This window comes from Chiloscyllium plagiosum, unplaced genomic scaffold (assembly GCF_037043375.1).
Source record: "Chiloscyllium plagiosum isolate Xiang-an unplaced genomic scaffold, Cpla_swu_hap1 HiC_scaffold_18, whole genome shotgun sequence".
Classification (NCBI taxonomy): domain Eukaryota; kingdom Metazoa; phylum Chordata; class Chondrichthyes; order Orectolobiformes; family Hemiscylliidae; genus Chiloscyllium; species Chiloscyllium plagiosum.
Window position 1 is genome coordinate 100,615,347 of NW_028270156.1, and position 72,089 is coordinate 100,687,435.

The following is a 72,089-nucleotide window of genomic DNA, read 5'->3' on the forward strand; positions in this document are numbered from 1 at the left end:
TCAGCAAAGTTCTAAATCATGGCTTCTCAACTAAGTCTAAACCATTTATCTACATCAGAATACAGTGGCACTCCACTGGAAATACGCATGCAAACAGGGTTCATTGCTGGTTGGGATTAACAATTGCAATAACAGCGGAATCGAACTCCTGCTGTCATTTGTAAAGATGCTGTTGACTCTGCCAGTTGTTGTCGTGAGGGATCACTTCTCACATATAGGAGTGGTGAATGACCTATGCGGACTGTGACTGAGTAAATGAGTTTACACCTCAGACGGCAATTGAATTCCTTCCTGCAGTCATCCCTTGGCCCTGACCTCTTTGCTCTGTGGGTATCCTTGTGTCTATTTAGTTTGATAATCAGTTGAATTCGAGTCCACACAGACATGATTCCCACTTCGCCTGTTGTCCGTGCATTTTTATTCTTCCTTATTCTCCCACGGAATGTGGCTATCATTGGTCTGAAGAGCATTTATTGTTCATTCTAATTCACCTCGAACTGAGTCAGAGGGCATTCATGGCTGAACCACATTGTTGTGAGTCTGGAGTCACATGTTTACAGGACTCGTTACAGTCGGCAGATTTCCCTTTCGAAGGGACATGAATGAATGAGTTTTCAGCAATATAAAGTTATTGTCTCTGTTCCTGAGATTGGGTTTACTTTCCAAATTTTATTCATCGAATTTAACGAACAACAGCTGCCACGTTCCAGTCTCCAACGATTACGAGCCCAATCGATCACCACTGCACTAACAACTCCCTGCTGCATTTCTCCATTCAAAGAATGACATTGTCAATTCAGATTATCCCAGATGGAGCGAGAGTAGGACGCGTTTCTGTGTTTGAATGGAAGCAATGTACGCTGGATTGATGTGGGGACGATGTGAGCAAAAGCAGTTCTTACTGTCAAAGGAACAAAATACCACTTTGTTAAGGAAAATCTCTTAGAATGCTTTCAATACATCGACCTCTCACTTGAAGCTCCAGCACGCTTCCTCTGAGCCAATTGACCAGAAACACTCCCAGCCTCAGCATTTCACGCTCTTGGATAAGTAGACAAAGTCTTTTCCCTGGGGTCGGGAGTCCAGAACGCGAGGGCACAGATTGAGATTGAGAAGGAAAAGATATAAAAGAGACCTCAGGGGTAACTTTTTCATTCACAGGGTGGTGCGTGTTTTGAATAAGCTGCCAGAGGAAGTGGTGTAGGCTGGCACAATTGCAACATTTCAATGGCATTTGGTTGGGTATATGAATAGGAAGGGTTTGAATGGATATGGACCGGGCTGACAGGTGGGACTAGTTTGGGTTGGAATATCTGGTCGGCATGGACCAAAGAGTCTGCTTCCATACTGTATATCTCTATGACTCTATGACTCCATGACGGAGCCTTTACCAATCATGTCACTGGTGCCACAGAATAGCCTCACGTGCTAATTTCCACCCCCACCTCCGGTTTGGTATTCGCGGCTGCACCACGAAGTTTGTCTGATTCCGGTTCTCGGAACTAGGGTCATGTGACTGACGGCAGCAATGGGTGCTTCCTTGTGAGGGGAAGTTGGTGAAGAAACTGTTATTAACACAATCTTAATAACACATTCTTATTGAAACATACATTACACCAATATCACGCCTTATCCCCTGAACCTTTTGTTTTCTAGAAATCTATCAAACTCAGTCTTCAACACGCAGTCCCCGATAGAACCACCACAGCGTCTGGGGATATCGAATTTAAAGATTCAGCTAATTCTGAATTCCCACATATCTGCTATCGCGCGCCTGATATTCCTGTTGTGCATCTGCTACTCTTCCTAACATCTCCTCAGTCACTGTAATGATTGCTGTTTTTAAACGCGTGTCTCTGCATGACTCAGTGATGGTTTGAATGTTAAAATATTCTGCATTGTGGCCGCAGGAAGCTCGTTCGAATCCGAGTCACTGCATTTTACTCCTTGTGACTCATGCTGAAGAAACACGGAAAGGCATCAGTTGATTTTACATGAAAGCATTCTCAGAGATGACTTTTTTTCCCATCAAACCCCTCTCTCTCTCACATCTCTGCGAGTAATATATCAGGATTGAGACTCACCCATTCTCGGAGAATTCCCTCCCTCCCGCAATCACTTAACTCCTTTAAGTTCCCCCTCCCATTTCCCTTACAATCACTTTCACATTGACCCCGTTCAGCCTGTGCTGCTGCGCTCACTGTTGCTGTGTGACCATGCCCAACTCTCACAATCGGGACCTTCAAACCAGTTGATCCATTTTGATACCGCGGTTGTGAGATCAATCTGCATGTCGCAGCTTTTACTGACATGGATCAGCGATTATTGAAACATCAGGCTCAGGAAAAGGGCACAGGACAGCATTGAGGAAAAGTAACTTTATTCAAAAAACATCAGTTTCTGTGGACTTCCGCATTATTTATTTTACTTGTTCATTCAGCTCTAGCGAGACTGTTGTGTGTAGTTATGCAATTCACATTATAGCAGGGTTGTGACAGCGCTGGAAACGATGCAGGGGAGATTTTCCAGGATATTGTCTGAGCTGAAGAAGAGAGATTGGACAAACTGGAGTTGTTTTTCTTAGAGCAGAGGAGATTGGGGGTGGGGGGGGGGCGGCATGATTAAGATGTACAAAGTACTGAGGGCTATGAATAGCGTAGACTGATATAAATGTTTTACGTTGATGGAGCTTTCGATCACGGGGGGCCACCGATTTAAGGTCAGAGGCGGAAAGATTATAGTGAATGCGTGGAAAAACGTTTTCAAACAGTGGGTGGTTGAAATCTGGAACACAGTGTATGCAAGACTCGGAGAGGCAGAAATCCACATAACTTTCTGAAGTATTCAGATGTGAATTTGTGATGCCAAGACATACAAGGCTATGGTTCAAGTGATTTTAAAAAGGAGTTGGGATCGTTACACGATTCTTATTGAGCAATACAGATATTCCGTTCTAAGTAAGGGTTATTAATAGCTGTCCTTCCATTCTCGAAGGGATATGTCACAGGAAGAACTGTGCTGTTTGAATCAGCGTGGGGGAGTACTACTGCTCCCGGAGAGGCAGACTGACAGTGACAGTGTAAGCACGTGACTTCTGTCAGCTGTACCTAGTGTCGGTGTTGGCATGAAAATCATTAAGTAGTTTTGCTCCATAATTAGGTACCTGCTTATAGCAGGAAGCTCAGAAAGATATGCATTCTACTGCCCTTTCCCCACTAGCCCATACAACAGAATACCGGAACAATGCAGGACAATTTCTCTCTGTGCATCCTCGTCCAACCTCCTTGACCCCCAACACTTCCCCATATGGCACCATTCCACGAAATCTCAGAAGGTGTAATGCTGCATGGTTATGATGTCCCTCCACATTGTGTAAGGTTCCAGTGATTTATCTGCCCATCACTCAATTTAGCAAACTGCATTTTCTGCTCACAATGTGATCTCATCTGGACTGGGGAGATAAAAACAGAGTGGGTGACAAACATATGTACACCTACGTTCTGTCTGCAAGCAAAAAATGACCCTGAGCTTCCAGGTTCCTGTCACTGCAACAGCCAACTGTGTTCCCATGCCTCCATTTCAGTTTGGTCTGCTGCAGAGCTCCCGCATAGCACAGCGCGAGTTGGAAGAGCGGCACGTCATTTCCTGCTGACAAACCGTACAATCTTCAATACCCAACATCGTGTTCAATCATTTTAGACCTTGTCCACCTTCTTTCACGTTCCTACCCCACCTACATATACAATTCGTTCCAAAGGCAGATCGTTTGACTCGAAAATCTCTCCTAGATGCACTCAACCTGCTGATTTTGTTCAGATATTTCTGATTTTCTTCGGATAATTTTGTTCTGTTCTGATTTCCAGCCGGATGGAAACGTATATTTACACGGGAGCGTGGTCAGAGTAGATTTACCAAGGTGGTGCCTGAGTTAGACCATTCCCTCTGCGAAGATAAGCGAAAGTGAGGGCTGCAGGTGCTGGAGCTCAGAGTCGAGAGTGTAGTGCTGCAAAAGCACAGCACGTCAGACAGCATCTGAGTAGAAGAGAATCAATGTTTCGGGCACAAGCCACCGCCATTGCATTACCAGCCGATGCCTGGAGGAAGAACGTCTCATATTCCAACTTAGGACCCTGAAAACACTCGGATAAATGTGTATTTCAACAGCTTCCTCATTTCGTCTCCCCCCACATTATCCCAGTCCCAACTAGGCTCTGGTCTCCGGACCCGTGAATCAATCCCCCTTCTGAACTATCACATTCTCCCTCACCTTCATCCACTTTCCCATCACCTGACCACCAACCCCATTCCTCTCCCTCAACCCTGACTCAAAATCCTCATTCCTGATGAAGGGCTTATGACCGAAACATCGATTCTCCTGCTCCTCGGATGCTGTCTGACCTGCTGTGCTTTTTAAGCACTACACTCACGCCACTGCAAAGATGGATGAGCTCGTCTGGCGCTCTTTATCTGAGAGCGGAGACAGCTGAGAGAGAAATTGATTAATGTGCACAGAAAGGGTTTAGGTACATGTGACAGTAATAAACTTCTTTTGGAAAGGGTTAATATCCAGGGATATCGATGAAAAGCTAGAGGGAGAATGTTCAGAGAAGATTTAGGAAGAATGTTTACATCCTGAGAGTCTTGTTTTTCTGGAACTCACTGTTTGAACGTGTGGTAAAGTTTAGAGTCATCAAAACACTCAGGAGTATTTAGCCGAACACTTGAGGAGCTAGAGCATGCACGGACAAGGCCCAGGTACTGGGAAGTGGTGCGAGGATAAATCGAAGTTTGATGAAAGACTCGAACACCGTAACTTTGGGTGCAGTACAGTGGAGGTTAGCGCAGCTCTGCAGCCCAATGAAAAACGTGTTGGACCTCTACTGCATTGTTAAGATTGCGATTCAAAGTTTGTGGGTTTGAGTCCCACCAGAATCGGAGTGTAGTTCAGATTTCAGCTGAATCAATGATTGTTCTGCTGACTCATCATCGGTTTCCATCGCCTGGAGTTCTCGTCCCTGCTACTGACCAGAGAAGACTCCTCACCTTCTTGGTGGTGAATTTTGAGGGAATCGTATCATTTGAAACATGATCATCCAAGAATCCCATTGCATGATCTGACTGTCTCGAAACACATTTTGCTCCCACAGTTGCACAGAGTTTTTCAGTTTATTCAGTGTATTTTTCCATTTGGGCGACAGGTTGATGTAGATGGACTGGGAAAAGACATTGACGTGCTGAAAATGTGTTGCTGGAACAGCACAGCAGGTCAGACAGCATCCAGGGAACAGGAGAATCGACGTTTCGGGCATAAGCCTTTCTTCAGGAATGAGGAAGGCGTGTCCAGCAGGCTAAGATAAAAGGTAGGGAGGAGGGACTTGGGGAGGGGCGTTGGAAATGCGATAGGTGGAAAGAGGTCAAGGTGAGGGTGATAGGTCAGAGTGGGGTGGGGGTGCAGAGGTCAGGAAGAAGATTGCAGGTTAGGAAAGCGGTGCTGAGTTTGAGGGATTTGAGGTGCGGGGAGGGCTAATGAGGAAACTGGTGAAATCCGAGTTCATCCCTTGTGGTTGGAGGGTTCCTAGGCGGAAGATGAGGCGATCTTCCTCCAACTGTCGTGTTGTTGTGGTCTTGCGGTGGAGGAGTCCAAAGACCTGCATATCCTTGGTGGAGTGGGAGGGGGAGTTGAAGTGTTGAGCCACAGGGTGGTTGGGCTGGTTGGACACTTTCCTCATTCCTAAAAAATGGCTTATGCCCGAGACGTCGATTCTCCTGTTCCCGAGATGCTGTCTGACCTGTTGTGTTGTTCCAGCAACACATTTTCAGCTCTGATCTCCAGCATCTTCACACCTCACTTTCTCCTCGAAGATTTTAACCTACTGCAAATCCCCTTACAAGGATGCCTTCCTTGGAGAAGCTCTCTTCCTCCCTCTATCTTAGCCTGCTGGACACACTTTCCTCATTCCTGAAGAAGGGTTTATACCCGAAACATCGATTCTCCTGTTCCCTGGATGCTGTCTGACCTGCTGTGCTGTTCCAGCAACACATTTTCAGCACGTCAGCGGACTGAGCTAACCGGCTTCCATTTAATGCAAAGCTAAACAAGCAGCTCAGTACATTAACAATTTGTAGTAGTTCACGTCGAATTAGCTGCTACACCTTTCAACACCACCAGCTCTTCTTACACTTCACATGTTCAGTTGCAGATATTATGCAATTTCTTTCCGATGAACGCTAAATAATTTGTGAGTGTGTCACTTTTGCCTCCCCATCCAGGAAGCCCAGAATCTCTGCCCCTGTTAAATTCGCTCCTTGTGTGTCTGCAACTGGCCTTTGAAATATGCTGGAATCATCTTCTAATTTTATTTGCTGTCTGAAAAGTAATCTCCGATTTCAAAATCTCAGAATAAAAAGTACCTGCTGCAAATTTCGTTGTCGTTCCTCGCTGGTTTTGAAGCTCTAACCTCTAGTTATACACTCACCTGAACCAGGTAATTTCCCTCTTATTTACCCTTACCAACCTCACATCCGCTGGAAAATCTCCATTAGGACACAACTCAGTCATTCCTGATATATGTCGCGTGAATCTTCATCTATTCCACCATCCCATTAAATCACTTATTTTCTTCCTCGTGGCTATACCTCCCAGTAAATCTCATTTCCATCGTCTCTAACGATTTTGTATCAAGGGAACTCGGATCATACCCTTCCTAACCAAATTGAACTCCCCAACCCCCGTGTATTTCATCAGTAAATTTCACCCCGAGAAATGATGCTGGATCTAATTCAACTCATGACAACTTACCACAATGCTATGCAATCTCATTACTGGTACAGGAAAGATGAAGGCTATTTCACTTAAAGCTGAAATCTGTTGGCTGCAACAGCATTGGGTCAAATCACAGTCAAACAGGTGACTGTTTTTCTCATTTTTATTTCTTCTCAACGTGTGCTGAAGAAATACACGGCGACATAAATTAATATTGTTAGACAGAAGTAAGGTGGCGTGTTAAATCTGAGGCTCTGAGAATAGGGCAGTTTTGATTAACATTAACCACAGATTGTTCAAATCTCAGGCACATGAGATTGATAGAGAGCGATGTTGAGAGAAATAAACTATCTTGGCAAATGCCGTTGTTATGAAGTTGTGGGTGTAATGTACTTTTAATGGTGCTGAAATGCCTGGCTGCACAAAGAGTTCAGAACAAGGCAACAACATGACATTTGATGAAAACAACTAAGAACTGTGTTACATGGATACAAAAATCAAATTTGAATTCGGCCAATCAGTTTAAATTATGTCCCAATCAAGTTTGAACTTGATATTTTTACAATGTTAAAATAAATGAAACGGTCCGACGTTTTGTGGGACAAATATCGGACATTTGGAACAGTTACCCAGAGCGACAAAGAACAGCAAAGAGAGCAGTTAAAAGACCAACAAATGTGGGACGCTAGTAAAATCTCCAAGAGGTGCTTATCTGGAGAAATAGATTGCATAGAAAAAAAGCATCAACACCGACCTGGAGAAAAAATCTACAGAGGAATATACAAAGAGAACATTCGACAACTATCTGCTTTTTAAATTTGAACCTTTTTGTAAATGTTATTGGGATCGGAGTGAGGGAAGGCATTGTAGAGCAGAAGGTTTCGAGAAAGGAGTTGTAGGTTGATTATTCTCTGTCAATAAAAAGCAATAAATTTGTTCTTTTTAACTTTAAGTAGTGATTTTTGGGTTGGTTCTTTGCCTCTGGAATTTTAACAGAATACAGCACGGCGGTGAATCATTTCTGTGTTGCTGGTTTACATTAGCAGAGGGGGTTTACCCCGTCACGTAACACCAGATTCTGTGGTTGCTTTGTTCTTTCGCTCATTTGTGCATTTTGCCTCAGTAACGATTTTGAAATTGTCCCCTCTACACAAAACGTCCGTGCTTTTGTACCATTGTACAAAAGGTGCAGTGTGTCTAAGCGACAGGGATCCCGACAATAACATTTGACGCTTATTCAGTCTATCTATCCTGATATTGACCCATGGAAACAGCACTGCGCACTCTCCCCGAGTCTGGAAAACGATCCCAGATAATGTTACATCCCGCTCTCAAGGGCCTTTTCATTCCATCGCTTTCAATTCCTCACAGAATCCGTTTCAACAGATTTCGTCACTGAGTCATTTCTTTGTTTGTGTTCAAATCTGGTGAGCAGAGGGTCACAGTTGGAGCTGAGCCCATCACCCAGAGGGCAGACCATATTCTGTGAACTGAACTCTGCTGTTCATCATTTCACTAACAGCATGTAGATGTATCTATGCTCTGCAAATGTTCACGCCTGTTTTAAGAAGCATGATAAACAGTTCCTGGTTCCTGCTTTTGTTGTCACACTGACCAAGATTGGAAATGCTGGGAACATGAGATTGTCTACTCACCCACATCCGTTTCCTCTCCAGCAGGTGGTAAGATGATGGTCTGAATCACTTTCTTCTGTTCCCTGTCACTCTGGGATGATGTGAGCTGTGAAATCTGTTCTCTGAGCTGGCGGTAACGTGACAAAACTTATACACATCAGGTGCAACGTGCCTGAGCGACAGGACTCGCTGCAGTAACATCCCATGCTGATTCAGACAGCAGAGCCTTTGCTGTGACTTCGAGAAGGACGCAGACACAGATGACAGGGAGAGATTCTCTCTTTCCCTGCAGTTCTTCACATTTTTATCTGTCTCAGATGGCGTTATTTGCACAAGGTTCCCTGAAGAATATTAAGTCCTGTGCATGTGCGATCTCTCTTTTGTACAGCTTTCCAGAATTTCCATAACTCCCACTACCTCTAACCCCCTCCCACGGTCCACAGCCCCGTGTTTGATAGTGGGCTGAAAAGCGTGTTCATGTTTCTCTTTCACAACACTAATTGCCAATTGAAGAGAAGTTCGTCCAGCTGCCAATGATGGGAGCCCGCTCGCAAAAGAAGTGGCTCGCACAGCCTCCGGGGAACCGGAAGTCAGAATGGCAAGGAGCTGTTATTAAAACTCACTGCGGCCTTCCCTCCGAAGCAACAGAAAACCCCTATTTTTTAAACAAGGAAGCTCACCTGATTTATGGATCATGCTTCTGTTCCGGTTCTGGCTTGTTGGTTTTGGGTGCAATATCGCCTCGGGTGGGTGATGTACGTGTGAGAAGTCACACTTGAGCACTGGAGTTTTGCATTTGGTTCTATGTATGACGCAGAATGTATAATTTTGATGAGCTTGAGTTCAGAACAAGGCATCGAAGCTTAAAGACACAAAACAGCAACTTCTTCGAGGTCGTTACAAGACTGAGAAATGGATTCCCTAACTTCAAACGATGCTGATCCTGTTAATGTGGATTTTGCCGAGTGCACGTCCTGTGCGGAGTAACCTGAAAGCCTTAATCTGTCCAAAATGTTGTTTTACTTATGCTGTGATCTGCATGTCCTTGATTTGTATGATCTGCCTTTACCAATCGCAAACAATCAATCAAATAAAGTAAATCAATCGACCGCCATAGACATTTCTTTATTGTTTGGGGGCTGCATAGCCTCACTTTGCACTGTGACATATTTTGTGATACTGAGTGAAATCACAGTTAAACCAACAGAATGTGGCAAGTTAGGCACAGGTTATATTGACACAGCCGGGACACATCTGCACCACAGAGTGTCACACAATAATAGTGAAGACCTTTTGAAATCATCCTCTGAGGTACATGCCACACGCCAGACGAAATGCTGAAGACTGTGTGAAACTGCTACGGTCAGCGCTAACAGAGCAGCCCAGTGGGAGCGTATTGGGCTCATAACCATGAAATTAATGGATTGAAAACATTCTCTACTCGTTGACAATTCCATGTTTCATTGTGTGTACTGCCCCCTCCAGTGTTTCTCTATAATAGATCTCCATTCTACATATTACATGTTGTTTCACTTTCCACTTCCTTTCATTCAATATATCTGAAATGAATATTTCATACTGATACATACGGGAAATTTACACAAATGAGAAAACACACTTGTGAAGTTTTGGAAGCTCTTTACTTGTTCTCGGTCGGTTTGCTCTGATCTGATTCGCAAAATCTCTTGCCAGAGCTGGGAAGAAACTGGTGAAGGTGAGCGATATCAGATGTAGAGTGCTCTATGCACATGACGCCCTGCAGTTATTCCCTATGCTGGTTCGCACAGCAGTGTCCTCCTCTTGAAATGAAAAGCTGTGAATTACAATTCGATCAATTTGTTGGAGACAAAATTGCGATACAGGGACAGCTCCGCATTATTAAGATATACATCACCAACTATGAATAACCACAGGGATACACAAGCGTCAGAGAGTCGCTATGGACTCGATGGGCTGAACAGCTTCTGTCGGTGCGTGAGTGACGCCACACATTGATGCTGCCCCTCTGCCTGTCTCTGGAACAGAGTGGCTGATGGTGAAACAAAGTCTCATTGTTAACCCTATCTTCTGCATTAAACTGTCTGCAGCCCCGCAGCTCAGGGACGTGGGGATGACTCTCAGTGAGTGAGACTTTCACTCGGATTGTCTTTATCTGGGAATGTTGGGTCTCAGATGTTCACTGCTGCCCGATTGCAGCAACGAAGCCGATGTTACTGTTACAAAAGCCTTTCTGCAGAATTGCTGTGTGAAGATGGATTTTGAACAGCAAACAGGCTGCACAAAAATGCCCTCACATGAATTTACCTGAGGGTAGAGAGTTCGGAGTACACTTGTGTCTTACCCATCAGCTCAACATCTTTATCGCTTCTCAGATAAATAATATTTGCAGGAAGCTCCCAATCAAACTTGCTGATTCCCAACACTTGAGGGAACTGGCTGTGCCGATGTGAGCGAGGTTTCGAGTGTGTCCGCGCTAGCCTCCCCTCACACTGCTTGCCGGTGGAGGGAAATAGCTGAATACTCTGCCAATGGAGACAACTTAGTGCAAACGGAAGGGATAAACAGCACTGTCCTGTGAACAAGGAGATGGAATGAGAAGGCGATATTCTTAAAACACTTTGATGCTTAGAAATCTGAGAACAAATTGGGATGTAGTTGGACCTGACCGAATCTCAGATGGTTTGGTGTTGGCAAATACTGGCATGTGTTAATACTGGCATGGGAGAATGTCTTACTTCAAGTCGCCATCGAACCCTGGTTGTTTGATTTCACTTTTGCCCGGTCGTCTGATCAACTATTTGATAAAAGAATGTAAATCATTAAGTTGCACCCTTTGAAATTCCTTTGAGTTTTTGGGTCAGAAGTGTCATTGTAGTGGGCATGGCACAGTACCACATGTGGTGAAAGTGAAACAAGTGTTAGAGGATGTTCACCCACACAGTCCCACTCTGAGTAAATCCACCATCTGGATATTCGCACAGTTCTGGGTGTGAAACTTTAGGAAGTGGGAACGTGAAATGATTGGAAACAGCGCTGAACAGGTTGATGAGAATGGTGTGGTGTACGAAGAATGTCAACAATGAAGGTCATTTGGAAAGTTGGGACAGGTCTCCTTGGAGAGCAGAAGGCCGAAAGCTGGCCTTGTTAAACGTTTCCAAGACATGAGTGGGTTAGACAGAGGGAATAAGGAAGGAGGAATGCTCCCTACGCCTGAAAGGATCGAGAACGATTTGGCAGAGTTTTAAAGACATTAGTAAAAGACGAAAAATGTGCATGACGAGAAATGTTTTCACATAGGGAATGGTCAGGGTCTGATACTGACAAAGACGCAGTTTCAATCGAGTTGTTAAAAAACTAATTCAATGTTCATGTTGAAAGTAAAATTGTGTAGAGTTACAGGGAGAAGGCAAGAGAAGCACAGCTAAGGTGTTTTCTCTGGACAAATAGAGAAGCACATTTATCTCTGTAGAGAGGCAGCACAGATAAGGTGTTTTGTTACATATTTGTGATTCTGACTGGAATCACAGTTCGACCAACAGGATGTAGGGAGTTAAACAACGGTGGTATTGGCAAAGCCGGGACACATCTACATCGCAGAATATTATCAAAGACGGACATGTCACAGTAGGGATGGCGCTGTCTGAAAATCCTGCAGGGTGTCCTGCGGATCAGACACAGGAAATTTCACTATTCGAACCGAATCAGCCCTATGAAGGGTAGCCAAGGAGCCGGAGGCTCCTGCTTCAGAACTCAATTACTTAAGAAGCTTAGGCTCGAATCCCCCCACAGCAATATCTGTGGCTGCGGCGTGTTCAAATAAAAAGCAAGACTGGGCGTTTGCTTTATGGAGACGGGAGTCAGTGTCCATCTTGTCATGATCGTGTTCGCCTCCCACACGGTAAATCTCGGGCTCAAGCGGCTTTATGTTCCAGGAAAGTTGAGGTTTTAACAAATTGGGTACGATTCTTGAGAGTTAACTGTGGTGTGGGAGAGTGCAGATTTTCTCAAAGTGTCTGTGCTGTCATGGCAGTGCTCGCCTCCCGCACGGAAAACCGCAAGCAGCTCTACTGCTGTTTTATGTTTCAGGCAAGTTGAGCTTGTACTGGAACCGAATGGAGACTGTTACTTCATCGCTGTTGTGAAATAAAATCCTGCAGTGACTCACCTCGTCGTTATTTGGTTTTCTGGCGAATGGGAACATAATTCAAAAGAATTTCGATGTCATATGTTGTTAAATTTCTCCCATTTCATTCATTTCCGTCCTGAAGACATCGGAAGGGAAAGGTAATCTAATCTTGACTGTGATTGGTTAAATTCACTTCTTTTCGCCCATTCATATTATGTTCTTTCTTTCTCTCATTTAAGCACGTTCTGGGAAGTGGTTTTGCATGAAGGCTCCAGTATGTTTGAATTAGTAGCTTGGAATTGCCCTGTTATTAATTGTGAGATTAGTTTATGGCCCATCCCTCGGACTGTCTCACATTTAGCATTCATGCTTCGCTGTGTCTGAAAATGCATTTGGTTTGCCAGTTTTGTGTGTGTTCCGTGATAAATGCTTTCTGGTTTGCGATTCGCTCAATACATTACGAGTTAACAGGGTTTCTGAGGTAACTTCCAGCATCAAAAATCCTCAACTGAGGATCTGGGAAAATTTCCCGGAGTATGGTCAGTCGGAGCAAAAGTTAGGAAGTCGTTTGTTTCTACAGTATTTCACAATACTACCTTTCCCGTGAGCAGTTGAACAGACGAAATGATTGTGCCACAGACTGCAACGGCAAACTCCGCTAAAAAGTAATCATTTAAAGCCGGTGTAAGCAACACAACGTTATTGGGGTACACCGCGTAGAAACAGATACTTCGGTGTATCTCGTCCATGCTCACCACATAGCCAAAATTAAACAAGTTCTGTTCGCCAGCATTTGGCCCCAATCCCTCTAAACCCATCCTATCCAGAAACTCATCCGATTACCTTTGCAATTTTCTGAGGGTAATAGCATCCTCCACTTCCTCTGGTAGCTCATTCCATACACGCACAACCTTCTGTGTGGGAAATGTGTCTCAGGTCCTTTGTCAATTTCAGTCCACTCACCTTAAACCTATGCTCTCGAGTTTTCAATTCACCCAGACTTGGGTAAAACACGTAAATGCTCAGTTTACAACCCTTCCATAAGATCATGTCGCAGCCGTTACGCTGCAGGGAATGTCGTCCCAGCCTATTCCACCTCGCCCTACGGTCCAAACATTGACGACATCCTTGTCTATATTTTGTCATCAATTTCACGTGTCTTTTTTTTACGTTTTCAAGATGTCAATTACGCTGGACAACAACGAGCTTTTGGAAACAGAAAGGTGAAACGTAGAATGGCTTCAACATTCAGTGCTGGATGCCATTGAGCAGTAGCCAGTGCGGCTGTGGCTTGTTTGTGTAGTGCGGTGGTCATCACGTTCGCCTCACACGCGAACGGTCCCTAGTTCGAAACTGTTAAGAAACTGCTTTGTTCTTCAACTGCAGCCTTTTACATGTACAAGAACGGAGCTTTCTTGCTTACTTTCCCATCTGCAAACCTGCCTTCGAATTTGCTTGAATAAATCTGCTCTCGCAGTGAAATGTAATGCAGTTCCATTTAATTACAGTGCAAAGCATTGTAAAGTTTTTCTCCACCGTGGTTCATATGCCATTTGTTTGAGAGTGTAGTTACCGCCTTCTGATCCTTCCACGAAAAGCAGTACCGCATTTCCATTCCTTGCGCAGGCGGCTCAGGTCAAAGAGAGGGAAGAAGCTGATGCGCTGGTGTCACGTGCACCACGAATTCCTGAACTTGTCTGTCTGTCAAATGTACCCCCAAAGTCGTCTCTGAAAGGCCTCATTTGGAAACTGTCTGTCGTTATTCAACGTGCGAGAATTGGCACCAGAGGTCCTGTATCATGTTGTGGAGCAATTCGCACGTTAGTGGCTCATTCAATCAGCAACAGCAATGAAAGAAATGACACTCTCACCTTTGGACTTGTGCTTTCATAGCGTCGCTAATATTAAGGTGCGCCCTGTGATCTAAGCCACGTCGGAACTGAAACGGAGGAATCGACAGAGAGGCTACAGAATGACATCGCATCCATTTAGTTTTCTTTAAATCACTGACGAGCAGGAAAATGTAAACGGGGAGGGCGAGTGGGGAAGTGAGGCAGTTGCAGCTCTGGTGAAATTCCTTCTTTGTGATTCACTCAGCAACCAGAGACGTGTGAAGGTGACTCAGGCGTGAGAGCTCTTCACATCGAGAACAAAAAGCACTCAAGGGCAGTTAGCACCTCTTCCGGAGAGGGGGGTCGGGTGAGGTAATTAACTTCTGTTACTATGTGCAGAAACTGCCTTTTAGATTGACGTGAACAGAAACTGCATTTCTAAGAAGCACCATGGAATTTAGCAAAATTTATTGAGTCGCTTCTCGTCGATTCCCACACAGGTTTCCAACTCAGTTGGTATCCATGTGGTTCATGTCCAGGAGTGAACATCTCTGCAGCAAATTGCACGGTTAAGGTAAAACGCAAGGAAAGTGGCTTCTCGAACTGGCTCCGAGGTCAGAGGATTCTCAAAATGTGATCTGTCATTCTCGGATTATAATGTTTTAAGGTGGAGAACACTCTTTGGGACTCTTATTCTGCAAAACAGACATAGTGACAGAAACTATGCTGCAAGTTATGATGTGGAACACGGCCTGCTCAGCTTTGTGCATTTTCCCTGTAGTCCGGTGTATTCCACGTTCCGTGTAAACGTGAAAGTTGTCCTGTTTCGAGCAATGGGTGAAATCATTTAGCAAAGCAAGAATTGAAATTGCGGTAATGTCAAGCAGCTCATGGTTATTTGACCAATTCATAAGCGAACATATATTCTCACGTACATTTGTAGCTGAAAAGAGTCTGAGAAGATAGACTCAGCTTACCATTGATTTTTGTCTGGATTGATGGACTATCATTATCTGCTGCGAAATTGACATTGTAGCCGGGCACATCCCAGCAGCTGTGCGAGTCGGAGACGGATCATGGAACCCTGTTCTTGTGACTTTGCATCTGTTGTTATGCAGGAGAGCACAATTGGAAATGCAAGACAATGGGCTTTGCGGCTGGCTGGTCGTGTGGCTGAGCGATCTAAGGCGCTGAATCCAAATTCAAGTCTCAATAGTGGCGTGGGTTCGAATCCCACCGCTGCCATTTCTGCTGATCAACTCCAACGCTGCAGCTTGTTAAAATGCTGTTTCAGTCCCTTTCGTATTGATGTTGAAAACAAAAGTAAAATGCTTCCTGGGGCATTCACTGTGGTGTGCGAAAGTGCCAAATATTTCCAAGTGTCTCTGCTATCATGATCATGTTCGCCACCCGCGCAGAAAATTGCAAACAGCTCTGCTGTTCCAGGCAAGTTGAGTTTTTACTGGAACCGAATGGAGACTGTTATTTCATCGCTGTTGTGAAACAAAGTCCTACGGTGACTCGACTCGTCGTTATTTAGTTTTCTGGCGAATGGGAAAATCGTTCCAATGAATTTCGATGTGATATGTTATTGAATTTCTCCCATTTCCTTCATTTCCGTCCTGGAGACATCGGAAGGGAAAGGTAATCTAATCGAGACTGTGATTGGTGAAATTCGCTTTTTATGGCCCATTCTTATTATGTTCTTTCTTTCTCTCATTTCAGCATTGTCTGGAAAGTGGTGGTGCACTAAGGCTGCAGTATGTTTGAAAGAGTAGTTTGGAATTGCCCTGTTGTTAGTTGTGTGATTACTTTATGGCTCATGCCCTCGGATTGTCTCACATTTAGCATTCATGCTTCGCTGTTTCTGAAAATGCATTTGGTTTGCCAGTTTCATTCGTGTTCCGTGTTAAATGCTTTCTGTTTTGTGATTCGCTCAATACATTACGCGTTAACAGGGTGTCTGAGGTAACCTCCAGCAGGAAAATCTTCAGCTGTGGATCTGGGAATATTTCACGGAGTATAGTCAGTCGGGTCAAAAGTAAGGAAGTCGTTCGTTTCTGCAGTGTTTCACAATACTACCTTTCCCGTGAGCAGTCGAAAAGACTAAATGATTGTGCCACAGACTGCGACGGCAAGCTCCGCTAAAAAGTAATCCTTTAAAGCCGGTGTAAGCAACACAATGTTATTGGGGTACACCGCGTGGAAACAGATACTTCGGTGTATCTCGTCCATGCTCACCACATAGCCATTATTAAACAAAATCCCATTTCAAACATTTTGCCCCATCCCTCTAAACCCTTCTAATCCAGACACTCATCCGGTTACCTTTGCAATTTTCTGAGTGTACTAGCCTACTCCACTCCCTCCGGTAGCTCATTCCATACACGCACAACCTTCTGTGTGGGAAATGGTGCCTCAGGTCCTTTGTCAATTTCAGCCCATTTACCTTAAACCTATGCCCTCGAGTTTTCAACTCACCCCAACTTGAGTAAAACACGTAAATACTCTGTTTTAACCCTTCCATAAGATAATGTCGCAGCCGTTAAGCTGCAGGGAAAGTTGTCCCAGTCTATTCCACCTCACCCTATGGTCCAAACATCCTTGTCTATATTTTGTCATCAATTTCATGTTCCTTTTTTTTTACTTTTTCGAGATATCAATTACACTGGACAACAACGAGGTATTGGAAGCAGAAAGGTGAAGTGCAGAATGGCTGCAAATTTCAGTGCTGGACGCCACTCAGCTGCAGCAGCATTGCTCCGGGCTTGTTTCTGAAGTGTTGTGGTTATCGCGCTAGCCTTTTCCATGAACGGTACCCACAGTTTGAATCTTGGCCAAAACTACCTTGTTCTCCAAGAGCAGCCTTTTTCATGGACGAGAACAGGTCTTTCTTGCTTGCTTTCCCATCTGTAAACCTGACTTCGAATTCGCTCCAGCCTTCCACCCTCATCGCCTTCACACCCTGCTTTCTGCCGAACACATTCTCTCCCCTCGCCTTCTCCCCGCCCTCTCCACCCTTGCCTTCTATCCCCCTGGTCTTCTCTCCCCTCACCTTCTACCCCCTCGCCTTCTCCCGCACCTTCTCGCCCGCTCCTTCTCTCCCCGTCATCTCCCACCTCACCTACTCTTCTCTCACCTTCTCTTACCACCTTCTCCTGCACCATCTCTCCCCTGCTTCTCACCTCTCCTTCTCTCCCCATCATATCCCCCTTGCCTTCTCCCGCACCTTCTCTCCCCTGCCTTCTCACCTCACCTTCTCCCCAACATTCTCCACCCAGGCCATCTCTCTCCCTCCCCTTCACCCTGCCTTCCCGCCCCACATTCTCTCCCTTGCATTCTCCCGTCCGCCTTCTCTCCCTCATCTGCTCTCACTTGCCTTCGTCCCCGCCTTGTCTCCCCGCCTTCTCTCCCCCGCATTCTCCACCCTCATGTTCTCCCCCGCCTTCTGTCCCCTTTTCTCCCCTTCTTTCTCTCCCCACCTTCTCTCCCCTGCCTTCTCCACTCTCGCCTTCTCTCCCCACCTTCTCCCTTTCCTTCTCCCACGCCTGCTCCCCCTAGTCTTCTCTCCCTGCCTTCTCTCCCCACTTCTCCCCCCGCATTCTTCACCCTCGCTTTCTGTCCTTGTCTTCTCTGCCCCATCTTCTCCACCTTGCATTCTCTCCCCCACGTTCTCCACTCTCGCCTTCTCTCCCTGCCTTCTCTCCCCTGCCTTCTCAAACCGACTTCCCCCCTTCTTCTCCCCCCGCCTGCTCCCCTCGTCTTCTCTCCCCGCCTTCTCTCCCCAACGTCTTCCTCCGCATTCTCCACCCTCTCTTTTTGTCCTCGTCTTCTCTTCCCCACCTTCTCCCCCTCGCATTCTCTCCCTCACGTTCTCCACTGTCGTCTTCTCTTCCTGCCTTCTCTCCCCTGCCTTCCCGCACCGCCTTCTCCCCCCTTCTTCTTCCCCCACCTGCTCCCCTAGTCTTCTCTCCCCGCCTTCTCTTCCCAACTTCTCCCCCCACATTTTCCATCCTCGTTTTCTGTCCTCGTCTTCTCTCCCCACGTCTTCTCCCTCCTCACTTTCATCCCCGCATTCTCCTCTCACATTCTCCACTGTCACCTTCACACCCCTCGCCTTCACACCCGTCACATTCACCCCTCACTTTCACAGCCCCTCACCTTCCCCCTCGCCTTCACTCCCCTCACCTTCACCCTCCCTCCCCTTCACCCCCTTGCCTTCACTCCCCCTCACCTTCACCCCCTCACCTTCACTCCCCTCGCCTTCACCCTCCCTTGCCTTCTCCCCATTGCGTTCACACCCCTCGCCTTCATCCCCCCTCGACTTCACTCCCCCTCACCTTCACCCCTCACCTTCACTCCCCTCGCCTTCACCCTCCCTCGCCGTCTCCCCATCACCTTCACACCCCTCGCCTTCATCCCCACTCGCCTTCACTCCCCCTCACATTCACCCCGTCCGCCTTCACTCCCGTCGCCTTCACCCTCCCTGCCCTTCACCCCCACGCCTTCACACCCCATCACCTTCACACCCCTAGCCTTCAAAACCCTCGCCTTCACTCCCCTTTGCCTTCACACACCCTTGACTTCACCCCATTGCCTTCACCTTCTCACCTTCACACCATCTTGACTTCACCCCCTTGCCTTCATATCCTCGCCTTCAGCCCCCCTTGCCTTCAAACCCCCTCACCTTCACCCCCACTCGCCTTCAACCCATCTCGCCTTCAACTCTTCACACCGTTCACCTTCACCCCCTCGCCTTAAACCGCCTCTCCTTCACACCCATTTACTTCACACCCCTCGCCTTCCCCCCTTGCATTCACCCCCCTCGCCTTCACCCATCCTCACCTTCACCCCTCCTCGCCTTCACCACCCCTCGCCTTCTCCCCCTTGTCTACTCTCCCCTCGCCTTCTCCCCTAACCTTCTCTGCCCTCCCCTTCTCCACACTCGCCTTCTCCCCAACTTCTCCACCCTTGCCTTCTCCCCCACCTTCACCCCCGCAATCTCACCCTCACCTTCTCCACCCTCGCCTTCTCTGCCCACTTTCTCTCCCCCGCCTTCACCCCCCTCGCCTTCAAATCGCCTCACATTCACCCGCCTCGCCTTCAACCCCTCGCCTTCACCCCCACTCGCCTTTTCCCCCTTGCCTTCTCTCCCCTCGCCTTCTCCCCTAACCTTCTCTGCCGTCGCTTTCTCTCCCCTCATATTCTCTCACCCGCCTTCTCTCCCCGCCTTCCCTCCCCAATGCCTTCACCACCCTTGCCTTCACACCCTCGCCATCACCATCCTCTCGCCTTCACCGTCCCCCACCTTCACCCGCATTGCCTTCTATTTCCCCTGCCTTCACCCCATTCGCCTTCTCTCCCCGCCTTCTCTACCCACCTTCTGTCCCCTCCTTCTCCCCCGCCTTCTCCACCCTCGTCTTCTCTCCCTGCCTTCTTTCCCCACCTTCTCCCTCCCGCCTTCTCTCCCCATCTTCTCTCCCTCGCCTTCCTCCCTGCCTTTTACCACTCGCCTTTACCCTCACCTTCTCTCCCCCGCATTCGCCTCACTCGCCTTCTCTTCCCCTCATTTTCCCCAATCGCCTTCTCCCCCCGCATTCTCCACTCTCACTTTCTCTCCCCCCACCTTCGCTCCCCTCGCCTTCTCTCCACCTCGCCTTCTCCCACTCGCCTTCTCCACCCCTCGCCTTCTCTCTACTCGCATTCTCTCCCCTCGGCTTCTCATCCCTCACCTTCTCTCCCCTTCACCTTCTCTCCCCCCACCTTCTCCACAAAGTCTTCTTTCCCATCGTCTTCTCTTCCCTCGCTTTCTCTCCCCCTCGCCTTCTCCACCCTCGCTTTCTCCTTCTTCTCCTTCTCCACCCTCGCCATCTGACCCCTCGCCTTCTCCCCTTCCTTCTCCACCCTCGCCTTCTCTCCCCTCGCCTTCTCCAACCTCGCCTTCTCTCCCCTCGCCTTCTCCTCCTTCGCCATCTGAACCCTCGACTTCTCCCCTCCCTTCTCCACCTTCGCCTTCTCTCTCCCTCGCCTTCTCTTCCCTCGCCTTCTCCACCCTCGCCTTCTCCCGCCACCTTCTCCCTCTCACCTTCTATCCCCTGCCTTCTCCCCTGCTTTCTCCACCCTCGGCTTCACCACCCTCGTCTTCTCTCCCCGCATTCTCCCCGTCTTCTCCACCATCTTCTTCCGCCTCGCCTTCTCTCCCTCACCTTCTCCACCCTCGCCTTCTCCGCCATCGCTTTCTCAGCCCTCGGCTTCGCCCCAACCTTCTCCCACCTCGTCTTCTCTCCCCCGCCTTCTCCAACCTCGCCTTCTCCTACCACCTTCTTCCCGCCTTCTCTACCCACGTCTTCTCTCCCTGCCTTCTCTCCCTGCCTTCTCCACCCTCGCCTTCTCCCCCGCCTTCTTCCCGCCTTCTCTCCCCGTCTTCTCTCCCCTGCCTTCTCCACCCTTGCCTTCTCCTCTGCCTTCTCCCCACAGTACCACCCCTGCCTTCTCCAACCTTGCCTTTTTGCCCCGCCTTCTCTCCCCATCTTCTCCGCCCTTGCCTTCTCCACCCACCTTCTCCTCGCCTTTTCTCTCTGTCTTCTCTCCCCGCCTTCTCCACCGCCTTCTCCCCTGCCTTCTCCCCCGCATTACCACCCCCGCCTTCTCTGCCCTTGCCTTTTCACCCACCTTCTCTCCTCTGCCCTTTCCACCCTCACCTTTTCTCCCCTCGCCATCATTGCCCTCGCCTTCACGCTCTCCCCTTTAATCCTCCGTTGCCTTCACACCCTCTCATCCTCACCCCCCTCTCCTTCACCCCCTCACGATCACCCTGTTCGCCTTCATCCTCCCTCGCCTTCACCACCCTTTGCCTTCACCCCCTCGCCTTCGCACCCCATTGCCTTCACACCCACTCACCCTCAACCCCCCACACATCACTCTCCTTGAATTTACCCACTCACCTTCACCACCTTGCCTTCACCCACTCTTGCCTTAATCCCACTCGCCTTCAGCTCCATCGCCTTCACGCTGCCTTGCCTTTCCCTCTCGCCTTCACACCTCTCGCCTTCACTCCCTCGCCTTCAAATCCCTTCGCATTCACCCGCCTCGCCTTCAACCTCTCGCCTTCAGCCCCCTTGCTTCTCCCCTTGCCTTCTGTCCCCTCGCCTTCTCCCCAACCTTCTCTGCCCTCACCTTCTCTCCCCTCGCTTTCTCTCGCCCGCCTTCGCTCCTCTGCCTTCTCTGCCCTCATCTTCACCCTCCCATCCTTCACATCCCTTGCCTTCACCCCCCTTGCCCTCACCATTCTCTCGTCTTCACACACCCCCTCACCTTCACCCTCCCGCCTTCACCCCATCGCGTTCTCTCTTCCCTGCCTTCATCCCCCTCGCCTTCTCCCTCCCTTGCCTTCACCCCACTCGCCTTCTCTCCCCTGCCTTCTACCCCCGCCTTCTGTCCCGACCTTCTCCCCCACCTTCATCCCCTTCGCCTTCTCTCCCACCCTCTTCACCTGCCTTCTCCACCCTCGCATTCACCCCGTGACTTCTTTTCCCGCCTTCTCTTGCCATCTGCTCCCTCTCGCCTTCTCCCCTGCCTTCTCCCCCACCTTCTCTCTCCTGTCTTCTATCCCCGCCTTCTTACACTGCCTTCTCCCCCTCGGCTTCACTCCCCGCTTTCACTCCCCGCCTTCTCTCACCCGAATGCTCCACCCTCCCCTTAACCCCCTCGTTCTCTCCCCTCGCCTTCACTCCCCGCCTTCACCACCCGCCTTCTCCGCCACCTTCACCCACCCGCCTTCTCTGCCCGCCTTCACCCCTCAACTTCTTCCCTTGCCTTCTTTCCCTTGCCTTCTCTCCCTCGCATTCTCCACCCTCTCCTTCTCCACCCTCACCTTCTCTGCCCTCGACTTCTCGCCCCTCGCCTTCTCCACCCTCGCCTTCTCTCTTCCTCGCTTTCTCTCACGCCGCCTTCTCTCCCCCGCAGCCTCTGACCTTGCATTCACCCCCACCTTCTTCAGCCTCGCCTTCTCTCGCCGCTACGTCACCCTCGCCTTCTCCCCTCGCCTTCTCCCCTCCGCACTCACCACCCTCGCCTTCTCCCCGCCTAATCTCCACTCGCCTTCTCCCCCACCTTCTCCCCCACTTCTTCCCCTCGCCTTCACTCCCTCGCATCCTCCACCCTCGCTTTCTCCATCCTCGCTTTCTCCATCCTCGACTTCTCCCCATCTTCTCCCCCCTCGTCTTCTCTCCCCGACTTCTGCTCCGCTTTCTCCACCCTCGTCTTCTCCCTCACCTTTCCCCGCCTTCTCTCCCCACCGTCTCCACCCTTGCCTTCTGCCCCGCCTTCTCCACCCTCGCCTTATCTCCCGCCTTTGTCACCCTTACCTTCTCATGCCTCCTTCTCTCCACCACCTTCTCCACCCTCACCTTCGCTCCCCTCGCCTTCACGCCCTACCTTTTAATCCATCTTGCCTTCACACCTTCTTACCCTCACCCCCTCACCTTCACGCCCTCACCTTAAACCCACACGCTTTCGCCCTCCCTCACTTTCACGCCCCTTGTCTTCACCTTCTCGCCTTCAACCCCCATCGCCTACACCCACCTTCGCCTTAATCCCCCACGTCTTCAACCCCCTTACCTTCACCCCCATCGCCTTCACACTCCCTTGCGTTCGCACCTCTCGCCTTCACTCCCCTCGCCTTCAAATCCCTTCTCATTCCCTCGCCTCGCCTTCAACCCCTCGTCTTCACCCCCTCACCATCTCCGCTTGCCTTCTCGCCCCTCACCTTCTGCCCAAACTTCCCTCCCGTTGCCTCTCTCCCCTCGCCTTCTCTCCCCTGCCTCCTCTCCCCCTCGTCTTCACCCTCCCACACCTTCACCACCCTCGCCTTCACCCCCCTCGCCCTCACCATCCTCTCGCCTTCACACACTCCCTCGTCTTCTCCCTCCCCTACTTTCACCCCACTCACCTTCTCCCCCACCTTCTCTCCCCGCCTTCTCTCCGCGCATTCTCCACCCTCGCCTTCTTTCCCACCCTCTCCACCCGTCACCTACTCCCCCGCCTTCTCTCCCCGCCTTCTCTCCCCCACCTTCTCCACCCTCACCTTCTCCACCCTCGCCTTCTCGCCCCTTGTCTTCTCTCCCCGCTTTCTCCCAGCCTTCTCTTTCCACCTTCTCTCACATGCCTTCCCCAACCCTGACTTCTCCACCCTCACCTTCTCCCCTCTCGCCTTCTCGCCCCTTGTCTTCTCTCCCCACCTTCTCCCACACGCCTTCTCCACCCTTGCCTTCTCCACCTTCAAATTCTCCACCCACCTTCACCCGCGCATTCTCACCCCCGCCTTCTCCACCCTCGCCATCTCTCCCCACCTACTCTCCCCAATTTCTCTCCCCCACCTTCTCCACCCTCGCCTTCTCTCTCCCACCTTCTCCACCCTCGTCTTCGCTCCCCTCGCCATCATTCCCCTCGCCTTCCCCTCCCTCACACCCTTCAAACCCTTCCAACTCTTCAAACGCCGCCTTCTCCGCCCTCGCCTTCACCACACTCGCTTTCTCCCTCGTCTTCTCCCCCACCTTCTCTCCCCCTCATCTTCTCTCCCCCACTTCACTCTGCCTTCACCCCACTCGCCTTCCCTCCCCGCCTTCTCCCCGTCTTCTCACCCTGCCTTCTTCCCCACATTCTCCACCCTCACCTTCTCTCCCCGCCTTCTCTCCCCTGCCTTCTCCGCCCTCGCCTTAATCCCCCTCGCCTTCTCGCTCCCTTGCCTTCACCCCACTCACCTTCTCTCCCCGCTTTCTGCCCCTAACATCACCCTCCACCTTCATCCTCGCATTCTCACCCTGCCTTCTCCACCTTCGCCTTCGCTCCCCTTGCCATCACTCCCCTCAGCTTCACCCCCTCGCCTTCAACCCACCTTGACTTCACACCCCCTCACCCTCACCCTTTCACATTCACCCCCTCAGCTTCACCCTGCTCGCCTTTACTCTCCTTCGCCTTGGCTCCCCCTCACCTTCACCACCCCTCGCCTTTAACTTCTCGCCTTCACACCCCCTTGCCTTCCCTCTCCTCGCCTTCTCCCCTAACCTTCTGTGCCCTCACCTTCTCTCCCCGCCTTCTCTCCCCTCGTATTCACCCTCCCCCAACTTCACCACCCGCGCCTTCACCCCCCTCACTTTCACCAGCTTCTCGCCTTAACACACCCCCTTGCCTTCACTGTCCTGTGCCTTCACACCCATCGCCTTCTCTCTCCCCTGTCTTCATCCCCCTCGCCTTCACCACCCTCATGTTCTCTCCGCCTTCTCCCCCTCGCCTTCTCTCCCTCGCCTTCATTACCCTCGTCTTCTGCATCCTCGCCTTCTCCCCGCCTTCTCCACACTCACCTTCTCCCCCACCTACTCCCCCCGCCTTCTCTCCCCTGCCTTCTCTCCCACTTGGATTCACCCTCCCCCACCTTCACCACCTGCACCTTCACCCCCCTCGCCCTCACCATCCTCTCAGCTTCACACACATCCTCGCCTTCACCCTCCCCCTCCTCCACCCATTGCCTTCTCTCTCCCTGCCATCATACCCCTGCCATCTCCCCCCACCTTCATCCCCGCATTCTCACCCTGCCTTCTCCATTCTCGCCTTCATTCACCTCGCGATCACTCCCCTCACCCTCGCCCCCTCGCCTTCAACCCACCTTCACCTCACACCCCCACACCCTCACCCCCTCACCTTCACCCCACTCGCCTTCCCTCCCCGCCTTCTCCCCGTCTTCTCACCCCGCCTTCTTCCCCACATTCTCCACCCGCACCTTCTCTCCGCGCCTTCTCTCCCCTGCCTTCTCCACCCTCGCCTTAATCCACCTCGCCTTGTCGCTCCATTGCCTTTACCCCACTCACCTTCTCTCCCCACCTTCTGCCCCTGCCATCTCCCCCCACCTTCATCCCCGCATTCTCACCCTGCTTTCTCCATTCTCGCCTTCATTCACCTCGCGATCACTCCCCTCACCCTCACCCCCTCGCCTTCAACACACCTTCACCTCACACCCCACACCCTCACCCCCTCACCTTCACCCCGCTCGCCTTCACTCTCCCTCGCCTTGGCTCCCCCCACCTTCACCACCCCTCACGTTTAACTCCTTGTCTTCACACACCCTCGCCATCTCTCCCCTCACCTTTTCTCGCCCGCCTTCTCTCCCCTGCCTTCTGTCCCCTTGTCTTCACCCTCCCCGCCTTCACCACCCTTGCCTTCACCCCCTCACTCTCACCGCCCTCTCACCTAAACAGACCCCCTTGCCTTCACCGTCCTCCGCCTTTACACCCATCGCCTTCTCTCTCCCCGCCTTCATCCCCCTCGCCCTCACTACCCTCATCTTCTCCCCCGCCTTCTCCACCCTCGCCTTCTCCCCCACCTTCACCTCCGCAATCTCACCCTCGCCTTCTCTCCCCGCCTTCTCCATCTCGCCTTCAAATCTCGTCGCATTCACCTGCCTCGCCTTCAACCCCTCGCCTTCTTCCCCTTGCCTTCTCTTCCCTCGCCTTCTCCACTGACCTTCTCTGCCCTCGCCTTCTCTCCCCTCGCCTTCTCCACCCTCGCCTCCTCCCCAGCCTTCTCCCTCTTGCTTTCTCTCCCGCCTTCTCCCCCGCATTCTCCACCCTCGTCTTCTCTCCCCGCCTTCTCCCCCGCTATCTTCAACCTCGGCTTCACCACCCTCATCGTCTCTCCCCGCATTCTCCCGCCAATTTCTTCCCTCTCGCCTTTTCCACCCTCATCTTCTCCACCATGGCCTTCTCCCCCCACCTTCTTCCACCTCGTCTTCTCTCCCAGCCTTTGCTCCTGCCTTCTCTCCCCGCCTTCTCCACCCTCGCCTTGTTCCCCCACCTTCACCCCCACATTATCACCCCCGCCCTCTCCACACTCGCCTTCGCTCCACTCGCCATCACTCCCCTCGCCTTCATGCCCTCTTTAACCCCCCTTGCCTTCACGCCCCCTGACCCTCACGCCCTCGCCTTCACCTCCTCACCTTCACCCCGCTCGCCTTCACCGTCCCTCGCCTTCAATCCCCCTGATCATCACCAGCCCTCACCTAAACCCACTCGCCCTCAACACCCCACGCCGTCACATCCCTCGAATTCACCCCCTCACCTTCACCACCTTGCCTTCACCCTGCCTCGCCTTAATCCCCCTTGTCTTCAACTCCATCGCCTTCACGCTCCCTTGCCTTTCCCTCTCGCCTTCACACCTCTCGCCTTCACCCCCCCGCCTTCAAATACCCTCGCATTTACCCACCTTGCCTTCTCTCCCCTCGCCTTCTCCCCTAACCTTCTTTGCCCTCGACTTCTCTCCTCTCGCTTTCTCCGTCCCACCTACTCTCCTCTGCCTACTCTCCCCATCTTAATCTTTCCTTGCCTTCACTCCCCTCGCCCTCACCATCCTCTCACCTACACACACACCCTCGCCTTCACCCTCACTCGCCTTCACGCCTCGCCTTCTCTCTCCCCGCCGTCATCCCCCTCGCCTTCTCTCTCCCCGCCGTCATCCCCCTCGCCTTCTCTCTCCTCCACCTTCTCTTCCAACTTCTCTCCCCGTCTTCTCCCCCTCGGCTTCAATCTCCGCTTTCACCACCGCCTTCTCTCTCCCCGCATTCTCCACCCTCGCCTTAAACCGCTCCTTCTCTCCCATCGACTTCACTCCCTGTGTTCAACCCCACCGCCTTCTCCTCCACATTCTCACCTCCGCCTTCACGCCCCGCGTTCTCTGCCTGCCTTCTCTCCCTCGCCTTCTCCCTCGCCTTCTCTCCCCTCGCCTTCTCCACCCTCGCCTTCTCCACCCTCGCCTTCTCCCCGGCCTACTCCCTCTTGCCTTCTCTCCCGCCATCTCCACCCTCGGCTTCACCACCCTCATCTTCTCTCCCCGCATTCTCCCGCCACTTTCTTCCACCTCGCCTTCTCCACCCTGGCCTTCTCCACCCTGGCCATCTCCCCCCAACCTTCTCCCACCTCGTCTTCTCTCCCCGCCTTTACTCCCGTCTTCTCTCCCCGCCTTCTCCACCCTCGCCTTGATCCCCTACCTTCAGCCCCGCATTATCAACACCGCCTTCTCTACACTCGCATTTTCACCCTGCTTTCTCATCCCTCGCCTTCTCCCCCCATCTTCTACTTCGCATTCTCACCCCGGCCTTCGCTCCCCTCGCCATCACTCCCCTCGCCTTCATGCCCTCTTTAACCCCCCTTGCCTTCACACTCCCGACCCTCACGCTCTCGCCTTCACCTCCTCACATTCACCCCGCTCACCTTCACCGCCCCTCGCCTACACCCTCTCGCCATCAACCCCCCACGCCGTCACACCCCTCGGAATCACCTCCTCGCCTTCACCACCTTGCCTTCAGCCACCCTCGCCTTAATCCCCCTTGTCTTCAAACCCATCGCTTTCATGCTCCCTTGCCTTTTCCTCTCGCCTTCACACCTCTCGCCTTCACTCCCTCACCTTCAAATACCCTCTCATTCACCCGCCTCGCCTTCATCCCCTCGCCTTCACACAACCCTCGCCTTCCCACCCCTCGCTTTCTTCCCTAAACGTCTCTCCCCTCGCCTTCTCTCCCCGCCTTCACTTCCTCCCTTTTCTCCCCCAGCCTTCTCCACCCTCGGCTTCACCCCTGCTTTACCCCCCGCCTTCTGTCCCCGGCGGTCTCCACCCTCGCCTTAACCACCTCCTTCTCTCGCCTCACCTTCACTCCCCACCTTCAAACCCCGCCTTCTCTGCCACCTTCTCCCACTGCCTTCACCCCCGCCTTCTCTCTCTCGCATTCCCTCCAAACCTTCTCCACCATCGCCTACACTCCCCGCCTTCTCCCCGCCTGTTCACCCTCGCCTTCGCCACCACTGCCTTCTCACCCCCTCGCCTTCTCCAACTCGCCTTCTCCACCTTCGCCTTCTCTCCCCTCGCCTTCTCCACCCTCGCCTTCTCCACCCTCGCCTTCCCTCGCCTTCTCCACGCTCGCCTTCTATCTCCATCGCCTTCTCTCCCTTCGCCTTCTCCACCCTCGCCACCCCTGTCTGCATGCACAAAGCAACTGGATAACACACCTAACTCCGAATCAGGCGTTTGGAGATTCGACTGCAAGGCATGTGGGCTTTCACAAACTTATGCAGAGTTACTCGGAAACTGAGATGAGGATTTCATTCCTGATAGGCAAGAGCAAGAAGCTTTTCCATAAATGTCCCTGAAAAATCAGCATCAATCCCAGGTTCACCACAGCAGTGGAAGATGATTCACTGGCGAGGAATTGAAGCTGCGTAGCGGTCGTGAAAGCGCCAAATCCGAGCCAATAGGCTATCAAAGTTACCTGTCGAGCAGGGACGTACTGGTGGGTCGACAGCCCTCAAGCTCCTCCACGTGGTCTTGTCAAAAACAACCGTTTCACGATCGTCATCCCATTTTCCATCACTTGTCCTTTTATGCCTTTACATCACAAGTTCACATCTGAGTACTTTCCAGGGTTATGTAGGTTTCTGCCTCTACGGAACCTGTCAGTGCGTTCCAGATTCAAACACCTGCTTGTTGATAAATGATTTCTGGATATTTACTGCAAGTCAGGATCAAAAATCACCCAGGATTTTGACGGGGAATGGAACTCGGACCATGGCGCTGTAACCGCTCAGTCACAACCAATGCGTCAGTACAGATGACTACAGTCATCGTCGCATCGTTTCATAATGACAACGTCAGCCTTTTATGCTCTGACTTTCCAATTCTTCATCTTAGTTACATTTCCCCCCCAAATACTTTAATCTAAACGACACAAATAATAGGGTGATGTTTGTCATGGGTAAGTTGTGTTAACGCTCCCTTGAGGAGTTGAAGCGCATTTTCACCCACAGAGCAAAACATGAAAACTCATTCCACGGAGTGTAACCAATGCACGATGAGAGACCAACCACCTGAAATTAGGACAACACCCATTTGGCTTATATTGTCCCATGTCAGATTTCTAAAGGAGAGTCTGTTTACCGTGGCAAAAGGAAGCAACTGGTCACTCCCCTGTCCGTTTACCTCCCCTATTAATTCCCTGTCACTCTGCAGTTTATGCTGACTGACCTGGCTCTTTCTGATTCATTGGAACATTGCTAAAGCCGACTGCTTAATGTTATTCCCAATGGTCTTCCTCAAATTCTATAGAAAGACAGACAGGAATGTATTATTTCAAGCGCATTTATACTTAGAAGACCAGTGTTCTAACCACTGAGCTACAGAGCCAGTATATTACCATGTGAGAGAGAAGGTCTCGTGCATGAGAAACTGCCAGCTCATATATGAATTGTCAGCCTGTATAACATAAAGCAAGTCAGTGTAACAAAACACAAACTGAAGAAGGGATCATATCCGAAAAGATGGGAGGATGTAATGCTAAATCACACTGTGTCCCGGGTGATATAAATAGATATCTTCCATCTTAGTAGGTCATCAGGTTTCATGACATTCAATGTCATGGTCTGTTAATTGTTACCATTTATAGTAATCAATGGTAAATACTTACTGATCTTTAGAAGTAGCATGATGCTGTGAAACATTCAGAATCACTTCACTCCATGTTACAGACGCAAATCAGCAGGTTTTGCCTGTTGTGTATTTGGCTCAAAATAAGAACAGAGGAGAGAACAGGAATGTGGAAGGCCAATGGTGGTTTGTGAGAAGTGACCGTGTGCTAACTGGAGCCTGGATCAATGTGAACCCTGAAGGCCAGTTATCCTGTTTACTCTGGTATACTGACAACTCCTGATCAATCACCCAATTGACTCTTCTTTGTGTGTTGCCTTCTCACGTCGGTTCAGTGCCCCGAGTGGATCCATACATTTTTAACTTGGCAAACTTTACCCAGATCATCTTTGCAGATTCATACAAACAGAATTAATTTTAGAAGCAGAAAGAGACCGTTCAACCAGAGTCTGTTCCGCCATTCAATGAGCTCATGTCTGATTGGATAATTCTGAACTGCACATCTGGCCTTCTTCAAAACTCTTCATAACTTTTTTGATTAAAGCCGTGTCTCTTTTAGCCTCAGATATACTTAATGAGCCAGATCCGACAGCACATGATGTACATAATTCGGCTGGAACGCGAGAATGACAGATCAATAGTGTGTATACTTGCCAGATTAGAAAGAACAGACAGTCCTATTGGAGTAGGGGAAGGGCGAAGTCATGGTGAGAGAGACTGTAACAGGTAAAACGACAAGAAAGGGAAGGAGTTGGAGTGGGCTCACAATCACACCATTGTTCTGTTATTCTCAGTTGCCAATTGCTTAACCCGAAAGGGTAATATCCTTTCTCACACAGCAGGCCACCCTCTCTCCCAACTTTTGCATAAATACTGCCACCTCCTCCCTTCCCATCAGCTCTGAAACTGGAAACATTGACTTCCTATCTCTGCGTGGCTTCTTGATCCGCTGAGATTTCCAGATTTTTAAAAATTGTTTTCGGTACCGATTTCAGCATCTGCAGTAATTTGCTCTGAAATTCTTTCTCATGCCTGTCTTAAATGTGTGAATAGCATTCTGATATGAGGCACTCTGTTCCTCGGCTGTCGAAGAACCAAACTTTCTGCATGCAAGAAGGTAAACCTTCAACGAACGTGTATGTTTACATAAGGAGTATTTTTTCTTGCAGTACTGAGTCTGAGAAGGCCAAGACAATCGATAACACCGCTTCCTCCCATTTAGTTTACTCACCGAAGTAAAACGCTCACTGAGTCTTGAAGTGCTGCTCCCTTTGCTGTTCTTAATGTCAGGAATTCATGTTCATGTTCACAGTGTTTAGAAGAATGCTAAATCCGGATTCCTGTCTTGGTATCAAAACAAGAAATAGCAGTGTGTGCTGATTCCCAAGAATCATAGCAGAAGCGAAGGTGCATGCAATGCTTGCACCTTTACTTCTTAACACGTTTGGCTTTGTGTTCAGTTGCAAAATGATGGGGAATCACTAAGTTTTAGCAGCAATCGGACTGTTCCCTCGATCCATTATATCAATGACAGTCATCTAACATCGCACTTCTGAACCCAGTTTCCAATAATTGACCTTGTGTGTTCTATCGCGTTTTAAATGCTCATCTAAATAGTTATTCCATGTCTTCAATATTTCAATAGAGCAAAAACAGCTCATTTAATCGTTAACAGGAAATGTTTTTGATTATTCGAAAAATCACTTTAAGGTATCCTCCTTAAAGATGTTTCTGAAAACGAAACACATTCTCAGAACCGTTTGCCAGTTTTCCTTAGTGTGGGTTTAAATCCGTCAGGTTTCCAGTTACGACTCTCCTTCACAAAACGTCTGTGGTGTGATATCCCTCAGTGTCGATCACCACCAGTTATCCCTCTGTCTAATAACAATCCAGAACGACTATTTCACATCAGTTCCAATTTAACCAGTCAGTTTAAATTATGCCCCGATTTATTTAAACCCAATCGAAGGAGACTTAGAGTTTTCAATATTTGATGTTAATGTTCAGTTTTAGAGTTACAGAATAAAATTGATATACTATTGCTAAATTGTGGAATTTGGGTCACTCTTTGTCACAGATACATGAACACATTATGAGACGAGGTGAGATTTTCTGTGTGTTTGGTTTAGTTCGCAGAAAGGTTTACCACGGTGTCGTTACATAGGGATAGATTGCATTCGGTTTGGTCTGTCCGTGTTTCTAAAGAGAGACACAAATGACACTCTAATTAATAAGAAGACAACGGCAGACAAACTGCAGAATTATTTTGCATGTATCCGCACACAGGGCTGATTCCTGGTGACATAGATGGCTATGCAATTGCTGGGATAAGACTGCCCCACCTTTCGACAATGAAGGTCCCAGCCTATACTTTGGAAGTGGAACCCTAATCAAGGACAACTGCTATTACACGAAATGCAGTCTGAAGCTGGAAATCGCTGACACCAAGTTTTTGGAATCCTCCACTTTGTTAAAACCTCAGACTATCTTTTGCATTTAGACAGCATCTTCAGCTGTTCACAAAGATATTTCTGAGTTGATACGGTCCATAATCTAAATTTAGGGTCAGGCCATTCACGGTGCATATTCAGAAGCACTTTCACCCACAGAATTCGTCAGATGTTTGGAACTCCCTTATACAAGTGGCAGCGGATTCAGCACGATTTGTTCACATTAAAGCTGAGATTTTATCTTCTCCAGCTGAAGTTTTGAGGGATATGGGCCAAAGGCAGGGAATGGATGTTGGCCTCCGATCAGCCATGATTTCTTTAAATGTTGGAGCGACATCGAAAGGCTGAAAGATACTCAATCTTTACTGTCTCCTTATCATATATCTCAAAGATTCCACTGACCTTTTGATGATTCAGCATTTATGCCGTGGCCTCTGATGCCTCTGAATTAAATTCAGTGTATGGTTTTTAAAAGGTAACCTGGCCTTGACAAGAGATGTAATTGTACCTTGTCTGTGTTGTCCTCTTGCCAGTGTCAGGAGAATAAGAGAGTTTTAGTCTCAGGTCGGAAGTTCGACACCCTCATTGCATAATGTTCCATTGAAAAATTGTGTTTTGAGCTGAAATTTGGCTTTTCATTCCATTGGCAGTGTCATCCTATTCGAAGTGAGCTGGAATACTGTTCTGCTCACGAATGCCTCAGTTGCTGGTTCAAAGTGCAAAAAGGAGTGAATGAGAGGCACGTTTGTAGATGTGGCTTAATGTTGACTGACCGGGGGCACTTTAAATTTGAACACTTATAATCACGTCCTGACACCAATAAGTGACTCAATCGCAGAATTAGAATGGTCAAACGTTTCATGAATCAAATGCAATCCATCCAGATAAAAGAAACACTCAAATGAGATGGATTGGATTCGTATCTGATCTTCCTCCCAGTTGAGAGAATTGAGTGCACATGTGTGTGGTCACAGGTGTTCAGGCAGACAGGCTTTGGAAAAAGTTCACACAGTCCTCATTCATAACAAGCCAGACTGGAACTGAACTACTCATCTCAAAGACTGTCTCTAGCATGGGGCAGACGGTGGCGTCAACACAATGCGTATACAAGGTAAGTCTGAAACATTGTCAATTATTTCCAGGCAGAAGTATGAAATGATGTGGACTCTGGAAGATTCTATATAAATTCTCCGTCCCCCGAAGATCCACAGCATTGATATATCGGAATAGCGGGCGGCTATTTGGGCCTTCCAGCCTGTGTTTCCCTTTTGATACAATGATTGATGATCATCATACTCAATGCCCTACTCCCGCGTTCAGAGCAGCGAAGTGTAACCACGACATTCATGCTGAATACAGGTTTTTAAAAAAATGTCCAGTTGTGTAGAGTCCACAAAAGCAGGACAAATCCAACCCTGACTCCAGTCAATCAACGCTTAACCATCAGAAACATGATGGAAGCGAATAATAACTGTGCTTTGTGGCTGTACTCAGTCAACAATAAGCAGCTCTCTGATGCTGTGTGTTCCATCAGAGGCACTTAGCATTTGTCCTCATTGCAGTATTGAACCAACATGGATAAAATACTGCAATCAAAAGGCAAGGTGAGATTGTCTGCCCGTGACATTAAGGCTCACTAAGACATTGAAGAGCTTTTGCAAAACTGCAGTCAATAGGAATCAAAGAAAACCCTTGTTGCAACGAGGACGTCGGACACCTTGTTAATTAAAAGCAAAAACTCGGAAAACATCTCCTCACCTCCGAATCTATTTAAACATTAGTGAGTGACAAAGAATTTCTAATTTCCATTACATAAAGAAAAACAACATTTTATTTGACTCTATTGCGACGACTAAACAATACAATGAACAAACTAAACATTCTTTCCTTTAACTGAACAGAATCGTATTAACATGCTGTTTCAATAACACAGTTGTTTAACATCATATCAACGTAATCTCAAGTCAACCCAGTTTGCATGTGCTCCCGTGTCTTCCACTTATATCTGTTCATCTCAATTGTTTCAACTTGTTTCATTTTTAAAATGTATGTTTTGCTGAAAAAAGTTACTTTTTGATACAGAGTGAGTTCTAATTTCTTAGAGAGGAAAGTTTTAGCTCTCCAGTAATAGCTCTCACTCGAGTTTTCAAATGCTGGTTTTACATACACACCAGTGATGCATTCAATTTGTATGATTTGATTAGATTCCAGATGCTAAAGCAAAACGAAAATTGAAATTTCATTAGCTTCTGGGATCCTGGATGTAACTTAATGTAATTGGTTAAATTTGAGTTGCTGTTGAAACAGCTAGCAAAATTCAGGTTTTCACCAACAAAAGTTACATCTATCTGTTTTGGAACAGCCTGTCCCCAGCCCTTTCAGTCGGGGAGCAATGCGTGCACTGTTTGATCCTTCAATATTCAGAAAATACACAATTTGAAAGTGAACATGTGTGCTTTCAACAATATAACACTCTCCACTGGGTGTAATCGTTCAGCACAAATGCTTACAAATTTTGAATGTCAATCACCCCAAGCCCACCACATCACTGTGCGGATTTCACAGGTCATTGTCTTAATCCCAACCACTCTGACATGTTTCAGTTATTGTTATTCAATCATAAAATCCGAGTGGGATATTTGTCTCACAGAATCATGGGATCCCTGAAGGATGGAAACAGGCCAATCTACCGAACAATTCCACACCTACGTTCTAAATGCTATTCTACCTGGAATAATCCCTCACCCTCTTCCTGTAACACTGCATTTCCCAAGGCTAACTATCGTACGCAGTCGTCCCTGAAGAATTTAGCAATGATAAATCCACGTAACCTGCACGTCTTTGCGCCGGGGAATGATCCCCTAACGGATATGGAGAGATTGTGCAAACGTCACACACACACTATCTCCCAAAGCTGCAATTGAAGCAAAAGCCCTGGCCTGTGAGAAAGCAGTGGTGATCATTGCGCCAACATGCCACACCTGACTGCATATTAGTTAGCATCATTTGAGACTTCTCAGTCACACACGCATTCCTGTCCGGACAATGTGGAGAAAATCAGGCACTTCTTTGAAGTTTGAAGAATTTGTTGTGCATGTATTAGCTGGTGGAGATCAGGAAGAACATGGAGCACATTTCGTTTCTGCAGGAATTTATTAACTTCATCGGAAGGAAGTCACAATGGGTTTCATTCGATTAATTATTTAGGGTAAAAAAAACTATAGCAGAGAGGTATCAGAAGTTATTCTAATTCATACTTGTACAAAGTAACTAATTAACTAACTAAGCAGAGATGGCTGGGCAGGTGATGTGTTGTTGCTGTATGATGTGGGAGCTGGCTGATCCCATTGTGAACGGCAGTGACCACATCTGCAGCAAGTGTTGGTTGCTGGAAGAACTCCGGATCAGAGTTGATGATCTGGAATCTGAGCTTCAAACACTGCGGCACATCCGGGAGGGGGAGAGTTACCTGGATGCTTTGTTTCAGGAGGCAGTCACACCTGGGAGGTTAAGTAATTCACATTCAGCTAGTGATCAGGCACAAAAGAGTGTGACTGTAAGTGAGGCAGGTAGGGGGAACCGGAGTTCAGGAGTGGAGGAGCCTCAGCCCTTGACCTTGTCCAACAGGTACGAGATTCTTGCTCCCTGTTCGGATGAGGAAAAGGGCTCTGGACAGGATGAGCCAACTGACCAAGGCACCATGGTCCAGAAGGCCATTCAAGAGGGGGGAGCTAATAGACAAGTAGTGGTTATAGGGGATTCTATAATTAGGGGGACAGATAGTATCCTTTGCAAGCCGGATCGGGAGTCTCGCATGGTGTTTTGCCTGCCCGGTGCCAGGGTGCGAGACATCTCCGACCGTCTTGAAAGGATATTGGAGCGGGAGGGGGAGGATCCAGTTGTTGTGGTCCACGTTGGTACCAACAACATAGACAAGACGAGGGTGGAGGACCTGTTTGGACATTACGAAGCACTAGGCAGGAAATTGAAGCACAGGTCCTCAAGGGTCATAATCTCTGGATTACTGCCCGAGCCACGTGCCAATTGGCATAGGGACAAGAAAATTAGGCAAGTAAACACGTGGCTAAGGGATTGGTGTGGGAAAGAGGGATTCCACTTCATGGGGCATTGGCATCAGTTTTGGAATGGGGGGATCTGTACCGTTGGGATGGTCTCCACCTGAACCGATCAGGTACCAATGTTCTAGCGAAGAGGATAAATAGGGTGGTCAGTCGGACTTTAAACTTCTGAGTTGGGGGGAAGGGAAAGTGAAAGCGACAGGGAGTATGGAGGTAAATGGCAAGATAAGCAGCAGGATAGCATGTTTCCAGGCGGATTTAAAATTGAGGCAGACCGAGAATGCAGTAAAAAGCAAGGATAACTTCGGACATATGACTTCCAACATCTCGAATGATAAGGAAGTTAGCATTAAGGCACTTTACCTGAATGCTCGTAGCATACATAACAAAGCCGATGAACTAATGGCACAGATAATAGTGAATGATTATGATGTAGTAGGCATCACAGAGACTTGGTTACAGGGGGGTCAAGACTGGCAGTTACACCTCCATGGTTTTTCAACTTATCGAAAAGACAGAGAGGTGGGCAGAGGGGGTGGGGTTGCCTTGTTAGTTAAGAACTAAATTAAATCTATGGTATTGAATGACATAGCGTCAGATGATGTGGAGTCTGTGTGGGTGGAATTGAGGAACCACAAAGGCAAAAAAAACATAATTGGAGTTGTGTATAGACCTCCTAACAGTGGTCAGGACCAGGGACGCAACATGTACCTGGAAATAGAGAAGGCATGTCAGAAAAGCAAGGTTACATTGATCATGGGAGACTTCAATATGCAGGTGGACTGGGTAAATAATGTTGTTAGTGGATCTAAAGAAAGGGAATTCATGGAATGCTTACAGGATGGCTTCTTGGAACAGCTTGTCATGGAGCCCACAAGAGAGCAGGCTATTCTGGACCTAGTGCTTTGCAATGAACCAGACTCTATAAAAGATCTTAAAGTAAGGGAACCCTTAGGAAGTAGCGACCATAATATGATAGAGTTCAGTCTGGAGTTTGAAAGGGAGAAGGCAAAATCGGATGTAATGGTGTTCAAGTTGAATAAAGGTAATTATGAGGGCATGAGAGAGGAACTGACTAAAATAGACTGGAAGCAGAGGCTAACCGGGAAGACAGTAGAGCAAAAATGGCAGGGGTTTGTAGGTATAATTGAGGACACTGTACAGAGGTTCATTCCCAAGAAAAGAAAGATTAACTGGGGAGGGATTAGACAACCTTGGCTGACAAAGGAAGTCAGGAAATGTATTAAAGAAAAAGAGAGATCCTATAAAGTGGCTAAGAAAAGTGGGAAATCAGAAGATTGGGAAGGATACAAAAGCAAACAGAGGATAACAAAGAGTGTAATAAGAAAGGAGAGGATCAAATATGAAGGTAGGCTAGCCAGTAATATTAGAAATAATAGTAAATGTTTCTTTCAGTACATAAGAAACAAACGACAGGCAAAAGTAGACATTGGGCCACTTCAAACTGATGCAGGAAGCCTAGTGATGGGAGATAAGGATATAGCAGGAGAACCTAACAAGTACTTTGCGTCAGTCTTCACAGTGGAAGACATGAGTAATATCCAAAAAAATAAAGGGTGTCACGGGGCTGAGTTGAGTATTGTTGCCATTACGAAAGAGAGAGTGCTATAAAAGTTAAAAAGTCTTAAAATTGATAAATCTCCTGGCCCCGATGGGATACACCCTAGAGTTCTGAGAGAGGTGGCTGAGGAAATAACAGAGGCATTGGTTGAGATCTTTCAAGAGTCACTGGAGTCAGGAAAGGTCCCAGATGATTGGAAGATGGCTGTTGTAACCCCCTTGTTCAAGAAAGGATCAAGGCAAAAGATGGAAAATTATAGGCCAATCAGCTTAACCTCGGTTGTTGGTAAAATTCTAGAATCCATCATTAAGGATGAGGTTTCTAAATTCTTGGAAGAGCAGAGTCTGATTAGAACAAGTCAACATGGATTCAGTAAAGGGAGGTCATGCCTGACAAACCTGTTGAATTTTTTGAAGAGGTAACAAGTAGGTTAGACCAGGGAAACCCAGTGGATGTGGTCTATCTAGACTTTCAAAAGGCCTTTGATAATGTGCCACACGGGAGGCTGCTGAGCAAGGTGAGGGCCCATGGTGTTCGAGGTGAGCTGCTGGGATAGATTGAGGATTGGCTGTCTAACAGAAGGCAGAGAGTTGGGATAAAAGGTTCTTTTTCAGAATGGCAGCCGGTGACGAGCGGTGTCCCGCAGGGTTCGGTGCTGGGGCCACAGCTGTTCACATTATATATTAATGATTTGGATGAGGGAACCGGGGGCATTCTAGCGAAGTTTGCCGATGATACGAAGTTAGGTGGACAGGCAGGTAGTACTGAGGAAGTGGGGAGGCTACAAAAGGATCTCGACAGGTTGGGACAGTGGTCCAGGAAATGGCTGATGGAATTTAACGTGAGCAAGTGCGAGGTCTTGCACTTTGGCAAAAAGAATAAAAGCATAGACTACTTTCTAAATGGTGAGAAAATTAATAAAGCCAAAGCACAAAGGGATCTGGGAGTGCTAGTCGAGGATTCTCTGAAGGTAAACATGCAGGTTGAGTCCGTGATTAAGAAAGCGAATGCAATGTTGTCTCTTATTTCAAGAGGGTTGGAATATAAAAGCAGAGATGTACTACTAAGACTTTATAAAGCTCTGGTTAGGCCCCATTTGGAGTACTGTGTCCAGTTTTGGTCCCCACACCTCAGGAAGGACATACTGGCACTGGAACGTGTCCAGCGGAGATTCACACGGATGATCCCTGGAATGACAGGTCTAACATATGAGGAACGGCTGAGGATACTGGGATTGTATTCGTTGGAGTTTAGAAGATTAAGGGGAGACTTAATAGAGACGTACAAAATAATACATGGCTTGGAAAAGGTAGATGCTAGGAAATTGTTTCAGTTAAACGAGGAGACTAGGACCCGTGGACACAGCCTTAGAATTAGAGGGGGTCATTTCAGAACAGAAATGCGGAGACATTTCTTCAGCCAGAGAGTGGTGGGCCTGTGGAATTCATTGCCACGGAGTGCAGTGGAAGCCGGGACGCTAAATGTCTTCAAGGCCGAGATTGATAGATTCTTGTTGTCTCGAGGAATTAAGGGCTACGGGGAGAACGCTGGTAAGTGGAGCTGAAATACGCATCAGCCATGATTGAATGGCGGAGTGGACTCGATGGGCCGAATGGCCTTACTTCCACTCCTATGTCTCATGGTCTTATGGTCTTAAACAGTTAAACTCTTTGGAACAGCTCCACAGTAAGCTGGAATTCAAACCAAAACTTTTGGTTGAGACTTTGACACACGATGAAGCACAGTAAAAACCAGGCACTTTGTTCACTTGTGAATTTGCTATTGTTTCAGTAGGTTGGATTTCACATCAAATCTCCTCCCACACTGGTGCAGATGAACAGCCTCTCCCCACAGTGAGATGGCGGGTGCACAGAGTCCAATTAACCACTTTAATCCAGGCCCATTTTGGGAGTAAATGACGTTTCTCATTCGTGTCAACATATTGATGGGTCACCAGATTGTCAGAGATTTTAAGCCGCTTCCCACGTTCAGGGCATTTAAAAGACATTTCCGCTATGCGGACTTGCTGTTGTTACAGCAGCGTAGTGGATCAAGTGAATTCTGTCCCACACTCGAAACAGACGAATGACCTCTCCCTCGTCTGACTGTATTTATATTCTGACAAGGCAGATTATCTGGTGAAGCCCTGCCCACACGTACAACACGTGTACAGCTTCTCCACACTGTGAATGATGCTTTTCCCTTTCATGTTCAAAAGCGAATCATAATTCAGGCAACAATCAACTGGACAACACCATCAAATACTGAAGTGATATTTGGTTTTAAGCCTTCGCACTGTAAATCTTCTTCTTCTAATGCCCGGTAAATTCATTGATAAAGGAAAAACAGAAGCAATTGATAGTCCAGAAAGGAAAGATAATAAGATGCAAGAGCAGAAGTCGTCAATTCAACCTGTGCAGTCTGCTGTCACCATCCAGTGAGATTACAGCTGATCTGATAATCCTCAGATTCACGTTCCTGCAATAGCACCTAGCCTTTGAATACCTTGCTGATTAAAACCTGTTTCTCACAGTCTTAGAACATAGAACATAGAACAATACAGCACTGAACAGGCCCTTCGGCCCACGATGTTGTGCCAAATATTTGTCCTAGCTTAAGCACCTAACCATGTACCTATCCAATTGCCGCTTAAAGGTCACCAATGATTCTGACTCTGCCACTCCCACAGGCAGCGCATTCCATGCCCCCACCACTCTCTGGGTAAAGAACCTACCCCTGACAACCCCCCTACACCTTCCACCCTTCACCTTAAATTTATGTCCCCTTGTAACACTCTGTTGTACCCGGGGAAAAAAGTCTCTGATTGTCTACTCTCTCTATTTCCCTGATCATCTTATAAACCTCTATCAAGTAACCCCTCATCCTTCGCCTTTCTAATGAGAAAAGGCCTAGCACTCTCGATCTATCCTCGTACGACATATTCTCCATTCCAGGCAACATCCTTGTAAATCTCCTCTACACTCTCTCCAAAGCTTCCACATCTTCCACATGAGGCGACCAGAACTGCACACATTACTCCAAATGTGGCCTTACCAAGGTCCTGTACAGCTGCAACATCACCTCACGAATCTTGAAGTCAATCCCTTTGCTAATGAACGCTAATACACCATAGGCCTTCTTACAAGCTCTATCCACCTGAGTGGCAACATTCAAAGAGCTATGAACATAGACCCCAAGATCCCTCTGCTCCTCCACCTTGCTAAGAACCCTACCGTTAACCCTGCATTCCGCATTCTTATTTGTCCTTTCAAAATGGGCAACCTTACACTTGACAGGGTTGGACTCCATCTGCCACTCCTCAGCCCAGCTCTGCATCATATCTAAGTCCCTTTGCAGCCGACAACAGCCCTCCTCACTATCCACAACTCCACCAATCTTCGTATCGTCGGCAAAACTTACTGACCCACACTTCGACACCCTCTTCCAAGTCATTAATAAAAATCACAAACAGCAGAGGACTCAGAACTGAACTCCACTTGTAACTGGGTTCCAGGCAGAATATTTACCATCTACCACCACTCTCTGACTTTGAGCGGTTTGCCAGTTCTCTATCCAACTGGCCAAATTTCCTACTATCCCATGCCTCCTGACTTTCTGCATAAGCCTACAATGGGGAACTTTATCAAATGCCTTACTAAAATCCATGTGCACTGCATCCACTGCTGTACACTCATCCACATGCTTAGTCACCTCCTCAATGAATTCAATAAGACTTGTAAGACAAGATCTACCCCTCACAAATCCGTGCTGGCTGTCCCTAATCAAGCAGTGTCTTTCCAGATACTCATAAATCCTATCCCTCAGTACCCTTTGCATTACTTTGCTTACCATCGAAGTAAGACTAACTGGCCTGTAATTCCCGGGGTTATCCCTATTCCCTTTTTTGAACAGAGACACAACATTTGCCACTCTCCAGTCCCCTGGTATCAACCCCGTTGACAGTGAAGAAGAAAAGATAATTGCCAACGGCTCCGCAATTTCCTCTCTTGCTTCCCACATAATCCTAGAATATATCTCGTCAGGCCCGCGGGATTTGTCTGTCCTCAAGGTTTTCAAAAGGCCCAATACATCTTCCTTCCTAACAAGTATCTCCTCTAGTTTACCAGTCCGTTTCACACTCTCCTCTTCAACAATACGGTCCCTCTCATTTGTAAATACTGAACAAAAGTATTTATTCAAGACCTCTCCTCTCTCTTCCGACTCAATACACAGTTTCCCACTACTGTCCTTGATCGGACCTCCCCTCGTTCTCGTCATTCTCATGTTTCTCACAAACACATAAAAGTCCTTGGGGTTATCCTTGATCCTACCCGCCAAAGATTTTTCATGTCCTCTCTTAGCTCTCCTAATCCCTTTGTTCAGCTCCTTGCTGGCGATCCTGTATCCCTCCAACGCTCTGTCTGAACCTTGTTTCCTCAGCCTTATGTAAGCCTCCTTCTTCCTCTTTACTAGATATTCAACCTCCCTAGTCAACCAAGGTTCCCTCACACGACCATATCTTTCCTGCCTGAAAGGTACATACATATCAAGGACACGTCGTATCTGTACCTTGAAAAAGTTCCACCTTTCAAAGACATCCTTCCCTGACATCCTATGCTCCCAACTTATGCTCCTCAGATCCTGTCTTGCAGCATCGTATTTACCCTTCCCCCAATTGTAAAACCTACCCTGTTGCATGCACCTCTCTATCTCCATAACCAATGTGAAAGTCACAGAATGGTGGTCACCGATCACCAAAATGCTCACCCACTAACATGCCCATCACTTGTCCTGGTTCGTTACCGAATACCAAATCCAATATGGCCTCCCCTCTGGTCGGAAAATCTACATACTGAGTTAGAAAAGCTTCCTAGACGCACTGCACAAACACCGCCCTGTCCAATCTACTTGATCTAAAGAGCTTCCAATCAATATTTGGGAAGTTGAAATCGCCCAAGACTACTACCCAGTGGCTTCTGCTCCTTTCCAAAATCTGTTTCACAATCTGTTTCTCCACATCTCTGCTGCTATTGGCGGGCCTATAGTAAACACCCAACAAGGTGACTGCTCCTTTCCTATTTCTGACTTCAGCCCACATTTCCTCCAAAGGCAGATCCCCCTCGAAATGCCTTTCTGCAGCCATTATACCATTTCTAATTAGCAACCCCACACCCCCTCCTTTTTTACCACCCTCTCTAATCTCAGTGTAATCTTGGATACACTGAGCTGCCAATTTCTCAAGCGGACTGCACTAAATACTTTCACATATTCAGTCGGCTCGAAGAGAAAGAAATTACTCCACATCTTTCTTAAATAGGTTACTACTTACTCTGAGATTATGTTATCTGGGTCTTCGATTCTCAGACAAGGCGAATCATTCTCTCCCAAAATATTCCAATCATTTCCTTCATAATCTAATGTATCCCAGTAAAGTCTTGTTACATTATTCTACACTCCAATGAGTACAGGGGCAATATTCTCAGTTTCATCTCCCGAGAATATTCTCCCATATCCAGGATGATTTGTGTTAAATTTCCCTGAACTGCTATTCCTAAAATAGGGGGACTAAATTTGTTCACATTAATCCAGCTCTGATCTGACTAATGCCATGTGTATTAAAAAAAAACATATGTCCCCATTCCGTTTCAATAAAGTGAAACAAAATTATTTGACTTCCCGATTACCTGCTGAAACTGGATGCTAGCTTTTCATATTTCATGTACAAGGAAGTGAAGTGCTCTGTATGCTGATGCTTTGTGCTGTGTATTTCCCCACTTAATATTTATATCTGCCAAAACGCATAAACCTCTTTTTTTGCATGTTATATGCTGCTACGTTTTTGTCCCCTTGTTTATCCTGATTCTGTCCGTCCAGAATGTTGCTGTGCCACCCTCATTACTTGCATCCATATCTATTTTGTGTCATCTCCAAACTGAGCAACAGTACATAACCTTACGTTTTACAGATGATTAGTGCATGTTATCAACAGCTCTGGCACCAATATTGTTGTCTCCGGGCATCTGCAAGTTACAATTTACCGTCATGAAAATGCTCTCATTAACTCACCTCTCAATTCATTCCCCAATCCTCGACTAATACATACCCCCAACTGTGTGGGTTCATGCTTCTATGCTTGTGAAGTGCTATCGTAAAAAACACCGTTCTGAATAATTTTAGAAATCCAGATATATTCCATTTACTGCATTCCCCTTTATGTATTGTGCTTGTAACGATCTGACAATACTTTGTAAACATGTTAGGTCTGATTTCATTTTCAAAAAGCCGTGCGGAATCCATTTTATTCTGTAATGCATTTCGAATGCTCTGTTATGCCAACTTTAATAACAGACTAACATGTTCCCAATAACAGATATGCTGTCAACCTGAGCTGAAGTTGTCAGGCTGGACACTCACAAGACGTGACCATGGTTGAATAAAGGTGTTGAGGAACTAATCAAAACGAAAGAGTATCGTATATCTGACAGACAACTGGGTTCAAGTGAATTTCTTGTAGGGACTTCAATAAAATGCAGAACAGGAAGGAAAGAGAGGATATGAAATAATTTAATCTGCCAGGGCTGAAGATAATCCAAAGAGGGTCTAGAAGTACATATCTGGCAAGAGAACAACGCGAGAAATATTACCTGAAAGATAAAGGAGGCATGATGGACGAGGCATTAAACTAATTTTTCACATCATTTTTTTATTGTGGAGACAGCGAGACCAAATGTTCACTCTCCATATATGAAGAGGACGATACCTTTTCCGAAACTATTCGACCATGCATTAATAATTTGAGATTCGGTGATGTTTCTAGCGGCTGGATTGCATTCGACTCTGTGTGGCCTCATGCAACAAAAAGTCGACATGTTCTCAGGACTGGATTTTTAATATAACGAGGAGAGACTGTGTAGGCATTGCCTTGTCGTACTGCAGCATCTGAGGTCGAAGATGACTTTATAGAGATTCATAAAATCAAGAGTGCTCTCGATAAGCCGAACAGCAAAGTTCGTTTTCCCTTGGATCCGGGACTCCAGACCTCGTAAGATTTACACCGAATGAAAAGACATCCTTTTCACACAGAGGATGGCTTGCACATGGAATCAACTGCTAGAGCAACTGGTACGTAGAGGTACTGTTATATTATTTTATAAGACATTTGGACGTTTAGACAAAGAGAAAGTGTTTAGAGGGATTCAAGCAAGGTGGAACAGCTCGGTGTGGGAAGTCTGTTCGCCAAGGATATGTTAGACTTAAGGAGGCTACAGAAATCATGGAAATACATACTGATAAACATTTCATATTACAGGAAAATAATTGCTGGACATCTCAGAAAATGTAAAAGGCGTATAAAACTCCGAAACCTGGACTAGTGTATTGTCATAAACGTGGTGTGAAAAGAAGAGTTGAAAAGCTTGCAAGGACACAGAACAACCTGTTCTGACCAAGGGAACAATGTGACATTTGTTCGAAACAGCCAGCAGAGCTGGATTGCCATCAACTTAAATTATGAATCAAGATCCGAAATCAAAATCAGGTGTGAACTTCACGTTTTGATAATATTAAAGCCAATGAAATAATCCGATGTTTTGGGGTATAAATCCGGACATTTTCAACAGCTAGGACTGCGTCGGAGACGTCCAGCTCAAGAGATCCTACAAATGTACCTTCCTGGAAACGTGTTTGCAGGCAGGACATCGAGGAAAACCTGGAGAGAATCTTCCTAGAAAAATCCACAAAATGAGACTTGAAAAATCTGAGTGGTTTTGAACCATGATTACTTTTTAAATCATTATCGGGAATCTTTCAGAATCGGAATATTATTGCGGAGTGGAAGGTAAGAGATGGGTTTAAGAGAAACTAGTTGTAAATAGTTGTTAGTTTTCATTCTCTGTTAGACATAAAGAAAAAGGTTGATAATTTTCCCTTTAAATCGTGACCTTTGGGAAACGTTTTGACTATCGAATTTTCACAGATTACAGCACGGGGTAACTATTTTTCTGTGCATCGAGGTTTTCCCTGTGTTTGTACTGAATCCCAAAGCATTATGGGAGGTAAGCGCGGAAATTGCAAGACTCCTTGCTGAAATAATTGTGTCATCTCTAAATATGGGAGTGATTTAGATTAGATTAGATTACATTACATTACAGTGTGGAAACAGGCCCTTCGGCCCAACAAGTCCACACCGAACCGCCGAAGCGCAACCCACCCATACCCCTACATTTACCCCTTACCTAACACTACGGGCAATTTAGCGTGGCCAATTCACCTAACCAGCACATTTTTGGACTGTGGGAGGAAACCGGAGCACCCACGCAGACACGGGGAGAACGTACAAACTCCACACAGTCAGTCGCCTGAGGCGGGAATTGAAACCAGGTCTCAGGCGCTGTGAGGCAGCAGTGCTAACCATTGTGCCACCGTGCCGCCCGTAAAATGACTGGACATTGACGAACCTTGTTGAAGAATGGATACAGGGAAAAGACTGGAATCTCCAGGCTTGTGAGGTTGAAATTGATAGTTCGCAAGTTTTTTGAGGTGGTTTTGGAAGATAACATTTTCAGAGTCCAGGAAATATAGGGGATCATCAGCATGGTTTAATGAGGTGGAAACTGGGTCTCACAAATTTGTGAGGTTTTGATCAAGTAGGCAAGAGGATTGATGAGGCAAGAACAAATATCTTTGCTTACTTAGGCTTTAGGAAAGCGTTTAACTAGATTCGACATGGAAGACTAACGAGTAAAGTTAGATCAGATGTGGTTCACAGTGAGTTTGCAAATTGGATACAATATTCAATTAACAACAAGAGAAAGGGTGAGGTTTTGGTGTGTTGTTTATCAGACTGGAGGTTTGTGACCGGCAGTGTTCCACAGGGATCAGTGATGGCTCCTTTGTTTGTGACTGGTGTAAATGTTTTAGATGACAATATGGAAGGCAGGGATCATCAGTTTGTGGTTGACACTAACATGAGCGACATGCATTTCATGAGATGACAGCATAAGTCTTTGTGTGTACACGAAGAACATTTAAAAAAGCTTTTGGACAAATACATGGATAGCAAAGGATTAGAATCATATGGTCCAAGTGCAGAGAAATGCGTTTAATGTGGACCGGCATTATGATCAGTATGTACACGTTTGCACCAAACGGCCTGTTTCTGTGCTGAGGGGCGCTACAACTCTTCATGGTGGTACAGTCGACAGAGAAGAAGGTTATCTGAGGTTATAGAAGATTAAAAGAGGCATTGAACATTCGGGTATATGATTAAATGAATGGTAAAGAGAAATTACCTTGAACAATTGTAACGTACTGCAGTTTGAGTTATAAAGGGATTAGATTAGATTATTAGATTAGATTAGATTACATTACAGTGTGGAAACAGGCACTTCGGCCCAACAAGTCCACACCGACCCGCCGAAGCGAAACCCACCATACCCCTACATTTACCCCTTACCTAACACTACGGTCAATTCTGTAGTGTACGGGCAAGGGATGTAGCACTTCTACAATTACAAGTACTGCTTTGAATATCCTGCGCAATAGACACGTGAATAGGTCACGGAATGGACTTTGGAAGTCGTGTCACATATCGTCAGCTTCGTTGAAATGCTGTTAGAACGCTTTCATGCGTTGCTCAGTTTTTAGTGTTGAAGTTGGGGCGTTATCCTGAGGTTGTATAGGATGTTGGCGAGGCATCTTCTGTAGTATTGTGTCTATGTTATGGTTTCCAAGTCAGACAAAGAAGAATATTAAGCTGGACAGAGTTAAGAAGGGATTTACCAGTATGTTGCTTGGAATGAAGGGATTGAGCTGTAAGGGGAGGCTGGATCGGCTGGGACTTCTTTCAAAGGAGCATAGGAGGCTGACGTTTACCATATAAATGTTTTTTAAAATCCTGAGGCGTGCAGATTAGCTCAACTGCAACGGTGCTTTCCTTCTTTGGGGTATTTCAGGACTCGTGGGAGTATTTTGAAGTTGTGAGGACAAAAGTGAAAAAAAGACATGAGGTTCACTTTGTTTTACTTTACACGGTATGTTTCCTTTGCAAAGTTCTAGAGGAAGTAGGAATGTGGATAAAGTTATAACATTTAAAAGACACTTAGATAAGTGCATGAATAGGACATGTTAAGACAGATATGAGCCCTGTACACGTAGTTGGTACTAGGTTAGTTTTGGTAAATGGTAGCATGCACTGTTTGGAACAGCAGTCTGTTTCAATGATGTCTGAGTCAATGACTCAATTTATTTGAAATTTACAGAGTGCTGAGAGGCCTGTGCAGAGCCAATGTGGCAAAGATGTTTCAACCACTATGACACACTAGAACCCGAGGCCACAGAGACAAAGTGAAGCGATAACAATTTGGAAATGAGACGTGCAGGAATATCTTCAGTCAGAGAGTGGTGATTCTTTGGAGATATTTGCAGTAGAGGGCTGCGGGCGCCAATTCAGTGAGCAAATGTGTGGCACGGTGGCTCATTGATTCACACGGCTGCCTCATAGCAAACGGGTCCCAGGTCTGATTCCAGCTTCAGGCGACGGTCTATGTGGAGTTTACACGTTCTCCCTGTGTCTGTATGTGTTTCGTCCGTGTACTCCGGAACCCCCCACCCCCCCAATCTAAGAGATATGCACACCACATGAATTGGCCATGCTAAATTTTCCACCATGTTAGGTGCCTTAGGCAGGGGTAAACATAGGGTTGGGATGGGTTGATCTTCGGAGGGTTGTAGTGTGCATGTTGGTCCGAAGGGCCTGTTTTCATCCTGCAGGAAATCTAATCTAATCATTTCAATTCAGATTAAAATAGCTCAGGATCTTTTCCCACGACCCAATGCCCTCTGCGCCATGTCAACAGAAGTTTCACCGAGCGAGTTTGGAGCTCTCAGCCTCGGCATTTTACGCGCCTCTCTACCTTCACAGTAGGACTGCATGCTCATGGAGTTTGTCACTGGCAGGCAAAGTAGATATCCACTCGTTCATCCCATTCTCAATTTCCAATCGGATCTTCGCCACTGCGTACACAGTTTCACTGAGTCCAGACCTGGGAATCGGTGTGATGTGAGTGTGCAATAATAGTTTCTTCCTTGTCTCACGGCAATGGTAAAGTTACGATGTGAAACTTCATGTTTATTGAAACAGATATTTCAACAATATTTGTGAACTCTCGCCTGTATATTTCATCTTTTGTTGAATACTATCGAATTCAGTCTTCAACATTCTCAATGATGGAATCTCCACAGCCATTGGTGACATCGAAGGTGACGATTCAATCCAGTCTCAGTGGGCTTTCCTGTTCTGCATGTGTTGCGGTTCCTCGACTATATCTGCCATTGTATTAAATGCTTTTTGTATTGTGTTTTTTCATGTAATCGAATAGTGGTTCGACCTCTGCGTTGTGGTCAAGCAACCTCCATTCAAATTCGAGTATCTGTAATGAGCATTTGTTTCATGTTACTCCACATCACCTGTGCAAAACAAACGCAGAAAGGACACAATCAATTTTAAGATGAAAATGCTCACTCAGGTGTTGGTTTTAATGCTTCAAGCCGCCACTCTCAGCACCCAATCTCGGAGATTTTTCTCCCTTATAGAATCACTATTCCCCCTTTCCATCCCTCCTCCCATGTCACTGGGGTATTGGAAAAATTAACATTCACTTTCACATTGACACCGTTAAGTCTGTGCTGTAGCTGTCACTCTTGTTAGGTGAACGTCACCCAATATCACCATCAGGACCATTAAGCCACTTAATGCTATCAGACAATGTGTTTGGGTTATGAATCCTCACGTATAGTGTTTTATTTGCATGGATCAGAGATCATTGGAGCATTGGGTTCATGAAAATGGCACAGAACAGTATCGAGGGAATGACTTTATTGGAAAAGACCAATGTCTCTGGTCTCCCGACATTTATTTCAAGTCATCATTTGTCTCTCGCTAGGGTATTGTGTATAATTTTGCAATTCACATAATAGCAGTGATATGACAACTGTGGAAACGATGCAGAAGTGATTTGCCAATATATTATCTGGATTGAAGAATTTCAACTATTAAAGAGTTTAGACAGACTGGCGTTGTTTTTCTGAAAGCGGGGAAATTGAGATGAGACAGTGTTGAGATGTACGAAATGATGAGCAGTATGGATTATGTACTCTTAACGAAACATTTGATGGAGGGATCAATCACCAAGAAGCCATAGATTTAAGAAAAGAGTAAAAAGGTTTGGGTAGCTGCACATAAAAAACGTTATCAGACAACGAGTGGTTGGAATCTGGAACTCACTGTCTCGAAGTGTTGGAACGGCAGAAATTCTCAGAAAATTCAGAGATATTCAGATGTAAAATTTTAATGTTAAAAGCACACAATATCAAACGGTGAAAAATTGGATGAGGATAACCAAGCAGTTATTTTGACAAGAGCACGCACAAGTAGCTTGCAAGAGCAGTTCGCTCTGACGTCCACTGGAGTATGGCGTTTCGTATCCTCAGCTGTCATGTGGGATGCAAGGGTTCATTTTCCCGCTGGGGCGGCCCTTACTGTTTCAGGGTTTCAGGGTTTGTGTAAAGATTTGTAGATCCAGTGATGTTTGCAGATAGTGTGTGGATGTTCGTTAGTGTTGGGAAGTTGGTTTGCAGCAGTTTCCTGCCCTTTCTCGGTGACATCCTCAAGGCTGATGAGGCTTTTATGAAGCTCTGCTGTCCTGTAGCGTTTCGAATTTGTGTGATGTCCTTCCCACTGCTTTCTGTTGCTGCTTCTTGTCGTTTATTGCAGATCCCAGTATGTTACGTCCAGGTCAACGTGTTATTTGATGGATTCATTGGATGAGTCTCGTCATTCTAGAAAATCTCTGGCTGCCCACTATTGTCCAATTATTGTTGTGTTCTTCTGGTCGAATTTGTTGACCTCGTCATGTCTGTGCTTTGCCACTCTGTACAACTGATTGTGGTGTTTACTGTATCCTCCAGAAATGCTTTGCAACAATAGATATTCTCGCAAATTCGTTGCAGACAAACAACGTTAGGAGGGCATGCCAAGACCCAACACATCAAGCAAAAATGTCTCTGAACGGATAGCCTTTGACTACTCGGATTTATGAGAGAACATAAACCGAAAGCCACATTTAGACAACAACTCACCAGAACAATGGACCCAATACCCATCATGTACAATAATATATGGTCAAACAATGTTGCACGTAGTGAGAGCAGGGAACATTATACAGGACAGACAATTCACGACACGCATTCATGAAGATCGACTTGAAACTAAACACCACTGTCAGGTGTCCTCAACAGGTTGACTCATTACACTGAGTGTTGCTGATTCTGCGACTGGAAGCTTGGATTGCATGACAGTCTGCAGCAATGGAGACGGTGTTGCTGGAAAAGTACAGCAGGTTAGGCAGCATCCAAGAAGCAGGCGAATGGACGTTTCTGGCATGAGCAAGTCATCAGGCACATGCCCAAAACATCGATTCTCCTGCTCCTCAGATGCTGTCTGACCTGCTGTGTTTTCCAGAACCGCACTCTCGACTCTGATGTCCAGTATCTAATGTCCTCATTTTCTCCTCCATTTGCAGCAGTTGTTGGTTCCTTGAGTGAGGGATAAGATAATATAACCAATGTAAACTTCAATTGCTGATTGAGAAATATAACCAGGTCCCTAGCTCAAAAGAGTGTTTCTGTTGTTTCTCAGGTGCTGTTCCTGGCACGGCCTCTGGCACTGTAATTATTTTGAGTTTCCTGGCTGTTCAATGTGTGCTTCTGTGATCACACAGTTGCCAGGACTCTGGGGAGCGGCTGCAGTTATCTGCGTTCGCAGCCTCGATGCAATTGATGCGGTTTGGTTCGTTCTTGATTTGTTGCAACAGGAGCACAGTGATGAATCAATTGATCTTGCAAGAAGGCAGACAGGCGTGGAAAATGTCGAGGTTCTGGCGATATTTGCACAGTGTTTAGAGATTACCTAGATTCAGGAGAAAAGAATGTTGAATTCTTACGAGTCGTGTTGAAGAACTGTCTGGGAAACAAGTCACCAGCGGTGTGGTTTACAAGCGGTGTGGTTCACAGTAACCACAATGCGAAATAAAACAGACAATAAAATGAGGAAAACACACGAAGGATGACAGTAATCATAGGTGACCTGACTTTCACTCCCCAGCTCCCCCAATTCCCACTTCCAGCTTCATTATAAACAAATTTTAGAGAGCCATAAACATCAAAGTTGTCCATTGGAACGACTCAATTCTTTCCTTTGTTTTCGATTAGGCGATTTGTTTCAGGGTTTTTTACTTTCCTTGGAAACCATCTCTTTCATTGTGAGCATTCGGAAAGGAAGCCATCCTTTTTGTTAGGGAAAGAATATGATACTGAACATGTTTGTGTCAGGCATGAGATTCCTCTGTCTCACACGTTTCTTCTACTTTCTCTCGGTTTTAATAGTGTTCTTTGTTTTGACTTCTCCGACCTCATAATGCCGACATGAAACTGCATCTGACAAGTTATTCCCCATTCATTCAACCTATCTATATGTCTATGCGAAATGCCACGTTCTCAACATAATATGTGCTCCCACGAGTGTGAATTGTCAGCACATTTGTGTACATTTCACTCTGCCACTTGCTCCATGTCATTAATAGAGAGCTAATTGAAGGCTTAAATATACTGAGTCTTGCCAGACTTCTGCTGTCAATACTTTTACATACTTGCTACCCTCTGAACGTGAGAACATTCAGCTCATCTGTGTCTTAGTGGGTAACACCTTCCCCTGAGATTAGAACCACCGGTCCTGCACTATTCTGGATATAGACCAGAGAGGAACAAACGCTTAAGGTAAAGCATAATCTCACTGGCCTCTCCAGGGCCAGTTCTCAGTGCTCTTTTTTGACCTCTGGTTGAACAAACTGCCCAGATTAGCACTTTAGATTTGACAATGATACATCTGCTTCAAAGTTACTTCAGTGCCTGTGACTGAATTAGTGCTGAAAGGCGTTGTAAAAATACAAGAACATTTTTATTACTCGACCATTGCCGTATTGTTAATCTCTCTGCTCATGGAAATGGATCCTTCCCATCCACTCTATCTCTCATCAATACAGAACATGTTCCCCTCACTGTTGATTTTAAATGATTTCCTGTTGGATGAGTTATCCCTGCAACTCCAGAAAACCCGTCTCAACAACTCGATATTTTCTCAGGTCTGCTCAATTGTTGACACGCAGGAAACTTGTGTTCAGAACGAGAAACGGATCTGACTCAAAACGTTAGCTTTGTTCCTCTATTCACAGATAATAACAAACATATGGTGTATATGTAGGTTTCACTGAGTTTATTTGATACAAGTAGTGTTTTCAATTTCCCTGGTTAGGGGCAGCAGTTCCTCCTGACCATCAACGCGCCCATCCACACCGCTTTCGCCCACATCATTGTAAACATTCCCAAGAAATCTCCCATTAAACTTCTTTGCTCCAAACAAAACATTCCCAGAGTCTGGAATCTCTCCACAAAGTGAGATTTATTTATCTCTGGACATAATGCAAAGCAAAGGGTTGTGAAGAGATTCTTGGAAAAAAATGCCAATTGGCATTTGAGGAAACTGTCAAGAAGCAAAGCAGAAATCCTCGTCTCGAGTTTTTTGAATCTTTATATATTCCTTGGAAAGCGGATCCAGAGGAGAATGGACGATGAACTGTTCGACTGAGCAGAGACAGGTTAGAAATCTTTCCGTGCTTGTGGAGGCCAGTGCTTTGAGTCTCATGTTCTCCGGACATGAACTTATCTGTGACATTGAAAAGATTCTCGTTCCAGCACGTCAGGATGTCAAATCTCATTTCAGCTCCGGGACAAGGAGAAAACACGGTCACAGACAAGACACTGAAAGGCTGGAAGAAACACGGTCCCGGTTGGAGGAGAACTGGTTCCTGGTGTCATGGTTGTGCCTTTAGAGGGTGGGAGCAGAGTATTCCCATGTCTTCAGAATGAATTTCCAAGGATTTATTTTCGAAAGGTAAAGCAAATTAAGGAGTATTTTCCATGGGGGAGGAGCAGGCTAAAGCTTGCATTCGGAGATCATTGACGCCGTTGGTTCATCAGTCTATGTGGCGATGTTAGTCAGTGTGTTCGGCTCTTCACTAACAGGTGCTGTTCTCCCACGACCCAGGAAGGGAGTGACAATCACACCATCCTTTTTTCTTCAGCTGCACAGTTCCGAGGTTTTACCGTGGTCAGGAATATGTTCGTCATGAGGCACGAAGGGAGTAGTTCCCGGTTTTAGGAGAGCTGGTTCCCGGTGACATGACTGTGTCGGCAAGGCGTTGGATCAGACTGTTCCCATTTTCCACAACGAATGCCCCAGGATTCATTTTGGAAACGTCAAACCAATCGAGGGCAATTGTCATTCAAAAAGGGCAGGCGAATTCTTGAATTTCGCTAACAGTCTTCTTTATGAGATCCTGCAAGTGTCTTGCTACAAGGAACTCCCCAGTTTCTGTGGAGCAATTAATTCGCTCGTTCGGCTGTTAACCGGTAGGGTGTTCCCACGCATGGAGCGGCCGCTGTTCTTATCCATCCGACTCCTTTGCTGTGCAGTTTCGTGTTTTTAGTAGGTTCGGGAATATGCTCCCAATCGGAAAACCTATCCAGTGAGGAACGACAAATGTGTTTTTTTTTTATGTTTAATGGCTAGTAAAGTGTTGCGGATGCTGGGAATCTCTGACAAAAACAAAAACTGCTCAAGGACCTCGGCAGGAATGGAAGACCCTGTGACAAAAACAGAGTTCTGAGAAACTCCTGAAGAAACTCTGAATCGTTGTCTCTGTTTCTCTCTCCCCGGATGCTGCCAGACATGCTTAGTTTCTCCTGCAATCTCTGTCTTTGCTTTGAAATGAATGATAATTTGAAATATTGAGATTGACCACACGGACCAAACATATCCTGTCATTTTACCCTGTCGAAGCTGTGGTGATTCAATTCAAACAAACCTAACAATGATTGCCTGTCCCTCAGCTCCACAGGGAGGGAGAACTTGAAACCAGTTTAGTAGCGTACTTCTGCAGGTGTGGCCAAGTGATTGAGGCGATGGACGTTAAATCCACTGTGAGTTCCCCATGCAGTTTAGCATTTTGCTAACTGTGATTGAGAGTCGAGAGTGAACTAGAAGTGTGTTTGTTCTCTGCTTTTTTGTTTGAAATTCAAATCGCAGGATGAAGTAAAGTGCATATAACCCAGATAAGGAAGCTTGGGAAACTGCAACCAACCACCTGTCATGATTGAAAAGTCAGAAACCTCCAAAGCATGAAAGACCCATATCGTCGAACACTTACAGTGCTGAATTCGTTTAAGCCTTTGAGCAAAGTGCTGCCAAATGAGGTAAGAACAGTTCAGGGGATTGTATTGGAATGTGCAGACTTAGTGGGCCAAAGGGCATTTTCTGTGCTCGACGCATCCATGGCCAGCTGAGAAAAACTCAGTTTGTGAAGGAACAGGACATTGTTTGCAAAATGCCCCTCGGCGAGGAAGGGGTCGAAGCTACTTTCTGTCAGTCACGGTATTCCTTGGAAGATTTTAATTGGTAATAACTGGCACGGTGCCCATTGGTGGAATCAGTCTATACGATAATCAGGACATGAAACCGTGGTGCCTTATTGCTCTGCCGTGAGCAAGCCCTCGCAGCTTACATTCCCTGATTCTGCTTTTGAAATAAAGATGTGTTTCAATATGTCTGTATTTGTATCAAACAGCTCATTGATCGCTGGACTAGACGTGAAGAGGAATCTGGAGGTGTGACAGGGACAGAAACAGAACGGGACGAGACGAGAAGTGAAAGTGTCTAGAGTTTGCCGTGTGCCAGTAGTTTGAGTGAGTAATGTTTGCTGGGCGCTATCCTGTCAGATCCCAGGAGCAAGATGCCTAGATTTGGTGGGATGTGTGTTACTGAAAGTTACACATGCGAAGCGTGTGGGACTATTTCAGCTCAGTATCCACTTCATATCGCAGCTCACAGCAACGGTTCACATTTGTTGGAGAAGTGGCTTGTATTCCACTTAAAGCCGCCTTTCACCAGAGAAACTTGCGGACGTAAAGCGCATGGAGTGCGTATAATGATGAGGACTCTGTCACTGTCGGGGAATGTGCCTGCGTGTCTGCCTCTGTGTGTGAACATGAGAATACGTTCCTCAAAGGTGTTGCAACCCAGTCAATCGTCAGTACCATTGTTGTGTCATTAAGCTCACAGAGCGAATCTCATTGACATTTTCCCTGGAAAGTCAGAACACTCAAAGTTATGGGCAAAAGCTGCAAACTGGGACGAGAATAGATGGACGTCTGATCACCTGCTCTGTACGACGGACGGATGGCCCTTCACTGTCCCGCCCCAACCCCACTCCCCCACGCTTTAAAAACTCGAGGACAGAGAGAGGAATTGATCCTGACGAGAAAATCTCTTCACAATCTTCCATCACCTTTTTATAGCCCCCTTTCCGACAAACTTTGCAAATTACTTACCATGCTTTTTATATTCTCACCTAAATCATTTATTTAAATGAAAAAATGAATGTGGGCTCAGCATCGATCCTTGTGGGACACCATCGGTAATCGTCCTCCAGTGTACTTTCCACGGCTATTCCCAGCCTCCTGCTGTTAATATAATTTTATATCGAATTGGAAATCTCACCTTGAACTCTCTATGATCTCACTTTTTGAATCAGGCAAACATGTGGAACCTTGAAAAAGGTTTTATTAAAGTTCAAGTGAGCAATATCTACCACTTTCTCCGGATCAATCATATTAGTTATGCCCTCGAAAACTCAGTCATGTTTGTGAGATACAACTTCCCTCGCGCAAAAACATTCTGGTTATTCCTATTTATTCCTTGTATCTCCAAATGCATTTCAATCCTATCGTTTATAATTGCATCCAACAACTTACTTAAGACCACCGTCAGAAACACAGGTCTATCATTCCCAGGATTCTCCATGTAACCCTTTCTTAACAAAAGCACAAAATTAGCCACTCACCATTTTTTCGGTGCCTCACTCATAGTAATAGCTTACACAATTATTTCTACGAAAGGCCCAACAGTTTCATTCCCTAACTTGCCAAAAAGTTCCGAGATACATGAGATCAAATCCCAGAGAAATATCCATCTTCATATTTTTCAAGTCCTCCAACACTTGCCCTTTACAATGGAAACGACTTTATAAACATCAATATTTAGTTGTAGGGTCCATTTCGTTCTCCACGAAGTGAACATTATTTATCTCTCCATCTGCTGAGGGTAAAAACAAAAGTAAGCTCTTTCATCTTGAAGTGGTCCTATTTCGTCTCTAGTTCTTAATGTACTTGTGGAATCTCTTTAGATTATATCCTTAACTTTACGTGCTAAGGCGATCTGACATTCTCGCTCGACCTTTATGATGTCCTCTTTAAGAATGCCCCTCCCCTCCTTATATCGTTCAACAGATTCAATTGAAATCATATGTTTATATGGAAACTGTGACCCTTTTTAAAAAAAGAAATTCATATGACCAAAGCCTTTATCCCTGCGATCAACCTTATCCTAAAATAATACCTACAATGTGGAAAGAGGCCATTCTGCCCAGGAAGATTCCTTTAATCCTGCAAAGGACATCACACCCAAATTCACACTTCAACCCAATTCCAGTAACTCTGCTTTCCCCATGGCCAAAGAGAGTCACCGACGCATCTTTCGTCTGCGGAGGAAATCCAGACAGATTCGGAGAGGATGCGGAAACTCCAAATACACCGCCGTCTAAAATAGAAGTTGCCCATTATTGAGCAGTTTGTCATACTGCACCTCGCCAAAAGCCTTTTGGAAATTCCAGCTGGTCACCTCTACAGGGTAGACTTCGTCTTACTTGCTCATTACCTCCTCACAGATGTCTAATATATTTGTCAGACATTATTTCCCTTTGGGAACCTGTGCTGATGCTTCAAGTACTCAGTAAACCCATCCTTCCAATGAATTTTTGACAAGGAATTTAAGACAAAGCTGATTTATTTGATTTTTATCCAGAATATTAAAACTTTGCTTTCAGTTCTGAATATGATGAATAACAAGGTTAAATCGCTGTTGAGATATGTAATCTCTGCACTGTCTCAGCGGGGTTGATGAGTGAGTGAATTCTTTCCCTGACTGGGATCCCTCTTTTGTCTCAGCGGGGTCGATGAGTGAGCTAACTGTGTTTCTCACATGGAGCAAGTAAATGCTTTCTGCCCACTGCAAACTGGCTGGTGTATTGAGAGTTGAGATGAACGCTTGAACCTATTACGAGAATAAATACACTTGAAACGTCTTGCACATTGTGAAAATGTCGAAGGGACATCAGTTCTACAGAGACTGTTAAGCACATCCCACGAACTATACATTTAATAGGTCTCTCTTCAATGTGAAGACGTCAATGATAAACTGCCCCCCGGAACTTTTAGAGTGAATAATGTCTTTCCACAGTGTGAACACGTTGATGACACGTTCGTCTCCAGGAACTTGTGCAGCACTTCCTGCAATCAGGGCATTTAGAAAGACACGTTAATATTGTGCGAAATGTGATGAGCCATCCGGTCACTCGGACTTTTAAAGCAGGTCCCATCGATTTGGACACAAAGATGTCTCTCCTCCCGGGTGAGCACGTAGATCAGACGTCACGTCTCCAGAATTCTTAAAGGTCTCTCATTCATGTGAGCATATTTCTCAGAGATGAGGCACACAGAGGTTTGATAACATTTTCCAAAGTCTGGCGAGATGAAAGGTTTCTAATTAGAATGAGCGTTGTGCTGGACGTTTTAAAGCATTTTCGGCAGTCCAGACTTTGAAATTGTTTCTCCTCATTTTGAACGAGCAGGTGCTGCAGCAGGCCAGAGACAGTGTGAATCCGTTTCCACACTCTGAGCAGGTGAATCGCTTTTTCCTGGAATCTTTGCCTCCATGGAAATTCAGCTCAGACAAGGAAATGAATACACACATTTCCATAGACTTTCCTTAGTATGACTGCATTTGTGTTTTGTGAGCTCTGATGATGGGTAGAACCATTGTCCGCACACACAATAAGAGAACGATTTCTCTCTCACTAAAACCAGAGGGTTGTTTTCCTTTCATGTTCTCTATATGATCAAGTTCTACCTGTGATAAAATGTGCGATTTTATCAGATCATGGTCGAGAGATTGGTTTGTAAATCTTCCCCTTCTAATATCCTGCAAAATTGATGTTATCTAAAAATGAGAGTGGGAAAGCAACTTTCACAAGACTCTGGATACTTTCTAAGATATGGTCTGAGGGTGAGGGATTTTCGACACTTAGAATGTGACCAGAATTTCGTCAGAATCTTTCATGCACACAGCATCCACCACAGAGAACAAATAGATCTGCAGGTGGATATAAACACGATCACCTCCCTGTTCCTTCCAGGTCAAACGCTGTCCTGTCTTGTCTGACATGCAGTTCTGTTGAAGCAGACATTTCTTACAATTGCATCATGGCAAAGCTGAGGCCTCTGTCTTCAGTCCCGAAATCAAAATCCACTACCTCGCTACTGAGTCGAAACTGTGCTGCTGGAAAAGCACAGTAGGGCAGGCAGCATTCAAGGAGTAGGAGAATCGACGTTTCGGACAAGAACTATCATCAGGAAATGAGCTTGTAAACCGAGGGGGTAGAGAGACAAATTGGAGTGAATGAGGCTGGGACAAGGTAGCTGAGAGTGTGATAGGTGGATGGAGATGGGTGTAGTGGTGATTGGTCGCAGAGCAGTGCGGAGCGGATAGGTGGGAAGGAAGATTGATACATAGGACAATTCATGAGAGCGATGGAAGCCCAGGACATGCATGAACTTGGCCGATTGGGAGGGAGAGTTGAAGTGTTCGGCCACGGGTCAGTGATGTTGTTTGTTACGGTGTCCGGGGGGGGGGGGTGTTTTCTGAAGCGAACTGTAATTAGGTGTCCAGTTTCTGCAATATAGGTAGACTGCACCAGGTGCAATGGATACATTCAATGACATGTGTGGAAGTGCAGGTAAAACTCTCATGGATGTGGAAGGCTCCTTTGGGGCCTGTGACAGAGTGGAGGTGTGGGTGGAGGTTTTGCAAATCCCGTATTGGAATGAAAATGGGGCGGGAGGGGATGGTGGTTTGGTGAGGGGCGTACACTTGACAAGGGAGTCATAGAGGGAATGATCTTTATAGAAAGCGGATAGGGGTGGGGAGGGAAACACATCTTAGCTGGTGGGGTTCATTTTCAGGTGGTGGAACTGTCGGAGAATGACATGATGTCTGCGGAGGTTGCTGGAATTTAAAGTGATGAATAAGGGAGCTCTGTCCTTGTTGGAGGGATGGGTTTTGAAAGTGGAGTTGCGGCAAATGGATGAGATGAGCTGGAAAGCATAATGTATCATGTGCGAGGAGAAAATGCCTCGCCACTGATTCAATCTTCTCCCTCGCAATTGCCTGAGTCTGAACGAGACACGTCAAAACCATAGTGACATCCTTCACCGCGTTTTGTGCTTTCAACCACATATCGCCATCATCACCATGTCAGCCTACTTGCACCTCATTAACATCATTAACTCTTCCACGTTTCCGCTCTTCTGCAGCTCAAAGTCTCATCTATTCGTTTGGATTAAACGGTGGTAACACACTTCCATCCGTCCTCTCAAATTCCCCCTCTGCTCTGGCCTAACTCCCTCTGCCTCTATTCAAGGGTGTAATTGCGTTCTGTTCAGTGTTTCATTGTTCTTTACCTGAATGATATTTTTACCACTGCACATTTCTCCAAACTTGCACTGCGGCCTTCGCAGCTTTATCTTTCCACACGGGCTCCCACATGCTCGAAGGGCAGGGATTGCGGGTGATTCACCCATGATGTAGTCCTGAGATCTTTCACAACTCTGCTGCACGTGGGAGTATGAAAAACAAGGGTTGTTCACCCATTACCTGGCAGCTAACTTCCAACGTTTTTATCATTTCTGCAAATCTCTTGACTGTCTTCGCTCTGTCTATCACTGTCATTTCCTCCAGCCCACTCAAGAGCAATTAGTGTTGTTCAATAAATGCCAACCCAGCCAGTGAACACGACACCCAAGATTTTGTTTTAAAACATACTATCAGATACCTGCATAGCCTGGAATTCCAATCTCCGGTATATGTTCGATTTGAATTGTTCCACGTTTCGTGCCTAAACTTCATCTACCAGATCATAAATTGTGAAATCTCTTCACAACGTAAATCACACAATGCTATAGGAAACGAATTAGTCAATAACAGAAGAAGAAAAGCTGTAATCTTTGTTGAAATGAGGGCAATTAATTGATATCAATACTACATCGTGCCTTTCACATAATGGAAACTTCAAAGCTGTTCCTCTGGAGGGAGTTCAAACAAATTTTGATCCCGGTCACATTATGCGATATTGGGAAGCTGACAAAGTGTCATATCAAACAAGTGATCACAGAAATGGGTTTCAAGTCGTATTATAAAACAGAAAACGAAGCTTCCATTACGAATCTCGGACGACGTAATTTGCTGTGCTAGAGTTCATCATTTTCTGTTAGTCAGAAAAATTGCTTCTTTTTTGCTCGTGTCTCCATAGCTAAAAGGCTAGCGCATTGGTCTAAGCAACTATTGGTCGTGTATTCGAATCTCACTGGGGCCTTGTTGAATTTGTTTACAACTGTTGCAACAAACATTTACAGAAGCATTTTTTGTGTTGCTTGGAATTATTTCTGAGGGAACATCGTGAAGTGATTTTCCTCACGGACCAGACCTCATCGGCTTGACTTTCGAAATCCCCATCTGTGTTTCCTCTTCGAGGAACATAAGGACGACAAGCATCTGATGCCAAGAATGTTCTAGTTTAGCCGGAAGAACAACGTGATACAGTCGAAGCAGTCAAGTAACAGTGAAATAGTGGGGGAGGAAAACATACAGCGAAGCGGCTGAATGCTTCCGTTCCTTATGTAGAGGCAGGAATCTCCTGGAATCCAAATGAAACAGGTAGGAGGCTGGAAGAGCACAGCTATCCAGGCTACCTCAACAGGTGGAGAATTCAATGATTAGCATGGACCAATTATTCACGACTGTGCCAGTCCTCGAAGGACAGTCGCATGCCTGTTTACCCCGTTGCGTATGCAAACAGAATCGGGTTTTAAAGCACGAAGTGAAGAAAGTGAAGTTCAATTCCTAATTTCCTGAATGTTGGCCTCTCCTAAGGCCTTTGTCATTCTCACAAGATGTGTCTGTATATTTCCCTCTTTGGTTGAAAATGCGGTTCAGTTCTCCCGCAGCTCAAGATCAAATTTAATGGTATCTGACTTCAGTCTCATTCGCTTCTTCATTTGAGATTAAACCTTTGCAGGGAACGTCTCTTTGAGACGAACACTTCAGAAGTCAGGCTGCGGGCTACTGGAAGCTGGAAATGAGAATGGATGGATGTTTGACGGACTGGCATTGACATAATGCATTATTCTGTGTTGTAAAAGCTCGGTGTCACGCATAGCATTTTGGAAGAAACGTCTCTTCGCTGGAATAAAAACTATGCTGTTAAGAGAAGATGCAATTGCACCTGCTGTCCTAAATGTCAGCTCGTGGTTATAATTCAGCACTGTCACCGCTGTGGTTTGGTTTCAATGCCTGGTCAGGGAATCAGGATTATTATTCCTGATAAGGACAACAACAAAATCAGAGCATCTTTGACAGGAAATGCATTTTACACTCGTCCGCACGTGCCTTGAAATATTGCTGCAGGACCGCAAGGAGGCTCACTGGTTAGCACTGCTGCCTCACAGAGCCTGAGACATGGCATGAATCCAAATGGGTCGACTGTCAGCAAGGTGCCTTATTCAGGAACAAATGAAGAGTAATAGGGTAAGGAATTGTTCTGTGGGGTTAATCCCTGGAGGATCAGTGTGAATTTGTTGCATCAAATGACGAGTTTCTTAACTGTCGGCATTCTATGATACCTTACTCTGTTGTTTTAGCACATGTTCAGAGAGGGGAGAAAAGTGAAGAAAAACAGTCATTTCCCAGTCAGTGGTTAATCCATTGTGTGAAAATCAACCGATTCACCTGTGACTGAACTAACTCCCATCTGCCCTATACTGGTAATGACAGTATACACCATTCGAGCGGGTTTTCATGGGTTGCCTTGGAACAGCATTCTTTCTCAAGATGGACTTCCATGGGATATAAAAGAGATGATAAAAGACATGGATGCCGATGACTGGAATCAAAAGACGTCAGGAAGAATGGACAGCGTCTACTGGGAAACAAAAAAGAATGGAAAGGAAGCCAACGAAGTACTGGGGCATAACGCCATTTGAAAAGACAAGGCGCGGTTTCATGGGATGGTGGAACAGATGAATAGATCATGTGGTGTGAAACTAGGTAAAACTGAGTTGCGTCCATATGGAAGTTTCCCTGATGATGTGAATTTGCTGAGAGTAAACAGGAGGGAAAATCCTTCATTCAGATGGATCTATAACTAGACTTTCGAACTTCAAAACCAGCGATGAATGATAAGGAAAAGTTTGGAGCACTTTTTTTTCATTCTACAGTAATTGAAATCGAAAATGATTATTTTTCAGGAAAAATGTGTCAGAAGCTGATTCTAAAGTATTTGTAAAAATGCGTACAGAAACATAATGAGTGAACTTCACCAAGACAGGGAGTCTGGTCGGCCGGTTCGGGTAAGTGTTAGGTGCACAATTTCTAATTGGTTAAGGTTAATCGGAAATATAGCACATATCACCTCCAACTGATTACGACTAAGTGTAGAAAGTGCTGGTTGTGAAGAAAGGTTTCGCAGCTTGTTCTACGTGAACTTCCATAAATTGTAAAAGAACTGTTGCTGTTAGCTCAGCATTAAACGGAAGTAGGTAAGCTCAGTCCGCTGCATAGTTGTTTTACGATATAAAGTGATGCCAAGAGTATGGGATTAATTCTCACAATGTCTCAGTTTACCACCAGAATCCCGATCTCCCCACTCACCTAACCCTTTATACGATGGCGACAATCAAAGCGGCATGATACTATAGTGAGTGGGAACTGACCTGTCGATGGAATGCACCATTTTTTTGTCATCTATTGCCTTGGACATTTGGCTGCAATCACAGAGAAGGGAGCGAGACCATTTGCTGCTCACCCATCTCCCCCCAAAATATCCATTGACAAGACTCGAAAAATGTTCCTGTTTGAATCCTATAATCTTTAAAGCAGTACTTCAAACATCTTTATCATTTCGGTTCCAGTTTTGCCGACAACATTGTCCAATGAGATAACTCTAATAATTTTTGGATTGTTTTAATGGCCTGTGCGAGGTTGCAACAAAATAAGTAACATGAAACGAACTAAACATCCTTTCCAGAATTTAACACAGCACAGGGTCAGCGATATGAGAAACGTCAACATCTTCAAACGTCATCTCTGTATCTCTAATAATAGATGGATATTGACTCAGGGAGTATTTCTGCTGGTTGTAAGTACTGAGGTATTTCCCAAGGACAGAACACTCCGCAAAATCATTTTTTAAAAAATAAATGCCGTTCCAATCAACTTTCTTTTGCAACTTTTAAATATATATGTGCACACGCATACATGCAAGTGCACACACATTTTTATATACATGTATATGTGTTTGTATATATATATATATATATACATATATGTGTGTGTGTGTGTGTGTGTGACTGTGTGTATGTGGACAATATTAGGAATGGATGGCAGGACATTTGAAATTTGTTTCTGTAGAATGTGAGAGGTAAGGGTCTTCAATAATGTCCCAGATATACACATCTGCGGGAAGTGCACCCAACTCCAGCTCCTCGGCAACTGCGTTCGGGAACTGTAGCTTGATGTCAGATCATATGGAGTCTGAGTGGAATTGAGCGAAGTTATAGGGAGGCAGTAACACTTCAGGTACAAGACATAGATGGATGGGATACAGTCGGGAGCCGAAACGCTAACAGGCAGACTGTGCAGGCATCTGCTGTGGCCGTGCCCCTCAGTAACATGTATACCACTTTTGTTATTTTTGGGCGGGATGACTTACGAGGGGAAAGACATTGGGTATAGGTCTTTGGCACAGAGTTTGCCCCTTTTTTTCAGAATGGTGGGTGAGAGAGGAGGAGAGCATTTGCTATTGGGGACTCCATATCGATGGGAACAGATTGAGATTCTGTGGATATAGGGCAGACTGATGATTGGTGTGTTGTCTCCCAGCTACCAGGGTTTGTGATGTCTCGCATCGTGTTTTCAGGATCCTTAAGGGAGAGGGGGAGCAACCCCAAGTCATTGTCCACATATGCACCAACAACATTGGTAATAAAAGTGATGTGGATGTATGGCAGAATTTCAGCGATCGAGGGTGACATCTTAAATCTAGAACAAACAGAGTTGTTCTCTCTGATTTGTTGCCCATTCTACGTCGTAGTGAGGTGAAGTGTAGGGAGAGAGCATTTGAAAATGTTGTTGCAAGGATGGTGCAGGAGGGAGAGATTCCGATACCTGGATAGTTGGGGCTCATACTGGAGTCGATGAACCTTTACAAACAGGATGGTCTTCACCTGAACTAGAAGAGTACCAATACCATGAGGGGATAATTTGCCAAAGCTCTTCATGAGGGTTTGAACGAATTCAGCCGCGGAGTGGGAAGCTGAATTGTAGCTCCGGTTTGCAGGTGGTTGTGAGTGGTTTTGTCATAAATAGCGTTTCCGATTTACAAGAGTGTACTGGCAAGGATGAAGGTGGCTTGAAGTGTGTTTACTTCAACGCCAGAAGCATCTGGATAAGGTAGGTGCCATGGGTTGTTACCTGGGACTTCGATGTTGTGGCCATTTCAGAGACATGAACGGAGGACTGAAGAGAATGGTTGTTCCTGGTACCTCAGATTCGATTTTTCAGTCAGAACAGGGGGGCCGATTCAGCAGGGGTGATGTGGCATTATTCGTCAATGACAGTACTATGGTAGCAAAAAGGATATTGGTGAGGACGCGACTGAATCTGCTGAGATAGAATGGACTGAGATGAGAATCAGGAATGGAGAGGTCACCACAAAAATGTTCTAGATATATGGAGGAAAAAATTGCAAAGATGATTCTGGATAGGAACAAAAGTGACAGGGGAGTTGTTATGGGGAGCTTTAACTTTCCAAATACTGATTGGAAATGTTATCGGTTCAGCACCTCGGATCGGTCAGTTTTGTCCAATGTGTGCAGGAGGGTTTCCTGACGCTGCATGTAGACAGGCCAACAAGACGCAAAGCCACATTGGATTTGCTTATGGGTAATGAACTCAGCCAGCTGTTTTCTCTGGAGGTAAGTGAGCACTTTGTTGATAGTGACCACAATTCGGTTATGTTTATTTCGTGATGGATAGGAATAGGTATTTATTGCAGAGCATGAGGTATCGCGGGGAGAAAGAACATTAAGATTCGATGAGGCAAGAGTTAAGATGCACTGCATGTGGAAAATAACTTCAAGGGTTGTGCACACCTGAAATATGGAGCTTGTTCAGGGAAAAACTACTGCATGTCCTTGGTAAGTATGTAAGCGTCATGCAGGGAATATGAGGTCGACACAGGGAGTTGGGTTTACTGAAAAAGTTGAATCTCTTGAGAAGCAGGAGAAGGAGGCGTATGTAAACATGAGATATGAAGGCTGAGGTAGGACGCTTGGGAATTAAAAGCTAACCAGGAAGAGCCGACAGAGAGAGCTACTTAGAGCGAAGAGGAGGCATGAGAAGTCTTTGTCTGGCAGGAAGAATCCTGAAGCTTTCAATTGATAGTTCAAGAATATAAGAATGTCTGGCATATGATTATGGCCTGTCAAGAACAGAAGTACGAAGTTGTCAGCGGAGTCCAAGGATAGCAGAGACGCTGAATGGATTTTTTTATCATATCAAAAATGAAAAAGACAATGTTGTCGAAGTGAATATTGAGATGCAATATATTAGATGCAATATATTAGAATAAACGAAATTGACATTCATAAAGAGGAGTTGTTAGTAATTCATGAAAGTCTAAAAATAGGTTTGTCCCCTAGACTTCATGGGATGTATCCGAGGATTCACTGCGAATCGTGGGAGGAGATTGCAGAACTTTTTGACTATACGCTTTATTGCGTCAGTGTTTATGTCATTAGTGCTAGAAGACCCAGGTTTAGCAAATATTGTCCCCTTCTTCACGAAGGGGAGTACAGACAATGCTGGTAATTATAGAACAGTGATCCTTAGCTTTTGGAACAAATTATGAGAGATAGGAATTATGATCATCGCAAAAGGCAGAAGTTGATTCGGGAGAGTGAGTACGATTTTATGAATATCAGGTTGTGCCTCACAAACCTCATTGAGGTCTTTGAGAAGGTGAGCAAACAGGTGGATGAAAGTAAAGTGGTTGATGTGGTGGATATGGTTTTCAGTAAGGCACCGTCGACTGTTGCATGAAATACAGAGTCATGGGATTGAGGATGGTTTAGCGGTTTGGATCAGAAATTGGCTCGCTGAAAGAAGACAGAGTGTGGCAGTTCATGGGAAATGATAATCCTGGAGTTCAGTAACTGATAGTGTACTACAAGGTTCCTTTTTGTGTCCGCTGTTGGTTTGTAATTATTATAAATGACCGGGATTAGGGCATGGAATGATGGATTCGTAAATTTGCAGATGACATTAAGATCGACGATGTTGTCAATAGTGCCAATATCTGCTGACGGTTACAGAGGGGCATGGATAATCTGCAGAGCTGACCTCAGAGGTGGCAAATGGATTTTAATGTGGAAAAGTATGCGATAATTTACTTCGGAGGAACAACAAGAATAAAGAGTTCTTGGCTAATTGTAATATTCTTGGAAGTGTAGATGTGCCGAGCGATCTCGGTGCCCATGTATATTAAACTCGGAAAGTTACAACCCGCGTTGACAGTTTTGTTTGCAAGGAGTACGGTGTGTTAGTTTTTCTTCGGAGAGTGATTCAGTTTCAGAGCGAAATAATCACTTTGCAGCTCCAGAAATTAACTGGTGTGGCCGCACTCGTAGAGTTGCGTGCATTTCTGGTCGCCACATTATACGATGGATGTGAAATCATTGGAAAGGGTGCATGGGACATTTTCTAGGATCTTGCCTTCTATGGAGAGATGGTCTTACGAGGAAAGGTTGAGGGACTTGAGGCGGTTTTTGATAGCGACAAGAAGTTTGAGGACTGAATTTAGAGAGACATAGAAGATGATCAGAGGTTGCCATAAGGTGGACAGTGAAGGCATTTTTCTTCAAATGGTAATTTTGGCACAAGGGCACATCGATGTAAATTGAATGTGATAGATACCGAGGTAGGTTCCTTTATCAGTGAGTAGTAAGGGTGCTGAACGCCTTGCCTTCAACACTCGTAGACTCAACAACTTTGAGGGCAATGAAATGGTCATTGTATAAACTTGCGGATTATGATGGTAAAATACTAGTCAGATTGATATCACAGGTCGGTGCAGCGTTAGGGCCAAAATGAACTTTATTGCGGTGTAATATTCGGTGTTTGAACTGTTCTTCAGCTTGAAACCGCAACCATCTCTGGTCACTATCAGTAAAACCAACACCTGGCGAGAACCCAATGTGCAACTTTTCCACCTTACTCACTTCCGGTCTGTCGGGCAATTACATCAAACTGACGAATTGCACCACTGGAGCTGCCGTGTACTGATGACCAATGGCTACTGATCTTACACTGGGCCCCTCAAACCAATTAGTCCTTTTTTGCTGAAGATATGAAATGAAACACAGCGCAGAGGAGGTTATACTGATGATGGATCATCGATTATGGAGCATCAGGTTCAGGAAAATGACATAGTAAAATGTGGTGAAAATAGGCATAATTGAATTCTGTGTTCGTTTACCGTGGCATTCTGCGTTGATCACAGGCAATGTCATGTCACCACTGTACTGGGATTTTCCGTCTATCGGTATCAATTCGCCAGAGAATTCGATTCACTGGTACTTCACCAGCATCATTTGGAATGTTCATACGGCACAATGACCCACACTGTACACAACGTCAGCAATCGTCTGCATTACTACATCCAAGGGCACGTGGCATGGTTTTTTTTATAAATAGTGAAAATTTTATCATGTTATGCAAGGACAAATTGAATTTTAGTTTAAGTAGTAAAGTCGCAGATATCCACAGTAAGTTTGAAAATGTCAGAAATTCATGTTCATTACCTTGGCCAGAATTCTAGCCCAGCAAAAGGGAAATCTGTACCTGAATCCCCATGTAATCGCTTGCTCCATGTGTCCACGTGGAAACCTGTATGAAGCAATGTTCAGCCTGACAGAGACCTTGTGAGAATCCTCCACTGTCTGACGTAAAGATGAAACAGGAGCTATCTATTCCAGCATGGAGGGTAGCGAAGTGGACTTGAGACAGAAAATATTAATTGTTGTAGATTCACATTGTTCTCATTGTGATTGTTTAAAAACCTGGGCCATAAAAAAACTCAAGCAGAAAGAAGCAGTAATAGGCCATTCTTAACACCGCTCCTGCCTCGCCACGCCATTCTGTACTATCATAGCTCACACAGCAGTTCTATGTCTTTTTCCAGCGTATCCATATCATCGTGTTGCCAAGTGGCTAACACATATTTATCGATCTCTACCATAAATAGACATCGAAGTTATTCATCGCTGAGAGGAAAATGCTGCATTTCGAGACAGTTAGGTTTCTGCATGAATGTTAAAGGTTTTGCAGATGAGCAGCCGAGTCTGGTCTGAACACCTTTAAAACCATAAACTAAAACTTGACTCTGATGAGATTTGCATCCACAACTTTTGAATGGTAGTTTTAAGAAAGACGTAGAAATTCAACTCGCTTTCCATTGCACCACAGAGTCGCGGCCTCACCCAGTTTTCAGCACTAAAGTTTGCCTTAGAACGATTTCGTTCGGGACACCCATCTCACGTCTGTCTGACCTTGTTGATTCTGGACAGAACTTAAGTGATCTCAGCTTTGTCACCGACTCTGTTTTCCTCTCTCCATTGTAGAGAGATCACATTCTCAGCAGGAACTACAGTTTTCTGGATTGAATGAAGTGCAGACAAATCACTGGAAGATGTGTCTGGAAGTTTCCACAGTGAGGAGAGACATCGGAAACCAGCAGGAAATGTATCTTACAACATAGAACGTTACGGTGCAGTACAGGCACTTCGGCCCTCGATGTTGCACCGACCTGTGAAAATAATATGATGTCCATTGCAATGGAAAAGTAACATTTCTTTTGAAACCAATAAAAGCACAGGGAAACAAAAAAGTAAGGGCCTGACTTTGCAAAGGGCAAGTGTTGCAGACAGAAAGAAAATCTATGTATATTTAAACCGAACTAAAAGCAGACTTACAAGGCCAGCAAACTACCATATCAATAGCCAAGGAAGTAGAAAAAAAACCTCCACATCTGGAAAGGAACTCGAATCTTTCAGGCCACTGACATTGAAGTGTTGATAAGAAGAAGCGAATTGTACTTTAAAGGGAATATGTGAAAGCTATCAGGCGCCCATTACATGAGGCGTCTTGACAGTGTATTACCTGGGACACGGGAAACCTGAATTTGATGGAACGTGCTACATGCTGAAAACTTTCTGGCCCAAGAGAAGGAAAAACGGACATTAAACATGGAACAGCAAACACATAAAGCTCAGCTTACTATGATGCAAATGGTCGCCCAGCCGTTGGAAGGAGGCGCTGCGTGAAAAGAAGAGCTGGCAGAGGTAAATATGGCGGGTGCTTTGTTTGCAGAGCAATGGACCACTGAGTGAGGCAGTGCACGCCCAGACAGCCTCAATCGGCCCTGGAGGCTAAGCAGCAGGGTGACTAATGGAGGACGGCTGAGGTGGAGGGGGACAGCCCCAAAGTTACAGGTAAACTTCTTTGCTTTATGCTTGGCAACGAATACTCGCTTATGCTCATCTCTACTACTAACCTTATGGGCACTGAAACATGTCCCACCTCTACACTGAGCACTGAATTTGCGAAGCGTGAACTATATTTTCAGTACAACATTGATGCATATAAGTCAATGCTTACATCTATGTTATATGTGGAAGGTGCACCTCTTACTTTTTTGGAAGATACAAGGGCAACATATTCAGGTCATAAATCAAGGCAGTTCAGAGAGTCGACGCAAATAAAGATGAACGGAAGCTTCCTGAAGTTAATGGGTGCGTCAGGAGTCGTGACACGAGAGAGATTTACCGCACCCCTATTGTGCGAAACCAGTAATGCGGAAACATTCCAATTCACATTTCTGTTATCGGAATTCTGTTCTTTAAATCTGATGTCTCGGGATCTTATAGTCAGACTGGGGTCGGATTTGCGCAGTACCCCGACGGGCTTGCAGGTAATACAAAAAGAAGATTTAACAGTGCAGGCTAGAAAATACGAATCACGAGCCCTGATGCATGTCAGAGAGTGATAGGTTCAGTGAGCGATTCACTGACCCAGGAAGCAAGTAGCCATGTTAATCCCATTAACACCGATATTCTTGCTGGAGATATGCTGCACAGCACAGCACACATACACCGGGATGGTCCTGACAAATCATAAGAGAAGGATTGGTTCTGGAGATTGGTTAAACCAGATCAGTTGTTATTGTGCGAATTTTATTGGAATGATCACAGATGTGCTGTCACTTTAAACGTTTTTAAGTATCTGTGACGGTAAGTAGACCCTGTTTTTTTTATGTGGAAGGCTTTTTTCTTCACGGATCATTGGCGAAGGCATCCAGCGACAGGTGGATGAATTTGGGACTATGGGTACGACAGGCACAAAAAACGAATGATTGTATCTTCAGGGTCGGTGTGGGTATCTGCTTCAATGCAGTTATAAGGACGTAAATGAAGAAACTAAATTGGCTAATTCAGGCAGACAGGACAGTCCAGGTAATCCCCGCCAGGAGTGTTGTCTGGCGTTTACCTATGGTAGATGTCTCGGACCCAAGATTAAGAAGGGTCCAACTGATTTCAGGGCAAAAGGCAAACACGATGTGGGGCTCATACGAACCCTTAAGAATAACCCCGAAGTCTGAGTATCGTCCTTGCAAAGCAAAAGAGCCGTTAAACCACGAGGCTGTGCAAGGAATTACCCCAGTCTTTGAATCTCTCTTATAGGCTGGAGTGATAATCCCCGTGAAT